The 72089-nt window shown below is 43.0% G+C and overlaps 1 protein-coding gene across 1 annotated transcript; it reads left to right on the forward strand.

The window, feature by feature from the left end:
• The first annotated feature begins 18746 nt into the window (after positions 1–18746).
• On the forward strand, positions 18747–48959 carry LOC147456700 (3-oxo-5-alpha-steroid 4-dehydrogenase (DUF1295)). The gene is made up of 3 exons (XM_086515147.1): positions 18747–19185; positions 19272–19535; positions 48106–48959. The coding sequence occupies exons 1-3, from the start codon at positions 18949–18951 to the stop codon at positions 48574–48576; spliced, it is 972 nt and encodes a 323-aa protein (XP_086371273.1). The 5' UTR covers positions 18747–18948; the 3' UTR covers positions 48577–48959.
• Positions 48960–72089: the final 23130 nt, after the last annotated feature.

Here is a 72089-nt window from a genome sequence, read left to right on the forward strand (position 1 = left end):
TTAAGATTGTGCATAGAGTTTTATTTGTAGCTTCTGCTTGGCCATTAGCCTGTGGGTGGTAGGGAGCTGACTTCTTATGAGCTATCATGAAGTCTTTAAGAAGATTTTCGATTATCTCATTTATGGAATGTGTCTCTCGATCACTGACAATTTCTATAGGTAGACCATATCTAACAAAGACATTTTCGTATAGAAATTGTGTGGTAGTCCTAGCATCAGCCTTTTGTGTAGCTTTAGCTTCTACCCATTTTCGTGAGATAATCTGTGGTTACACTGATGTATTGGGCATGCTTTTTGTAAGGAGGGGGTGATATTGGTCCGACAAAGTCTATTCCCCACTTGGCAAAGACTCTAGCTCCCATCATTGGCCGTAAGGGCATCTCATCCCGTTTTATTGGTATGTTGGTTCATTGAGAAGACTCACATCGTTTTGTACATTTACTTGCAGCCATATGTAATGTTGGCCACCATATTCCCGAATTGAGGACAATTTTTGCTATCTTTTCCCCTGAGAAATGGCCCCCACTAATCCCTCCATGTGCTTGTTCCAAGATTGGAATGTACATATTCTCCATTGCACATAACCTAAGTTGGTTATTCTTTCCCCTTTCATAGAGCTGATTTTCAATAAGAGTGAAATCACGGGCTTCTATTTCTATCGTTCTTTGTCATGCTTTGGTGATATTTTCAATCTTTCCAAGTATTCAACAATGTATTGACTCCATTCTAGCATAAGTGTTATCTGAAACAATGTTACATGTTCAATGGGTGGGCTTGATCTGCATTTGATGCAACTAGTGACATATTCATGAACATCAATCTGCATAGTCGGCCAATACACTCCTAATTGTCACAGTTGTTGGAAAGTTTTTGTGGCTGAACAATGGAAGTTAACGCTTGAATATGTGCTTCCAGAAAATATGTTTCATATTCCTCAGGGTTTATGCATACTCTTAGGATGCCGTCAGAGCCTAAATTATATAAACGTCCTCCAACCAACTGAAAGTTCTTAGCTTAGCGAATCGTTCTTCATTTAAGGTCTAGGTCCGTTTTGTCAAATTCCCCGCCTTGTGATAGTAGCTTGACGATCTCTTGGGACCACTTAGGTACCATTTTTATATTAAAGAGATATGCATCCGGTAGATCATCATTCACACCTTCTGGATCATCTCCATTAGGTAATCAAGAGAGGTGGTCCGCTTGAAGATGTGTCTTCCCCTTTTTAATCACTATGGTAAAGTCAAACTCTAGCAATATGATGAACCATCTTACGATTCATCTGGTGTTGCATGGTTTGTTGACAAGGTATAAAAGGGCTTGATGGTGAAAAACACAAACTTATTTGTGAGGAGATAATGCCAAAATTCTTAACGGCATAAATCATTCCCTCTTGCTCAGTGGTTGTGTAATTCCTTTAGCACTATATTAGTTATTGGCTAGAATAGTTGACTGGGAAATCCATGGTTTCCTCTCTTGGTTGAGCCAGAATACATCCGATAGAAAATGCAGATGCATCTACATGGACATGAAAGATTTTTTCCCAATCAAGTGCTCATAGCACTGGAGCGGATACAAGGGCATCTTTTAATTTCTTAATGGATTCCTTGCACTCATCTGTCCCTTCAAAGATCACTATAATTCTATAAAGTGGTTATGCAATAATTGCATACATGTGTATGAACCTCCTGTCATAACCACAATGTCCCATGAAGCACTGTACTTTCTTTGTGTTGGTCGACTTAGGCATTTTGATAATCACCTTAATCTTAACCAAATCTGTGGAAATGCCATATTTCAAGACGATATGTCCCAAGATTCATCCTTTGTCTTACCATGAACACACATTTTTCTGGATTAAGGCAAATCCTATATGTCCTACATTTCTTAAAGTGTTTTGCATGTTCCTCTCTTTGCAGAGAGTGTACACATAGGTCATCCATATAGATTTCCAAGAAATTCCTCGAGTACTCCTTGAAGGCATGTGCCATCAATCTTTGAAATGTGGTAGGTGCATTTGTTAACCCAAATGGCATGACCCGATATGCAAATATACCCCATTCTGTGGCAAATGTTGTTTTTCATTGGTCCTCGGGTGCAATTGCAAGTTGATTGTAACCAGAGAACCCATCCAAGAAGGAATATGTACGCTTTCCTACCACTCGTTCAAGGACGTTGTTTGTAATTGATAAGGGATAGTTATCCCTTATTGTGGCTGCATTGACTTTTTTGAGGTTGAGACACACTCAGAGTTTGCCATTCTTTTTGGGTACAACAACGATTAGGGATACCCAATCAATGTGTTTTATCTCATAGATAAACTCTGCGTCTTTTAGTTTATCAATCTCTTTCTTGATACACTTAGCAAATTTATCATTGTACGTGTATAGCCTTTGTCTGCTAGGTTTCGCATCAGGTTTTAAATGGATAGTATGCTGACATATTGTCGGATCCACTCCCTTTGAATCCTTGTAAGACCATGCAAACACATCCTTATATTCCTAAAGAAGGCTGAGAAGCTCCTCTTCTTCGTCTCGGCTTAGGTCGGTGGCTATATAGACGGGTTGCGATTTCTCTCCAGGTTGTGTTAGGTTTACTTTCTTTGCATCTTCTGGCCATCATAAGACTCTTTCTCCCGTCGCTCTCTTTTGGGTTGTGTTAGCACTATCTTTCGGTCTTGAAGAGTGAACTTTCTGTAATGGGATGGTATACTCCTATGGTTTTCGCTATTGTTTTTCTCATCCTCTTTGTTGTCAGTTTCGGTTGTCCATACTTCTCTCGGAGTCTTCTTGAACTCTTGATATCTTTTCTTACATTCATCAATTTTGATTCTATTTCCATTCTTTTGGATTCAATTTCTGCCTTCAACCTTTGAGTTCATTTTTTTACATCCCTAGGATTGTTTTTTGTCCTAGGGTCTTGATCTTGAGAGAACTAACCTGATATTTTGTTTTCAATGCAGTCTTTTGCCTTTTACCAGAGATAAAAATTCCATTCTGTTTTTTATGTTTGCGTTGGGTTATCTCTGGAATTTTGAGCTTCCTTCCATTTTCAGTAATGTGCTTGACGTCTCGGTTTTTTATTTGAAAATTTGTGAAACCTTGTATTATTTCCTCTAGATCACTGGGGTTGTCAGAACATTCATTATCTACATCATCATCTCATTCAAGATGATCTATAGAATTGTGGAATAGCTCCCCATCTATTTCTTGCTTATTTTTTATTGTTCTTGATTGACCTGAGATTTGGTAATCATCGTCTTCTATTAACGCAACCATGTAATATGGAACTACATCATACCCATCCTGGTAAAAAAACCTAGTCGTCGGTCCCTGTCCCTCCGCAATAGCACACACATCTAAGGTTGCTAGAATATGTGTCCATTCTAAAGGTTCTAAGGACTCTTCTGGAAAAGGTTCCGGAATATATTATGTATCCTCGATTGCTCTATCTAGAATACATTCTTCTTGTTTTAGGCTTCCATGATTGGATGCCCCACACATCCATAACTCCTTTGGTTTACCTAGCCAGTCTGGGAGTTCTAACCCTACTATCATGGCAGAATCAAACTCTTCTATCGAGATTATGTCGACATCTTTGTAGCTATGGTCTTTAAGGTTTATTCTTGTAGCAGTTTCCATGTATCTGAGGTATATGTGCTTGTAGCCCCAATCTTGGACCATCTTTAACTGTCGCATGAAGGGTCGTCCAAGTATTATGTCCTAGTTATATTTCTTGCCAAAATCCTCGATTGCAAAGGTATGCTCGTACTTGATTCCACAAGACTTAACAACTATTTTCTCCAAAATCCCTATGGTCTCTCCATATAACTGTCACTCAGTTGCAGCTTCATCTTGGTGGTTTTCAAAGCTAGTTTTCCCCGTTTCTTCCATACATCCTTTGTCGCGATGGCTACACCAACTCCACCGTCAAGAATTGCCATGGTGGTAATGCATTCTAATGGTTTCTCTAATTCCTTGATTCCTTCCTACATTCGTGAATTTGGATCTCTTACTCCAAATTTTTTGATACATTTTCCTACCATATTCCACATATTAGGTCTTAATCTGAGAGGCTCTACTAGAGTAATGGTACAAGTTACTGGCGTTGATAAGAGTGTTATCAACCACTGGGAGTCCATACCCTTCCTTGTAGCGAGTTGTTGTGATGGTACAACTTTCACCTTTGACTTTGCTTCATACTCTCCCATATATGAGGGTAACGTTTTCAGAGATACAGGTTGGCTATCCCAAGATTTCACAGATCCCTTGTCTCCCCAATAAGAGTGCATGTCAAGATCTTCTTGAGGTCCTGCCTCAAATTCTTCAATAAGAGGAAGGAAGTCATCTTCTCCCATACTGGTTTTGTTAACCCTTTGGCTTAGTTCATTAGCTTCATTGGCTTCCCTTATCTATCTCCAAAGATCATTTAAGTCCACGTCGCTTTTATACAATTTAGGTGTGATAAGTTAGAAACCTTCTGATGTTAGGTATGTTGTGTTCAACACTATCCCCGGTTTTTCTATTGAATGTTCAGGTTTTAACTCAATTTCTGGACTAACACTTGTCGTTTTGATCCGTGTGTTGGAGGGTTCCTAGATATTGGTACTGGAAGTTCTATCTCCTTCACCTATTTCCTTGAAGTTGGTTCTAGTAAGGTTTGCGCAGTTTGGATAATCTTTTGACACATTTCCAGTCTTTGTTTTTCTAACTCAGCATAGGGATATGTCATCCATTTTTGTTCCTGAGTTTGGTCGATTTTAAGCCTTGAGTTGTATGCTTTCAAGAGTGCATCTAGATGTTCGTTTACTTTCTCTATTAGCACGGATCTGCCTGATCCCGCACTTTTGGATTTCCCCTTCTTCTCAAGCTCTATGTCTCTTGGTGTTTCTGGTTTTTGAAGTGCTCGTCTCTCAAGTTTTTCTAGTCTGTCTTTGGTTCGCTGTAAATCTTCCGTTATGACATTTTGTTCTCTTTCTTGGCTATTTACACAAAACTTTAGACTCTGCAAATCTTTGTCAATGGTGGTTCTCCTTTTAGTAACATTCAGTATTGATTAGGAAGAACATGCAATTATTTCCCATCCAAAGCTTCTTTTGGAAGGGTTGGTTCCCCATATATGTTCTTCTCACGGAATTGACTAGTAAAATGTGTTGTCAGAGTTAAGTGGAATACCAGGCAGGCTCAATTTACTCAATATACTCTAAATCTGGCTCTTAGACTTTATACGCGTATAAAGTCTATTGGCAATATTTCTTCACCAAATGTTCTCTACCATTCATGTAACTCCCATACACTTTCAAAATGACAATTGGACCACTTTAGTGTAAGTTACAATTTGATGCAAATTGATTTGGAATTTTTTTTTTTGGTTCTTTGGCACTTATAGGCTCAGATGCTTTCCAATTTGAATGTTATCTTGGCTATTGGCTTCTAGTGTCCCTTAGAATGCAAGGATATGCCCTAGTTTAGCTTTGGAAGTCAAGAGGGCCAAAAAGACATTATGTGTATAAAGTCTTTTTGACCAGATTGACTAAATTTTCGCAGGTTTGTGCTTATAGTTTTGTGCTCATACTCCCTGTATGGTCTTAAGTTCAAATAATGGTCAATAACATCAAAAACACATTATACGCGTATAATGTCTTTTTGAGCCAATTGACATGAAACTTGCTCCAGAGGTAGCGCAACACTCAGGGGTTTCATAGATATTCTCTGACTTGAGTTTAGAATCAAGTTTGTTCAACTTGTGGCCAAAAAGGGTATGTAGAATGTTTGTATTGTTTCTTGGTCTTTTCAAGCTCAGATTTGGTCCAAATGCATATGGACTTCCCCGAGGCTTTAGGAAACTTTGGGTATATACCTTTGTACCATTTGAGTCTATTCTGGGCAAAAAGACTTTATATGCGTATAAAGTCCTTTTGAAAAAAATGAACTTAAATCTCAACCCAAGTTTTTCTTTTGTGTGTACTCAAAGCATATATGCTCAAAATCAAGTTTTGATGCCAATGATTCAGCAATTCACCACTTTTCTTTGTTTTTGGTTAGAATTTGCAAAATTCTCTCCAGATGTAAAGTTGGCTGACCAAATGGTGTGGAATCTTGTAGTCAAGCTTATAGACACCTCCCAAATGGCTTAGTGATGACAACATGTAGGATATTGCCCAAATCGCAACACTAGAGGGAGAGGAGATGCCTAATTGGATCAATAGTTTTGTAAATTAAAAAATTTCCATTTACCTCTAACAACTGACATGTTGGATAAAATTCACCAAGTGAAGGAGCGAAAGAAAAAAGCTTAAGCCATTCAAGATCATGCAAAGGAGGAAGCAAAGTTTTGGATTTTGAAGCAACAAGAACGACAAAATACATCTCTGATTCGGCTCTGATTCGATAATTAGAAACACCGTCACCTCCTCTTGAAGCAATTCAGATCAAGCCGGATTGGCTTGGAGGGATGGATGTGCTAATCAATGTCCAACTCACTGATGGATCTATAGAACACACACTTGTGGATACTGGTGCATGAGTCAATGCCATAAAGCACTTAACATATCTAAAGTTATTAGATGAGATAGTAACGTCTAACAAAATTGAGCTAAGGGCAACCAACAAAGGGACAATGGTTAGCTTAGGACAAGCCAACGTATCAATCAACATTGATGGCAAGCAATGTCCACATCAATTTCATATCATGACATACACGGATTTTAATGAAGCAAGTCTTGGGAGTTTCATGGATGCGGACGTACAAATCAATTTCAGATTGGCAGGACAACACTTTGCAGTACAACCTTAAGGGCACCGCGTATGTCACTCCCTTGGCACATACATAGCACATTTAGAATGTACAGTCAAACCCACAAGAACCGCAACAACAATTAGCAAAACACCAACAGAAGCACATACGTCAAGTATGGGTGAAGAAATCCATCATGAAAACACAGTTGAAGCAGATTTGGATACCCAAGGCAACCCTCTCCAATCAAACTTCACAACAATGAAGCCAAGCTTACGAAGAGCAAGAAGTGCTCGGAGTCATTATTTCTAGCCAAAAAAATCCATACAACAAGACTAATTCTTCATCAAACCCACCAGGGTATAAATGGATTCCAAAGCTCAAATCGGAGAGGTCAACAACTAACAAAAAATAACATGACACTGGAGACCAAAAAAATTGAATCGACAACAATATTCACAGTCTCCAAAACAAGTCTACAAGTGGGTACCCAAAACAAAGCCAAGCCAAATCAACAACCAACCAATAGTACTCACTAAACCAACAATCAAGGAATGGATGTACCATCTCCAAGAGCTTTTATTTGGCAAACAAAGTTTAGATGGAACCTCGCCAATGGAAACCACTGAACAATTCATTTAGTATCCGCATCTTGCACAACATAGTGTTACCCATTGCATCTCTTCCATAAGCATGATAGGGCCACATTCCACGGCCTTGTATAGACACATTGTTCGTGTCCATGTACGTTGCACAAACCTTCATCCAAGACAACTCACAATGGGAAGGGGGGAGTAACAGTAGTTGGAGCAGCATATTGCAAGATCTAGAGCTGCAAGATGATGAAAGATTATGTATATAGTGGATAAAGTTTGATTTACTGTTTAAATTTTTGTTGTTTTATTGCCTTTTATCAGAATTTGACACATGTCAGGCATAATAATGAGCCATATTGACAAATTTTTACGGACAAAATGCCTAGAGTGAGAGTATGTACATATGGTATGAGGAATACTTTTGGATAATTTTTTTGCTAGGTAATAATAATTTTTGGCATTTTTTTTCTTTTTGTAACCTAATAAGGATAAAAAATTAATAACCGAAGCTTAGAAAGACAAATTTAAGTTCTGAAAGCAAACGCAAAATCTACAAAGCAAGAGCTTCGAGCATGTCAAGTTTGGAAGGATTTGGCACATGCCAAAATTTGGGCCAAGTTGCGATGGACCAGAATTGCGAAATCGAGAACAATTAACGACTGGGTATCCAAATGATGAACCGTCTAAGCCGCATGTGGTATACCATGGAAAATGTGAACAAATAAGGTAAGTATGCACTTAGCATTCAAGGTAAGCTAGGTACATATAGCAAATTAAGCCTCATTTGTAGTCAGACACAGTCACAGAGAGAGAGAGAGAGAGAGAGAGAGAGAGAGAGAGAGAGAGAGAGAGAGAGAGAGAGAGAGAGAGAGACTTCCATCACAATTTTGCTTACTACAAACACACTAGACACCCACCCTTCACCAGATTCCACATGTATGATCATCTTCAGTGCAAGAACAATTGTGAACTACTAAATGAACAGAAAAATAACACAAAAAATTGTATCAATAAAATCAAATCGAGGATTTTCACAATTTGTCAATGGTCATTTGGGGTAGCATTTGAAGTCCAAATCAAACTATTTTTTCACAAGAATACTCCCCTCTGTGAGCAAAAATTGGGCATGTGGTCAAAGTTGCAAGAGGGGGTGGAACATGGATCGTGATCCATGTTCTCCCACCTCAAAAATAAAAAATAAGTAGTGCCAACGGTTGCCCTTAAAAGCGCCTATTCACTGGTGTAATCACAGTCAGCAAAAGTTGTTGGACATGGATCGTCCCCCAACATGTTAGATCAAAGAAAAAAACATGCCTTGAGGAATGTGCCATGCAAGTTTTGGGCAAAATGGACCATGGGTCAACCAAAATTCAAAGGAAATCGGAAAGTCGGTCCCCAAATGGTCATTTTTGACCCATAATGTGGAAAATTAATCAAAACTCAGAAAAAAGCGCACAACTAGCTTAGAGAACATGTCCCAAGACTTCCCACAAAGTTTTATCAAAAATAGCTAGAAAACATGGATCGCGATCCATGTACCCTTGGGAAAAATTAAAGGAGTACGAGCGGAAGTGCGACGTGAGAGAGAGTGCGAGAAGAAGAGCACGACGATATGGTGAACTCGCTCTGTTGTAATGTGTAGAGCATAGTGAGTTCTTATTAGGTTTTTACAAAAGAATATGTGTACATACCTAGCGGCCCGCCCACTTACCTGGGTGACCACATTGGGCTTTATACCCCAACAACCTCCCACTTAAAGTCCAATGTGGTACTTTAAGTGTGAGAGAAGCTACTATACAAGCTAATATACAAGAGATGTAGAGAAGTGATGTACTACCCTACACCTAACTGCTTGCGAAAATGCGCAAAGCTCTCTGAGGGAAGTTCTTTTGTAAGTAGATTAGCAGGATTTTCTGTGGTGTGAACTTTGACAAGCTGAATTTGCTTATCCTCGAGCATTTCCCGGATGAAATGATACTTCATATCCACATGCTTTGTCTTTGAGTGATAAACTGGATTGCGAGCCAATTGTATAGCACTCTGAGTATCACAATATAACACAGGCATCTCTTCTTTGATTCCCAAATCTGTTACTAGTTGATTAAGCCAAATTGATTCTTTGCATGCCTCTGATGCTACAACATATTCAGCCTCTGTAGTAGACTGAGTAACACAATCTTGTAATCTAGAACGCCATGATACAACTCCACCAGCCAATGTAAAGGCATACCCTGACGTAGACCTTCGGTTGTCTAAGTCACCTGCATAATCTGAGTCTGTAAAACCCTTTACACTTAGCTCCTGACTCCCATAGCATATACGCATACTCTTTGTAGCTTTCAGGTATCTCAATATTCCTTTCACTGCCTCCCTATGTTTCTTGCCTGGGTTTGACATGTATCGACTTACTACTCCCACTGCAAATGCAATGTCTGGGCGAGTAGCAATCATTGCATACATCAAACTACCCATTGCAGACGCATATGGAATCTTATCCATTTCATCCTGTTCTTCCTCAGACACAGGACAATCTTGTTTGCTAAGTTTCACATATGGTGGCAATGGAACACTCAATGCCTTTCCCTTCTCCATATTGAAACGTTGCAAAACCTTGTCAATATACTCTGTTTGAGATAACCAAATCAACTTCTTTGATATGTCTCTCTCCATGCGCATACCAAGTATATGACTTGCCTCACCCATGTCTTTCATGTCAAACGATTTTGTCATCTTTGACTTCAAAGCTGAAATTTCTTTCAAGTGCTTGCCAACAATCAACATGTCATCCACATACAAAATAAGGATCAGCCAACTGCCATCCTTAGCCTTCTTTGTATATAGACAGTGATCGAACTCAATACGTGTGTAGCCTTGAGAAAGCATAAACTTGTGGAACTTATGGTACCATGCCCTCGGTGATTGTTTTAAGCCATAAAGACTCTTTAACAATTGGCATACCAAATCTTCCTTGCCTTTCTCAACAAACCCTTCTAGCTGCTGCATGTAAATTTCCACATCTAAATCACCATGCAAGAACGCTGTCTTGACATCCATTTGGTGCAACACCAAATCTAATATGGCAACCAATGCAAGAAAGCATCTCAATGTAGTCATCTTAACCACCGGAGAGAAGACTTCATCAAAGTCAATGCCTTGTTCTTGCTTAAAGCCCTTGGCAACAAGCCTTGCTTTGTACTTTGGCTTACTATCATGAGCGGTGATCTTATACCTGTAAACCCATTTACAAGGTAGAGCCTTTTTGCCCTGTGGTAATTTAGCTAGCTTCCATGTCTGGTTTTTATGCAGAGCTGTCATCTCTGACTGCATGGCCAATTGCCAATTCCCGGAGTCCTTCATTTGCACTGCTTCCTTGTAACATGAAGGCTCATTGCAATCATTCAACATGACATAGTTCATGGATGGAACAAACCAATCAGGAGGTCGCGTGATACGTCCAGATTTACGCAAAATAGGTGGCTCAGGCTCAGCCACAACCTGTGGTTCCACTCTATCCTGTCCTTGCTCTTGTTGAGCCCTGACATTTTGTCTTGCACGTGCAGGTCCATCTTCTTGGAAGACAACTCTTCTAATCTCCTCAACCCTCTCTGGTTTAGAATGATATTTGGCTTCATTAAAGTGAACATCATTGCTGCGGACAACCTTTCTGGATTCGGGATCCCAAAGTCTGTACCCCATCTCACCAGAATTACGATAGCCTAGAAAGATGCACTTTCTACTCTTTGGCTCAAGTTTGTTCCTAAATTCCTTTGGAATGTGAGTATATACCTCACAGCCAAAGACTCTGAGATGCTTGTATGAGGGCACCTTGCCTGAACATACCATCTCTACCACTGAATCCTTCTACAAAACCTTTCTAGGAGATCTATTTATAAGATGAACAGCTGTTGATACAACTTCAGCCCAAAACCCATTTGGCAGCTGTGCATTAGACAACATACTTCTGACCTTCTCTTGTATGGTCCTATTCATCCTCTCAGCAACACCATTTTGAGGAGGATTGTAAGGAGCAGTAAGTTCACATTTTATACCTTTTGACTCACAAAAGTCCTGAAAGGCCTTTGAAACATACTCTCCACCATTGTCAGTGCGTAAGCATTTAAGCTTCTTGCCACTTTGATTATCCACAAGTGTCACAAACGTTTTGAAAACACTAAACCCTTCATCCTTGTGCTTGAGAAAGTAAACCCATACTTTCCTCGAGTAATCATCTATAAATGTCATAAAGTAAGAAGCTCCCCCTAGAGATACGTTAGGCATAGGTCCACACAAATCACTATGAACAAGTGTCAACTATGTATCTCTTCTACTGCTTCTATGCTTATGTGGCTGCTGTGTTTGCTTACCATACAGACAATGTTCACAAAACTCAAAATCATTAAATGAAAAGCCAGGCAAATAACCAGAACGAGACAAGATTTCCATTCCCTTCTTGGACATATGTCCTAACCGGCTATGCCACAAAGAAACATTCGGCTGCTCGTTTACAGTGATTACATTTTTAGAGACATTTGATACATAAATCATGTAAAGTCCTCCAGACTTTACTCCATGTGCTACTGTCATAGAACCCTTGGATATCTTCCACATGTTCTGTCCAAAAGTGGTGACGTAGCCAGCATCATCAAGTAAACCTGTGCTGATCAAGCTCTTTGTAATTGCGGGAACATGTCTCACATTCTTCAGCGTGAAAGAAGAGCCATTCTGAAACTTCAATTGAACATCTCCAACACCTAAGATCTCACATGTCTGCCCATTGCCTAGCCGAACATGATCTTTAGTGGTCACATAAGAGGTAAACCACTCCTTGTTTGGAGACACATGAAGTGATGCCCCTGAGTCTATAATCCAGTCACTCAGTGCATTTCCATCAGATGATGTAAGAAGAGCTGAGTCCATTGTATTCTTCAAGAAGTAGATGTCTCCTTACATTAGACTGTCATCCTCTGCAACAGTGTTTGTCACATTTATTTCTTGAATCTTCACTGAGGACTTGTTCTTCTCACCATGGTCTTCAGTTTTCTCTTTGCCTTTTTCTGCTTTCCATTCTCTGCAGTCTCTTTTCATGTGACCCTTCTTGCCACAATGGTAGCATTCTATGTCACTCTTGCCTTTAGCACTGCGGGGCTTGCTACGAGACTGATTCCTCTTTCCACCTTTGTACTTTTCTTTGGTCCTTCCCCTGACAACTAAGGCTGTTCCTTCGCCTTTGTCCATTGTCTTTCTGTTGGTTTCTTCAGTAAGCAGACTGCCTTCTACACCTGCTATGGTCAAACCATCTGGAGGTGCAGAATTACTCAAAGCTGTGAGAAAAGTGTCCCAACTTTCCGGCAATGTGATTAATAGGAACATAGCTCTAACAGGTTCATCAAACTTGACACCTTGAGCTGACAACTGACTGTAGATGGTGTTGAATTCATTCAGATGATTGGACATAGGTGTCCCTTCTTTCATCTTTAGGTCAACAAGCTTCTTAAGCCAATATACCTGTGAAGCTGCATTCTGCTTCTCATAAAGATCACTCAGCTTTAACCATGCTTCATAAGACGACATCTCGTCTGCTACATTGAAGTAAACGCTTTCTACCAAAGTCAACATAATGGTAGAAAGTGCCAATTCATCCATTTCACTCCATTCATCTTCGTCCATATCTTCTGGTTTTATCCCCTTGAGCTTTATATGTTTTATCTGCTTCTTTTGTACCAACACATGCCAAATCTGCTTCTTCCACAATGGGAAATTGGTTCCATCCAGCTTCTTGATATTGTAAAGAGCAGTGTCTTGTGATCCAGGCATAGCTACGCTTCACAATAGTTTACTTTCCTGGGAAAAATTTGGCAGAGTTTCCCCTGTAAACTGACCTCTGAACCAATATCAACCTGATGAACTTGTGGATGTCGCCTACAGTCTATGTGTAGATGCGCCCGTGTCGTATGTGACACGCCTCCAAGAACTGTGAGCCATCCTTCGATGTGTAGACATCCACAAATCAGCACTCTGGGAGTGCCGATATCCTCAACATCTACAGTCGTAGGCCGAAACCCCAAATTTGTTGAGTCAGATCTGCACTTGCAGAGTCGGATCTGCACCCGCCAAGACCATGTAGTCGAAAATGGCCTGCACAGAACTTTGTCGAAGCCGACGGTGGCCGAGATGACCTCGGAATGAAATTCTGAGAACACCGAGCCCTTTGCCTGTCGAATCTCACTCCAATATAAGCAGGTGACTCTAGCTTCCTGCAATGCTGCCTCGAGCCTCAATCTGAGCTCTGATACCAGTTGAAGGAGTACGAGCGGAAGTGCGACGCGAGAGAGAGTGCGAGAAGAAGAGCACGATGATATGGTGAACTCGCTCTGTTGTAATGTGTAGAGCATAGTGAGTTCTTATTAGGTTTTTACAAAAGAATATGTGTACATACCTGGCGGCCCACCCACTTACCTGGGTGACCACATTGGGCTTTATACCCCAACAAAAAATCAGCCAGAATCTAAGTGCAGGTTGATGATACAGGTCAAATAAGGTGATATGTGTCAAAATTTCAATGTTTTGTTGCATAAAGTGAACCACATGTCAAAGTTCAACAATTGCAGAATGCAAGTGACAAAACTTGTGGTTTTTGCAAAGTCTTGGTGTTGAAAAAGATAGTGAACTTAACATATCTCATTGAATTCGAAAATGTGCTTGGAAAGTGGGTCAAACTTGCAAGAAGGCCTGGGAGGTCCAAACAAACTCCAAAAGTGTTGAAAATCAACAGACAATTAGGATTGGGGCTATATTTCAGCTCTCAATCATCACATGGGAAAATTCTCAGCCAAAACAGTCGCCAAGAGAGATCAAAGATGTTACCAAAAACCAAAGATGCAAAGTCAAACCAAATTGAACCTGAAAAATTGGGTAAACTTGGGAAAAACTTGCTCAAATCTGAAAAAATTTCACCAGTGTATGTAGATAGGCTATAGGAACATGTGCACCAAGTTTCACCTCAAAAGGCTGCCAAACATGGATCACGATCCATGTACCTTTTTCAGCTTTCCAAGCCAGAACCATACCAACAGGTCCTGCTTGTCAAGAAAAGACTAACCCTAAAGTTTCAAGCCAATTGGATCTCAAAACCCTAGCCAAAGTGCCAAATTTCTCTAAGTCTACGAAAAATTTCCAAGGTGGCATAAATCTCTAACTAGTGATCCAAATTCAAAAAGTTTTGAACCATAGCATCCCCATGACATGCTTGATCAGATGCTATCATCAGAAGTCCAAAATCTGTTCCAACATGGAACGCGATCCATGTACCTTGAGACCCAAATCTAACTTGTGACCCCATGACGTAGTGCTTGTAGTTATCCTAGATGCACTGGTGAAAATTGGTCAAGTTTGGACTTGTTTTGATCAAGTTATGCTCATTTTTCATTTAATGGTCAAGTTTGCTTTTTAAAAAAAACTTTTTCGACGACCTTTCAATAAATTTCAAGAGCTAATCAGTTGATTTTCTGATGCCAGAAAGCCTCACACAAGGGCCCAGAAGGAGTGCGAGATTGCACTATATGAAGTCATTGACATCTCGTCCCTTGAGAAAGCCCACATCGCTGAAGAAGAGTTGGCAAAAATACCCGCTAATATGTTCATTGGCAAGTTCCAAGCGGCCGATGGAACCAAAGTGAAGACAACAATATTTCCCAAAGAACTATGGACACTGCACCATCAGAGGGAGGTAATTTAAGGGTCAAGATGTTTGCATCTAGACACCTTTTTTCAATTTCCACCGTGGGGGATAAACTTCCAAAGAGCACATGAGTTGATGAGCTCAATCCATTAAAATGGAGAAGCAACCTTAACCGACAAGGATGGAGCTACAATTAAAGTGCGGATAACAAATGAGTTAATCAACCAAGCCCTACACATACCAACGGGCAATCACAATCTTCTTTACAAGATCAAAGCAATTGATAACGGCGAGGCTTTCATATAACAATAAGGACACAAGTTTACTTATAAGGATCTGATCTACATCGAGATGGAGCTACCTTTGCGTCTCATCTCTCAACATTTGAAGGTTCAAAAGCCATCATGATATATAGAGCCCAACCTACACATTGTAGAGATAATGGCTATGGGCCTAGCTAATCAAAGAGTGATCACATGTGACCTTTTGGTAGAAGCTAATCTGAAGGGCAACGAATGCAACAAAGCTTACATGAACGTGGGCCCACTTTTGACATGGATTGCCTATCAAGCATTGGGAATGATATATCAACTACCACCTGCGGAGTCCCAACTTGATTTATTACACAAAGCAAATCATTCCATCAAAGCGGTAGGAGGTTGTTCCTCTACTCCAACCAACATAACAACAAGGGGAAAAATATCTAAAGCCAAAGTCACGGATAGCAAAGCAATAGAGTTAGATATTGAGCTCATCGATGAAATAAAGCCAAAAAACAGAGACATGCCGTCTAAATTCTAGTCAATTGCTGAGGTAAAGGAGAAAGATGATATCACCGTTCCCTTGGTGAGAAATAGAATCAAGCCAGCGAAGCAAATACCAAAGACACAGACGCAGAGATCCATGGAAGATGCTCAGAGGTTATGAGAGGAGTGGCTTAAAAAACTTGCCGAGGAGAAAAAGAAAGTGGATGAAATAGGATCTGTGTTGATGACGAAGATGAGGTGGAGCTCAACAAGAACTTAGAACAAAGGAAAGTTGAAAAAGTAGAGAAGATCAAACAATATAGAAGGACAACACATCCATAAAGTGCTCAAGAGAAAGGTCGAACAACGAGCCACTGAAGATTTTAAAAAACAAAAAGTAAATGATTTAGAGTCTCCAAAGGATTCTCCCAAGGGTCAAGATACAACACATGAACAATCGCCAAGCAAGGAGACAACGAATGAAACACAAGACGCTCACATTGAGATCAAGCAATAGTTTTCACCAAACCGACAACACAACCGCCCATTGATGAAGACAAAGAAGAATCTGGAAAGAAAGATGCAAATCAAAAGCAAGCCTCACGTGAGCCAAAAGACTTTGACAAAGGTAAGGATGGCCAAGAGGAGACGGCGACAGCTCATCAGGGCCAAGAGAAGAAGGAAGGTGGAAAGACTGATCAAGATCAACCCAAAGAAAGAGACCAAGCAAAAGAAATGGATCAACAAGAAAGAAAAGAGTCGGTGCCCGGTACCTCTCAACAACATATAAATCAAGAAAAAGGCTTAGTATCATTGCCATCATTGAAGATGATGGCTGGCTAATACAAGATTTTGACCTAGAAGATCATTTAGAAGCGATAAAGCTTCAATTCAAATGCCAGCGAGCAATATCCCAACTCAGGGACCTAGATGCTCAAGACGCTAAAAAGGAGGCAAATGTGGCAAAGGCAAAGAATGCAAGGCTACAACTGCAAATACAAGGCCTCCAAGAAGACACAAAGAACTTGCAAGAAGGATTTGAATGAGCGACAAGGGAAACAGAAGGATACTTCAGTGACCTACAAGCTCACATTGCAGTTAACAATGAAATGCAAGTGGAGCAGCAACGACTAGAAGAACAATTGGAAAAGAAGTAGCATCGGAATGCAAAGATAAACAACTCATATGACGTCATAAAGCACTCTCTCTATAAGCTCCTCCTAGCAATGCAAGACGCAACTGCTCCATCATCTACTTCACAATAACCATCTGCAATTCTTGAGGATCTCAACACCATCAGACCAGAGCTGGCTCAAGCAAAGTATGACTGACATATAATGACAGCAATCCATATGGCCATGCAAGCTCAAAAAGACCAAGAGATCTAGACACTGAAGGAACATCTAGCCAAGTCACAAGCTGACTTAAATGCCCAAGCTGAACAACACACGAAGGAGCTTCAAGGAAAAGATATGGCAATCAGTGCCCTGCAAGTAAAGGCATTGATACCAGCTCCACCAACACCAACAATAGAAGTAAAGATCTTAAGGGTAGACCTACCCCTAGTAGATCTACCAAGTACATATACTGAGGGTGGGCTCCATGATTTTGAGGACACATAAGAGTTCACAGATGCCGAGAAAATGCCAAGGAAGAGATGAAAAGGTGGACAAACTAAAATTCAAGACCCGTCGCACAAGGAGTACATGCAGTATGAGCTCAAGGTCTTGGACTTTGCAGCTCTATTAATGATCAAGCTTGACGAAGTGGTCCTAAATTTCGTCCACTAAATGATACCCCTGCCCACTGATGAAGCAGTAAGCTCTCTTATGGAAAAGAAGACTCCTTTCAGCACTTGAACCAAACTAGAAGGGAGACTACAAGGATGTGCCAGTGTCGGCGGATCAAGTGCTCGCAATCCTAAAGATCAACCTCTATGGCGCAAGAAGTGGTTCTAGAAGCGGCCACAAGAAGAATCAACCTATTGCAGTGCACCCCAACATCTCAAGATCGACCCAACTATCAATCAACGACAATCTTGGGAGAATTTATGAAGTATGGTAGAGCAGGCAACCTTCTGAACTATCCAGTACTGTCAAAAACCCATCAACGACTACAAGCCAACTGCGTCATATATGCTACACACTCCAAAGGCGGTTGTCACACAAGTACGGGATATTCCCGACCTCACCTGCCAAATGCTGGTCAAAATAGCAAAGATGATCATAACCTTCATCGCAACATTTGAAGACGGAACACCCTTGGCAAGTGTTTCTCGAAGGTGCACATGGCATAGCTTAGAACTTGGAGACATAAGTCCCTAACATGAATATCATCATAGGAATGTATGTGCGGGTCATGTTTTTGCCCTTGCATTATATGCAAAGCTTCGAAGAGGCATTCATGACCGGGTTCTTTGAGATGGACTCCACCATCTTTAACCCCATGACGAAGGATCTGCAGGCTCGATACATTGCCTATCAGAGCGCAATCCTCAATAATCCCTTCAAAGATCTAGCAATCCAAGCTGACATGGTGGCCAGGGAGAAAAAGTTCAAAAGGATCACCAATACCCTAGAAAAGCGTTGTTATTGATAGGATGCACCCATGAAAGGATGCACACATGAAAGCTCCCTTCAACAAAGGATTCACATTCGCAAACACAACATGGTGCTGTTGAACCCTCTTTGCGCACACGATGTAACTCTCTCCTCAAAAATCGCTCTCTCTCTCTCTCTCTCTCTCTCTCTCTCTCTCTCTCTGACACCAGCCGCTACGTCTAACTACGTTGTGAATCCTACTTTCAAGGATTAAACACTGTAGTAGAAAAATTATTGCTAGATGAGCTATTTCGCCGGTTGATTTCACTCTCCATGTGCGCAGCCTTTAAACTTTCAAAGAGGAGCCAACTTTTCACCATCCTACTATTAAATTGTGCACAACCACTCAATATATATACACGTGAAAGGTGCAAAACAAGTGGGCCTGCGATTGGAAGTTGAAGCTGATCTAGCTCTATGACCAACTTCAGCAATTGTCCAACGAAGCACTTGAGTTGCTACAGCATTTGATGCCAAGAGCCACTGGAACTAGTGCTACGACTAAAGAGCTGTAGCTTCTCGAGAAATCTGAACGATCTCCCGCAGGCGCGGAACTTGGAAGCTCCTGCCAAATATCCACAGGAACTGCTGCAGCAATGCATTTGAACCGCAACCAGCGCAACTTTTTTCTCGCAGTTTGCGCAGCACTTCCCTCGCTGGCTTTCTATGGGGCTTTTCTCACCTTCCACAGCAAAGGCTCAGCGGAGAATGTGTGGTGGGCGCACATCTGCACCTGGTCGTCTGCGCATCCCCTGGCCCTGCTGAATTTACTCTTTTTCTTCAACGTCTCTGTCCTTTTTTGGGTGGTCAGCCTCGTGCAGCGTAGCACCTGGGTACGTGCTAGTCTCATACTCTCAATCAGGGGCTGTTGTTCTGGGTCCTCGTAACTTTGATGATGCTCGCAGTACCTGTTTTGCAGCTTATTGACCTTTACTGGACCGTCTTGCCAGTTTTGATGGCACACTTCTTTTCATGGCATCCCAAGTCCACAAGTGATCCCTTTCGTTCACGGGTGGTCATCACACTGACATGGATATGGAGTATCCGCCTCACTCACTCGTATTTCCGTAGAGAAAATTGGCAATGGGGAGAGAGGGAAGATTGGCGGTTTGCCAACATGCGGAAGGAGGATTCCAAGCATTGGTGGTGGGTTTCCTTCTTTGTGGCGTATCTCTCACAACAGGTATTAGCCAGTGAAGTCCTGGTGTCATATCTTTTTGAGTGATTAGTAATTATTTTTAATCAATAAGCCTCCAGTCAAATTGGTAGTGTTTTCTTGTTTTCTTTTCCCCATCAATCTGATATCGGACATTTATTCTGAGGCCCATATATGTTTTGCTAAGTGGAAATTTTTTATTCATTCCTATCAGTCAGATCATCAGCGAAGAATCACACACCTACAAGAGGCTTAAGAGAGAGATTACCAAAATGAATTGAATGTGAGTTTATTGGAAACAAATTTAATGCCATGCACAAAGCACTGGTGTTAGCGGCCTTTTGTGCTATGGCATTGTGGATCATAACACAAGCCATACAAACACATAGAACAAATACAACCAATGGACAACAAGATCAATGTTCCGAGCCAATATCAGGTCACCAGATTAAGTATCACATGGGACAAGCTTCTATACGAGAGATTGCATCCCAAACCAATTATGCTCACTAGATGTGCCTTACAAGTGGACACAAAAATTCATGGAATGGACATAAGCTCAATATACGCCGAAGAGCCAATATTGGCACAACCATTTGCATGGCAGCTAGCATCACATGGGACAAGGTTCTATACAAAAGACTGCATCTCAAACCACTTATCCTCACTAGATGCGCATGAAGGGCTAGAGTTCAAGTTTTGTGACATTGAAATAAATGAGTGCATGCTTCTCATTTTTTGTCATGCGCAATGGATGTTAACTCTGACAAAACAGTTAGATTGACACAGATATTGGCTTGTGAAGTCCCATATTATGGGCATCATGTGTTTTGAGTGATTAACATTTTGTTTTTGTCAATGAGCATCCAATAAAGTTGGTAGTGCTTGCTTGTTTTCTTTTGCCATTCAATTCAATTATGGACAAGACATTTAGAGGCCTTTACATAATTTTAGAAATGGGCACAAAAAATTAGTTAAAAGTCTGATTCATTCTTGTCAGTCAGATGGTCAATGAAATCTGAACTTTGTGAATGTTGATCCAGAATCCAGTGTGGGATAGGATTTGTGCGGATGCATGCTTTCTCAATGTATTGTCTTGTGGGAACATTTTTGCATGGAACCAATGAGGTGATGTGGAGCTGGAGTGACAAGATTTAGTGCATCAAGACACCCATAAAAGGTCTGTGTGGTGTGAATGTGATGGCTAGATGAATCATAATGATCACGTTTCACGGCTTAAGGTCTCGACGGCTATGGTGATGTGAATGTGATTGTGATTGGTTGGTGATTGGTGTCCTTGTGCGAGGGCATGGTTTGAGTAGCATGGAGGCATAGAGTTAGTGTAGTGTATGGTTAGAGTAGTCAAAGAAATGTGGGCATAGAGTCCGTGTCTATTGAGCTATTTTATTGTTCACAGTCTGTTCTGCAGGTGTAATTGAGGGCGATTACTTTTCTTTAAAGGGGGGTATGTCATAAAATGACGTTGTGCTACAGTTCCCGAACAAAAGAACTTTCCATAAGTGAATTTTAATGAATGTCCGCAAATCGTGCCGCATTTCCAACGGGGAAAACGGGCTACTGCCGTACAAGTCACATGCCATGTCGTGAGCTTTTGGGTGCCCAGGTTTTGCACCACTTACTTTGGGCGTTGAGCTTTCTATTAGTTGTGTTTATGTTGCAGTGTCTTTAAATAGGAACCTCGGGGGTTCGTTCTAGCAGATCAGTGCACGGTTGCATATCTGCGGAGTGACTCCCCGACAATTGTACTTTGTGGATTATTTAATATAAAAAGAACTACCAAAAGGGGTGCAAGATCTAGGGGTCAATTCTTCTGAGAGTGGAACTCTGCTACTCCTTGTCTCTTGCCTACCCTAAACCCTAAAGATAGGGTGCCCCTATAAACCGGGTCTTTGGACCAGATGAGGTCCGTGACCGACCACAACTAACCCGGCCTGGATCACTAGAAGCCTACAATGTAAATGCACAGGTGGCCAATGTGGGTGCATACTACCGATACAAGCATGTCCTTACCTTAGATGAAGGAGTAGTGGTGTAACTCTAACATCTCCCCTCAGCACCTTATGCTAACAAGCTGCAAAGGGCAAAGATGTGAGGCCTCGAATGAGTTTACCTTGACAATCTTTGGTACTTCGTTTGTCCCCAGATTTAAATCCAACTGATCACCCTCTTGAACTCGGGTGATCTGCTCCGTAGTGTGCTCATACACTACTTCTGCCTTCTTAACGACCCCTTCTGGATCTGCCTTTGATTCCTGCAATTTCAACTCTTGACCCATCAATTCCTCCTTTGCAACCTGTTGAACTTCCTTCATAATATTCTCCCCATCCAATTCCTTCACCTGTTCACTCTGGTAACAATCTACATCCATTTTTCCCGTCATCCAATATCTGTCCATAATCTGTGCAACATCGATTTCAAATACAAGAATCACCGCCGGGTTAGATTGAAGAAAAAGATCCTCCTAATCATCTGTAGCATCCGCTGCCCAACTGGATGGACTGCGCATATAGTGGTTTCACCTTCTTATCGACTTGAATTTCATTTATTTCATTCTTCATGCTACACTTGATTGATTTCTTCCCCATTTTGAAGGTCACCTCATTAGTCTCCCAATCTTGCTTCAACTTTGCAACTTGGAATAGAGGTTTCCCCAGTAACATGGAATAAGCATCTCCCATATCCACCATTCTTAAAACAACAAAATTAACCTTAAAAATCAGTCTTGCAATCATAATTTCTTGACCTCTAAGCAGCCCAATGGGTTGAATCCTTCGCTGGTTCACCATTTTCACTTGAAACAGGGCAGGATCCAGCGGAACACCCTTCATCCTTTTGTATTCCGACTCAGGGAGGATATTTACCCTCGAACCGCCATTTAAAAGCACATTCTCAAACCTTTTATTTTGATATTCGACTTGAACTGTAGGCACTCGAAACTCCACATCCTCAGCTTCCATTCCATACGACTGAATTTCCACGTGTTCTTTTCGAAATAACCCCATCTTTCTCATCATCTTTTCTTTAAACATTGGAGCTATATCCAATAATTGCCCAATTGTAATATTCAACGGAGCATTCATCGACTCTTGAAAAAACTCATCCATGTCCTGCTTATCTTCTTCATCGTCGTGCTTTCTGCAGCTTTTCCATGACCTCTTGCCGAACCTCTTTATGATCTTTCCAATTCAATGGTGGCTTGAGCTTAGCCTTGGATCTTGTTACTGCCATAACCTGTCCTTCCACATTTTTGTTACACAGCCTGAACAGTCATAGGATACCTGGAATTTGTCAGTGCCATTTTTCTCTTCCGAAATTATCTCGGTAACCACCAAATTGGCTTGTGGTGCCGGCGGATCTTCCTGCCTCATTGCAGGATTAAAATTGAGAGGTTCCCTCGGTGGTGGAACTTGATTCCCATAGTTCCTCATCCATGGTGGTAGACCCCCTCTTCCTCTTCCCTGGTGATACTGTGGCAGCATATTTTTCCATCTTGGCGGATATCCTTGGAAATTTCCCCGGCCACTTGGAGGTCTCCAATTCCTCCTTTGATCTTGTGAATACCAATTCTGGTCCATCCTCTCTTGTACCTCAGTATCTGCCCGATTGCTGAAGGTCCTCTTGATTGGGAATTCTGTGCCACATTCCCTCTAAATTTTGGATTATACCAACAGATTGTTGTCGCATGCCTTGGTATCACAAATTTCACAAAATGGCTTAGTATCCTTATTATCCCGAGTGCCCAAAGTCTTCAATTGCTGAACCAAGGAACTAAGCTCCCCCACTTCGTCTTTCTTCTTCTTTAACTTCTTACGGTCTTTTACAGATTTCTTATCCTGCTTCCTCTGCTTCGCCTTCTTTTTTCTCTTCTTTAATCTTTTGGAACCCTCATCCTCAGAATTTTCCTTTGAATCTGTTTTGAAATCCAAATCATCTTCCTCATCTTCTGACTCCGAATCCGACTCCGTATCCGACCCTCCTTGTCCTCTCAACCTCAACCTTTTTTCAACTTTGACTGCCAAATCGACTAACCCATCAAAACCTCCTGCCACATCGTAACTTGCCATTGCATTCTTTAATTCCTTCCTTAATAATACATAAAATATTCTGCCACCATCTCATTGGTTGGTCTTTCAGCTGCCCCCAACCTATTCAAAACTGCTTTAAATTTCTGTGCATAATCCTCCACTTTCAGCTTCTTATGCTTTATTGTTCTGATCTTCCTCAACAATTCATTGGGTGTCTTCTCTTTACGGAGTCTTCCCAAAATGCTTTCTTTAATGCATCAAAATTTGCAAAGGCATTTGTTGGAAACCCACTGAGCCAGTGCATCGCCTTCCCTTCCAAGGTTGCTTGCAACTGTTGCAACTTCTTTGGATCCCCATAAAGGTCATATCTACTGGCCGCCCATTTTGTTTGGAATTGACCAATGTGACAATCAGGGTCTTCATTCTTTTTCCCCTCGAATGTCCCAAACCTGACCTTCAAATTCGAAATTTGTTGGCGCAACAGCCATCCTTCTTGGTATGGGTCCGTCTCCCAATGTTGTGGAATTGAACTCCCAACCGCCTTCTTGCTACCCCCGCTGCTTCTTCAGCAATCGTGGCAAACAGAACACGATGCCTTGCTCTTTGTTCCCTAAAAAATCTCTCTTCCTCCGTTACCAAAGGTAAATTATCTTCAACTTCTTGGTCTATGGGTATTCGCTCTCCATCATCCCTATCATATTCAAATGGATCTGGTTGGTTAAATGGGCGGCTATACTACTCCCATCCATGATCATCCTCACCCCCTTCTGCTAGCTTGCGAGCTACAGAGCGAGTGAAATACACATCCCCAAGACTTCTTGGTTCCTTATCGGACATGCATTCTTCTCATTCGGTTCCTGTCCATGGCCTGTTCTTAATCTGCTCTTAACTAAACAGAAATCCGGAGGATCACCAGTGTTCACTGTGGTAAACATAAGCAGAAAAAAACAGACAGACTGCGGAATGTCTGCGTACACTGAAACAAGACATGAAATTGCTTCTCCTTCATTGCTTGCGCGGAACAAGATTACCTAGGAAGGCTAAACGATATAACTTCCACGATCCCATGAAACTCCCAAGACAGCTCTTCGGATAATAAGAGCAAAATAGACCAAATTAGACTTTAATCTTACAAACGGGAAATAAGTAGGGAATGGCTAAGTATGCCTTTTACAAAAATAAAGCAAGGCCCTTGCAAAAATAACCAGCGCTAGCTATTAGGCTGAAATAAACATTGCAATCTCTTTCTCTCTCCTCACACCAAAACTGCCACCAGCCTCTCTCCTTCTCTAGCGCTACCTTCTGCATCTATCTTTGCCGGCATTGCACCGGCTATTCCTACAGGGTATGGGTGCCTATAAATTCAGCCCTCTCTCTCTCTCTCTCTCTCTCTCTCTCTCTCTCTCGCCAGCGCTAGCTTTTGCAGACTTGGCCGGCGGGAATCTGCAAGCGAACGTGCGAAGCTAGTGTGCGAAGGTCGCTTTTCCGCACTCGGAGCGACAGGTACCGATTGTGAATACGCTATACTAGTTGTTGTTTCATGTTTGTGTTTTTGCAGGTACTCCGTCATGGGGAGGGAGCGAGGAGGCCTTCCCCTAAGCTCAGGGATTCTAGAAACAAAATTAAGAATGGTCTGTGGAGTTCCATACTTAGTGTGCAGACGGAATTGAGAGCTCGTCTTTCGGAATTTCTTGCATGGGAAGGAAACGACCATCGAGTCTGAGATTTAGAACGAAGGAGTTGCTCTGGTTCTTGTGCTTGTAAAAGATTCTCCCTATCAAAGATTCTCTTTAAGGGGGGGGGGGGGGACCAGCCCATCTTTTGCTCCCCAATATTGTGTCGATCTTCTTCCTCATCTCTTTTGGTTGAAAGTTTATTTATTTTCAGCTTGTTGAATATTTGTGTGCGCTTCCGTTTGTGACCCTTACTATGCACAATTTCTTGCAAAGTCTTGTCAAGTGGACTAATTTTAAAGCCGCCAACTTATGGGACCCTGACCGATGGGGCCCAAGTGACCTAAAGGGATTAAATACAGCAGTGACCACACACACACTCACACTCTATTTGCATAGCGGTCACAAACTACTGATGTGTCAAGTCACTGAAGAACGGAACCAACCTTCAGATCTTGGCCGAGGGGCCTAAACCCTAAGTGAAGAAGCAGAAGCAGCATAAGAAGTTTTACCAACTTGCAAAGTCTTGCCGAGAGGCCTATTTTTAAAGAGAAGATCCCGTCAACTTATGGGACCCTGTCCGATGGGGCCCAAGTGACCCAAAGACATTAAAAGCAAGCCCACACACACACACTCAATTGCGTGGCAAGTTGACGACGTGGCAGCAATACGGAGTCCTAGATTTTGCGATGACAGAGCTGTTCGAATTTTTGGATTTTACGTTGACATGTTGACGTGGCAGACCTGTACGGATTTTCGTGTTTTACGCTAATTGCTGATGTGGCAAAGCTGTACGGATTTCTGTATTTGCGTTGGCAGCTTTTGGGCATCTGCTTTTGGACAAGATGCTTTTGAGTTAATAGCTTTTCATGTAAACTGCTTTTCATAGGCCAAGGGCCTTTAAATATGAGCCAAGGGCTCATTCTCTGGCATGCTCCGCGTGAGGTGCAGAGGATGGGGTACCGACGATGTACTGAGTTCAAGCAATATAAAGAAATAGCGAAAGGGGCGCCAAGGTTTGGGGCCAGTGCTCTCTGGGGTGGAATTGCGCCACACTGTCTCGTGTGTCGTGCATCTCTTTCAGTTCAGTTGTTATTGAAGTGCTAAAAGTCTGTTCAGTCTGTTCTTTTCTGTTAGCATGTGGTGCCCGTCTCGTGATAGTGGTATCAGAGCTTCAGGCGTGTGCTTTTCTGAAAGCATTCCGGTCCAACCAAAGAGCAGACAGAGAAAACCGACGCTTCCAAAGTCTACTGGAATTTTATTTGAAGTATCTTCGGTTCCTGACCCCGGACTTATTAGCCACTCCCACCCTTCATCGTGCATTGGGCGTGCTCCCGTCTTCAATGCTCCGTCTTACAAGGCATAAACCATAAAGATCACTTACAAAGAAGGATCAAGGTTTTGAAGCCGTTGTTTTTCTCAGAGGCAGTGCCATGCATGGTGGATGCTTATAGCTACCAAGCCGTACACTCCAAGGACTTGGCAAGCTTTCAAGAAAACTTTTTTTGCCCGAAGTTACATACCTTCAGACATCTTCCTTCGGATTGCAACTTTTGGTAGAGTGGGATACCGTGAAATGCTTGTCACAGAAACCCTAGTAGATTAAAGCTTGAAATTTCTCGACGTCTCTCAACAGGTGTCTCTTCTCGAGCTGATATCCTTGGAGGTCCAGTGTGATTGTAACAAACTTGGACACTCCAAGTCAAGATTCTACCGCGACACAATAGAGATTCACTCTTCAAAACAATTCACTGTTCACAATTGATTCGACACGGCCCGACGGAGTTCCGTGCCTAGAGATATTGGCCCCAAAGACTGGCGTCCCGTTCGATATTTCTTTTTGTATTAATCTGTGTTCACAATACAAGAGAGTGGGAGGGTTCTCACCTAAGACTCTGCGTCCAAATGCTCTGAGTTGTTAGACCCTGCCCACCAATTTAAAGGTTACAAGGGATGCCCCAAAGCAGAGCCCCAAAAGCTGTTCTTTTACAAGCTCTTTGAAAATAAAGCAACTGTAACAAAAGGCTGCCAATTCAGCCAGCCAGCGCTAAAGCAGTTTCCGTACAGCCTTGCCACGTCATCCAGTTTCTGCTTTTTGTGTCGTAAATCACGGAAGTCCGTATGGCAGTGCCACGTCAGCAGATTTTCCATGTTTTACGGGGTTGTCCTGTTGCACCAGTTCTGCTGTCCCATTCTAGGAGTGTGTCGGGTCATGCCACGTCACCAGGTTGTGACATAACCCCCCTCTTGAAAGCATTGTAATCGCCCTCGATTATGCCTGCAAAACAGACAGAGGCTATAAACTGTCTTAGCAGACACTGACTGTTAGTACCGACGCACTAGGAACAACACATCTAGCACATGTACCAATCGACATTCACATCAAAGGACATCACAGGACATCACTTGACATCACAGGACATCACATGACAAATCACATTCACAATCATTCCAATCTCAGACCATGATTAATTGGCAACGTATTTAGCAATCGCATCTAGATCAAGTTGGGACCTCTCAGATGCCCGATTAACTAATCCTTATTGCAATCATGTCTATAGAGATTTATCAGACCGAAATGCTGCAGTCATTTCGTCTATCAGTTCGTGCACTCAAACAAGTCAAGTACAAATCAATCAGTATCATTTTCATTATCGGGAATTCTAGTTCATAAAGTCATACAGCAGAATACTATCAACTCAGCAGTATCCCTGAAACCCAAAGGGACATCAGTGACTCTATATCAAATCAAGGTATCGGGGCAATCTGTCGACAAAGGAGTGGAGTAACTCCACTCTTGTGCATGCCCACTGCACTAGATTTGCCCATGCTGAAGTCGGGGTTCTATCGGAGTAGACTATGCTAAACTGAATGCTTCAAGGTAAAGGTTCACAATCTAAGGAGTATCTGCAATGTCCTCCTCCTCCATCCACTTCGCATCCAATGCGGGATAGTTCTAGAATTTAACCAAGAACCGCTTTATCACTTTACCTTTTATCTTTCTATCTTTATGTGCCAGTATCTGTTCTAGAACGAGTATCTCCTCGTCTTCCTCCACTTTGGGTTGCTCATCTGGCTCCCCATCATCGGGCACATCACCTTTAAAAGGCTTCAGGAGACTCACATGAAAAGCATTGTGAATCCTCCAAGTATCGGGCAGCTTCAGTCTAAAGGAGACATCATTTATCTTTTCTTTTATCTGGAAAGGTCCATAGTATCTCATGCTAAGCTTTGGAAAAAGCCGCTCCTTTCCCTTTTTCTTTCTCAGGCGTGCCTTCTCAAAATGTAAGAGCACCTAATCGTTCTCCTTTAATTTCAAATCGCTAACGATGTCGATCTGCTGCCTTTTTGTGTCTTTCTTGAGATTTCTGCAAAGCTTCCCGGACCTTGGCAAAAACTGTGTCCAAGTCCCTCGTGTATTGGTCGCCTTCAAAAATCTTATCTTCCGTGCTTAAGAAGGGTGGAACCTTCGGAGCACCTTCAATAATCTCAAATGGCGCCTTCCCCGTCGAAGAGTGAATCATGTTATTGTAGGCAAATTCCACCAAGAGCAAATACTTTTCCAATTGAGTCTTCTGATCCAAAATGTAAGATTTCAATAAATCCAGTACGATTGAATTTGCATCTCAGATTGCCCATCTGTCTGCGGGTGGAAAGATGACGAGAACTGCAATCGTGTGCCAATGTTCTCCTAAATTGCCTTCCAAAACAAACTCGTGAATCGGAGATCTCTGTCAGAGACAATTGTCTCAGGCATGCCATGTAATCTAAATATCTGGGCAATGAACAGTCTGGCTAAATGATCCGGCTTGACTGTCTTCTTCACTGGAATGAAACGAGTTTGCTTGCTAAATCTGTCAATAATAGTCCAGATCCCATCGTGCCCACTCTGTGTTTTCGGGAGATAAAAAATGAAATCCATTGCAATACTTTCCCATGGGTGGTTGGGTATGGGTAAATGCTGTAACAATCCCTGTGCTTTATGCTTGTCAAACTTGACCTTCTGGCATACCAAGCAACTGCGTACAAAATCGTCCACATCCTTCTTGAGTCTCGGTCAAAAGAAATATTTTTCCACACCTTTCAAGGTGGTATCAATGCCGCGGTGACCCGTAAATGGCGGACAGTGGCATTCGGTTAAAACCTTTTCCCTCAATGGCTGTGTAATGCACAACATCGTTTTCTTCATCAAGTAGCCATCCCGAATGGAATATCCCGCTCTACCTTCCCATTCTGTATTCGACTGAATATATCTGCAAAATCTGTATCTGTGGCATACGGATCGACCATATCCTCGAAGCTTCTATGGTGTAGCGCGGAAATAGCTAGAACCAATGGCTTTCGGGACAAAGCATCTGCCACCAAATTCTTTTGTCCCTGTACATAGACAATCTGTAAGTGAAACTGTGACAAGATGTTGGCCCATCGCATCTGCTTTTTCGATAGCTCCTTCTGTGACAAGAAGTAGCGTAAACTTTGGTGCTGTAAAGACAAAATCGGCTCCGAGTAGGTAATGTCGCCACTGAGTAAGAGCACGGATAACCGCCAAAAGCTCTTTCTCATATATGCTGCTAATTGGACTATTTTCTTATTTTTAATGATTAATCTTTTTGGATATTTTATTGTGTGCACTAAGAACTGTTAAAAGATTGTAGCTACAGGAACTGCCATCAAGAACGGACAACTCTGATGTGTCATTTGATGGGTGACGGTAAACATCGCGAAGGAGTTTCCGTAAGTTCGGTGGAAAGGGCCGGGTTACGAGTGCCCCTGATGTGTCACATGATGGGCGATGGGTGCATCAGTAAGGGGGCATCCCGTAGGCTAAGGAGGAAATCCGAACTGAGTAAGAAAATACGCGTAAGAACGCAAGCACAAGAATAAAGATGGGTTGAATGAAGCTTTTTACGAAAAGCAGGAACAGTCGCGGGAGGACAGATGTTTTCCCGCGAGGAGTCTGTGTCTGCATTGCATCTGTGTCGTGTCCTGCACTCGGGGACGCCTGGAATGTGTCTGTGTAGCATTGTTTTCACTAACTGAGTGAGTTTTTAAAGTTTGAACAAGTTCACACTTTATTTTATAAAGTGACCGGTCACTTAAAAGCGACCGCCCCCTTTATTAATAAAATAAAGCAAGTAAGGCTCTTATAAAAAAAGCCAGCGCTAAAACCAACGCAGGGGGGGTTGAATTGTGATCTCTCTCTCTCTCTCTCTCTCTCTCTCTCTCTAGAAAACGCGATTTTCTCTCCTCTCTCTAGGAGCGCCAAGCTCCGCTTTTGGACCCCTATTCCTCTCAGGTGTCAGACCCTATAAAAGGGTAGCTAGCGTTTCAGTTTGGAGGAGGCGGAAGCAGTAGAAAGTGCAAGCGCTGGGATTCTGGAGCAAAGACTGGCGACGGAAACTGCAAGTGTTCGCGTGACGACTGAGTACGGAGGTCGATTCTCCGAGCAAGGAGCGACAGGTATAAGGTGTTGATACGCATTGAGAATTGTTACTCTGTGTGATTTGTTTTGCAGGAATCTCCCGTCTTACGGGAAGGCCCTTTACGGGAAAGTACGGCTTCACGCCTAAGTCCTTCACGGGAAAGTACGGCTTCGCGCCTAAGTCCCTCACGGGAAGGAATGGCCTTGTGCCCAAGCCCTTTACGGGAAAGCACGACCTACGGGTCTAAGATTACCGAACGGAGGGGTTTCCTCGGGTTCTCGTGCTTGTATAAGAATTCTCCCTGAATAAAAGAATACTCTTAACGGGGGGGGACCAGCCCATCTTCTGGTCCCCAATACTGTGTCGATCTTCTCCCTTCTCTCCCTTTTGCAAAGTATTATAATTTTCAGATTTCTAAGTGCTCGTGTACGCTCTCGTTTTGTGTCAGTGGTATCAGAGCTCGGACTCCTCTCTTTCTCTGCAAAGAAGGACAATTCCGTGAAGAACGGGAAGAACCATGTCGAGCCAAGGAAGAAGCGTTGAAGAGGAACTTCAACAAGTGCAAGCTCAACTTGCGGAGTTGCAACAAATTTTACTGTTGTCGGACGTCCAAAAGCTTTTGGGCGGAATGAAGAAAACGAATGGAACTGATACAGCCAAGCATCCAGACAACACTGTTGGCGTGAGACCATAGGAGGCAAGAGAAGAAGAACGTGCCGAGGTGCACAAAGGATCTTCGGATCGGAATGAACGGCCTACTTCAAGGAAAGGCCAAGAAAAAGCGCTCTCTTTGCTAGACGAGAGCAAGGACATCTCTATCTCATCTCCATCTTACTCTCCTGATTATACTTCTATTTCTCGATCATCTCGTCAGAAGAAGGAAGCCGCTACTACTACTACTACCCTACATCAACCTAAAGATAAACCTCGATTCAAGAAGCATGGTCGCAAGTCTCAACATCGCATGAGAGTCTTCAAAATGGGCGACAAGGACATCAAGTTCGAAACCCTCCTTTCAGATGGGGATCGAGACAACAAGGAGCTTTTGATCGGCTCAAGTACTTGCTAAGCCATGGACCTATTTTGATAGTGCCTGACTTGAGGAAACCATTTGAGGTTCACTGCGATGCTTCAGGTGATTGCATCGGAGCAGTGTTAAACCAAGAAGGCCATGCAGTGGCTTACGAAAGCAGACGGCTTAAGGATGTAGAGTTGCATGCATCAATCTATGAAAAGGAACTCACGGCTGTGATTCACGCCTTATCCAACTGGAAGCACTATCTTCTAGGAGCGGATTTTGTGATCAAGACTGATCACCAGAGTTTGCGGTATTTTCTTACGCAAAGGAAACTATCTGAGAAACAGATGAGATGGGCAAACTTTTTGTCTATGTTTCACTTCCAGATCCTTCACACGGCTGGGAGTAAGAATGTAGTCGCAGACGTATTGTCTAGGCGGCCAAGGGTGAACGCTATCACTTCGGTGTATCACCAAGAATTAGAAGCACTACCGGATTTGTATCCGAATGATCCAGACTTCTCCACCATCTGGGGAAAGCTACATCGTGGAGAGAATGAGTTTTCCTATTCCATCCGGGACGGTTATCTCTACCACCATTAGGCCATATGTGTGGCGGAACCATTAAGAAAGAAGATTATGAATGAAGCACACGCTTCGCCTTATGCGGGTCATCGGGGTATTCTCCCTAGGACCTTAGCAATGGAAAGATATTTCTTTTGGCCTAGCCTTAAAGCAGACATTGATAAGTATGTCAGGGAATGCTTGGTTTGCCAAAAAGTGAAGTATGATCGGCATAAGACGCCTGGGTTGCTACAACCTTTGCCTGTGCCTAACGAACCTTGGGAAAGTATTGCCATGGACTTCATCATGGACCTCCCTAGAACTCAGACTGAAAATGACGCGATCTGGACCATTGTGGACAGGTTTAGCAAGCAAGCACACTTCATACCAGTCAAGAAAACGATCAAAGCAGATCATATGGCTAGGGTCTTTCTAGCACAGATCTTTAAGCATCATGGAATGCCTAAGTCTATTGTGAGTGATCGAGATCCTCGCATGACAGGAAATTTTTGGCGTGCCTTGATGGATAATCTTGGTATGAAGCTGAATTTTTCATTTGCCTCCCATCCTCAAACGGAGGGGCAAAATGAGATAGCCAATTCCACAGTATTGGATATGTTAAAAGCTTATGTGTCAGATCGGCAATCTGACTGGGAGAAATATTTGCCTCTTGTCGAGTATGCGTATAACAATACCATACATTCATCGACGGGGAAAGCACCTTTTGAGATTCTCTATGGTAAGCCTTTGCTTCCACCCATCCTTTTAACTAAGGATAAGATCTTTGCAGCGGATGAATTTGTCCGGGACTTGGACACAGCCTACGGGCAAGTTAGGAGAGCTATTCTACGCTCTCAGGAAAAGCATAAGAAAGCTGCAGACAAGCACAGAAGGAATCTAGACTTAACAGTCGGACAGTTAGTCTTACTCAAGTTTGAGAAGGCAAGACTTAAGAAACAAGCGTCTCATACGGGGAAAGTGGTAAAACTTTCTACCCGTTATTATGGGCCGTTTAAGATCACTGAGTGAGTGAATGATGTCACTTTCCGATTAGAGCTACTGCCTAATTGGAAGATCCATAATGCTTTCCATGTCAGTTTACTCCGGCCGTATGTGGGACCGCCTCCGAGCCAGCCTAGTGCTGAGGAACCTCCTGAGGTTGAGGAAACAGAAGAAATACTCCAACCGGAGCAGATAGTAAATCATCAGGAGCGGTCTCTCAAATCCGGAAAGATAACACGGAAGTATTTGGTTAAGTTTAAGAACTATTCGAATCTAGATGCTCAGTGGATGACGCAGGAGGAATTAGCAGCTTATCCCGAGATACTGGAGGTGTATGTCCAAGCACTACAGTTGAGGTCAACTGTTTAGAAGCCAGAGGGATGTTGCTAATTGGACTATTTTCTTATTTTTAATGATTAATCTTTTTGGATATTTTATTGTGTGCACTAAGAACTGTTAAAAGATTGTAGCTACAGGAACTGCCATCAAGAACGGACAACTCTGATGTGTCATTTGATGGGTGACGGTAAACATCGCGAAGGAGTTTTCGTAAGTTCGGTGGAAAGGGCCGGGTTACGAGTGCCCCTGATGCGTCACATGATGGGTGACGGGTGCTTCAGTAAAGAGGCATCCCGTAGGCTAAGGAGGAAATCCGAACTGAGTAAGAAAATACGCGTAAGAACGCAAGCACAAGAATAAAGATGGGTTCAATGAAGCTTTTTACGAAAAGCAGGAACAGTCGCGGGAGGACAAATGTTTTCCCGCGAGGAGTCTGTGTCTGCATTGCATCTGTGTCGTGTCCTGCACCCGGGGACGCCTGGAATGTGTCCGTGTAGCATTGTTTTCACTAACTGAGTGAGTTTTTAAAGTTTGAACAGGTTCACACTTTATTTTATAAAGTGACCGGTCACTTTTAAGTGACCGGCCCCTTTATTAATAAAATAAAGCAAGTAAGGCTCTTATAAAAAAAGCCAGCGCTAAAACCAACGCAGGGGGGGCTGAATTGCGATCTCTCTCTCTCTCTATCTCTCTCTGTCTCTCTAGAAAACGCGATTTTCTCTCTCCTCTCTCTAGGAGCGCCAAGCTCTGCTTTTGGACCCCTATTCCTCCCGGGTGTCAGACCCTATAAAAGGGTAGCCAGTGTTTCAGTTTGGAGGAGGCGGAAGCAGCAAAAAGTGCAAGCGCTGGGATTTTGGAGCAAAGACCGGCGACGGAAACTGCAAGTGTTCGCGTGACGACTGAGTACGGAGGTCGATTCTCCGAGCAAGGAGCGACAGGTATAAGGTGTTGATATGCATTGAGAATTGTTACTCTGTGTGATTTGTTTTGCAAGAATCTCCCGTCTTACAGGAAGGCCCTTTACGGGAAAGTACGGCTTCACGCCTAAGTCCTTCACGGGAAAGTACGGCTTCGCACCTAAGTCCCTCACGGGAAGGAACGGCCTTGTGCCCAAGCCCTTTACGGGAAAGCATGACCTACGGGTCTAAGATTACAGAACGGAGGGGTTTCCTCGGGTTCTCGTGCTTGTATAAGAATTCTCCCTGAAAAAAAGAATACTCTTAACGGGGGGGGGGGACCAGCCTATCTTCTGGTCCCCAATACCGTGTCGATCTTCTCCCTTCTCTCCCTTTTGCAAAGTATTATAATTTTCAGATTTCTAAGTGCTCATGTATGCTCCCGTTTTGTGTCATATATTTGTGCTGTCAATTCCGGCCTTGTAAACAATTGGCTTTCGTAGGCAATGACATGGCCTTCTTGCATTAAGACCGCACCCAGACTACGACCACAAGCATCACAATATACTTCAAATGACTTCTGCAAATCCGGCAAAGTCAAAACTGGTCTTGTAGTCAATTTCTCTTTCAATGTCTGAAAGGCAGTCACCTTTGTGGGTCCCCACAAGAAAGGGACTCCTTTCTGTGTCAAAATATGCAAAGGGGAAGTAACCTCTACAAACTTTCTAATGAACCGCCGGTAGTAAGAACATAAGCCCAAGAAGCTTCTAACTTCATGGACATTCTTCAAATCGGGCCAATCACGAATAGTCCCAATCTTGGCTGGGTCCATCTGCACTCCTGCTACTGAGACGATGTGTCCCAAAAAGTGAATCTCTGGTAGGAAAAATTCACTCTTCTTTGCATTGATCACCAACTTGTGATCCCGCAATGCCTGAAAGCCGTGTAGGAGATGTTCTCTATGTTCTGCCTCATCCTTGGAGAAGACAATAATGTCATCAAAGAAAGTGCCAACAAAAGATATGTATTCTTTGAAAATCTTGTCTATCATTCGGTTAAGGTCGCTGGAGCATTGTTGAGGCCAAAAGGCATCACCAAAAATTCAAATAAGCCAAAGGTCGTCCGAAAAGCTGTCTTGTAGACATCTCCCGGCGCGATTTGGATCTGATGATATCCGCTCTTCAAAGTGATCCTACTGAAACAAGAGGATCCCTGTAGTCGGTGAAGAATATCATCGTTTCTAAGAATCGGAAATCTGTTCTTGATGGTGATTTTGTGGAGAGCTCTATAGTCAATGCACATTAATATCGTCTTTCTTCAAAACCAACAACATCGGAGAGCAGTAAGGTGAAGTACTCGGCTGGATAAGACCCTTTTTCAAGAGGTCTTTCACTTGGTTCATAATCTCTTCATTCTGGGCTTGGCTTACACGGTAAGGTGGCTGGTTCGGTGGTGTGCTTCCAGGTATCAGATCAATGGTATGATCCGTAGGACGAGCTGGTGGCAACTCGCCTGGCAGGCCCTCAGAAAAGCAATCGGCATGAGTGTGGAGAAAATCTTGGGGTTCTTTATCGAGGTCAGACATATTTGTCCTATGTTCATCATTCAACTCTTTCAAAAAGATCGAGTGAACAAACACACTGGATTTCATTAATTTCGAAACCGCCGAAGCCGATACAATAGGGACAGACTTGCCCTTAAGTTTCACATCAAGGACAATGGTTCAGCCCTTTTCAGTAGTCTGTGTCGCTTTCTTCGCCCGATAATCGACCACGACGTTGTTCTTATGGTACCAAGGGACTCCCAGGAGAACACCACAACCTTCCAAGGGCATTATGTAGAAGTCCTCGTGCCCCAAATACCCCTGACAATGCAACCGAAGTTTGCCAATGACAGGTGTAATGGCCACGTCCCTGCCGGGTGCCGCTAGAAGTACCTCTGCTTGTGTTCCGAGGTCCCATCTGATCGGGTGTAATCTCAAGCCGCGCCGCCAATTCAGGTGAAATGAAGTTGGCCTTGGCTCCTCCATCAAAGAAAATCAGGGCTTCTTGGTCTTTCACTTCGCCCCAAGCTCGGCAAAGTTCTGTACTCTCATCAATTGTGCTTGGGTCTGTACCCATGCAATCTGGAACCAGTCCTGCTTTCATCTAGCCTTTCCGTCCACGTTCCTCGGCTGCTTTCGAACCCTCTGGCCTTTCTTCATCATTTTCTTTCTGTGCCTTTTTAGGGCACTTTGCGGAGATGTGTCCAATTCCCCGCATCCAAAACACTTCCCCTCTTTGATGTAGTTGGCTCTCTCTCGAAGAGTGAGCCGGGGTCGTGCATCCTTATCTTTGTGTTCTTGGGGGCTCTTCTTCTTTCTACTTTCATTTTTAGATGTCTGTTCGGTTCTTTGCGTCATGATCTCATCTATGGGGTAAGTCAGACTGCCTAAATGTATGGCAAAACCCCGTTTCGCATGACTCATCAGTTCTTGAATAGAATCTGACTTTTGTTCTAAGCAGTGATCTCGGATCTCTGTAGGAAGTCCGCAGCTAAACCGCTCAATTTGTTCTTTAAACGAGATCTTCTTAAATGAAGAAGCGGGTAGAAAAGAGCTCCAAAATCTCTCGCAATATGCTTCCAAAGTATCTTTCTTGGTCATCCGGAGACGATTCCAAGCAGGTTGTATGTCTCGTTTGTACTTCCGAGTCAACCAAGAAGAAATAAAAAGCCTTTTAAATTTCAGCCATTTAACTGGCGCTTTCTTGTTCAATAGAAGGGTGGCCCACTATGTTTGAGCATTTCCCTTGAAGTAAGAGGTAGCCCTTCGAATCTTGGAGTGCTCTGAGTAATGCCCTCCAAAGAAAGCTATATCAAATTGCTGTATGAAGGCCAAAGCCCTCGAAGCATCTCGAAATCCAGAAAAAGTGTCAAATTGAATTGACTGTCCACCTTCTTTAAATTCTCAAACTTTCTTGCTTTTATCCTCAAGAAAATCATATTGGTTGGCTTTTTAAATGCTTCTTCTTTGCATAAAATCTGTGATCGTCGGAGTTCGAACTATCTGAAGACGAGTCCTGTGTAGAACTGTCAAAAATTGGGCGAAACTTAGGCTTCTTTGCCTTTTTCTTGCCCTTTTCAAAGCTTTGCTTTTTGCTTCGCTTTTTCCCTTTCCTGTCTTCTTCGCTCGAGTCAGAAGAGCTAGAAGAAGAAGAAGAAGAAGAAGAAGAAGAAGAAGAAGAACTGGATACTCCTTCAAATCGTACACGCTTCTTCTGCTTTCTTGCCGAGGGAAAAAGTAGATTGACGACCCAAATAACCTGGGAAGTTAGTTCCTTTCTTCTGCTTTTTGTCGTGCTTTTTGGCTTTGTTGTTTGCGTCAAAAAGCTGAGTAATCCGTGTATCAACCACCTCTTCCAATTCTTGCTCTATAAATATTTTGGAAGTAGGGAGGTTTCTTAAGTGCCGGTTTGAGGGGTGGCTCTGTGGCTTTCTGCCACTGGGAGTGCACTTCGTCGAAGGATGTCTGAGTTAAAAAATTAGCAAATTTTGGATCCTTCGCAAGGTTGATCATCATCTTTGTCGCATCGTCAACCAATTGTCGATGTTCCATCTCTTCAATGTCCGCCTGAGTAGGCCGAGGCGGGCCGTACTCTTTGTGAGAATCTTCTTCGTGATCTCTTCCCACATCCCAGATGCAGAGGGAGTCGACTGTTCGTTGTTGGAATCCATAAGTGCCGCGAGAAAAGGATCGGATTTTCCGATAGAAGAGAAATTGGCCGCGCTCTGATACCACTGTAACAAACTTGGACACTCTAAGTCAAGATTCTACCGCGACACAGCAAAGATTCACTCTTCAAAACAGGTCACAGTTCACAATTGATCCGACACGGCCCAGTGGAGTTCCGTGCCTAGAGATATTGGCCACAAAGACTGGCGTCCCTTTCGGTATTTCTTTTTGTAGTAATCTGTGTCCAAAGTACAAGAGAGTGGGAGGATTCTCACTCTCAGACTCTGCGTCCAGATGCTCTGAGTTGTGAGACCTTGCCCACCAATATAAAGGTTACAAGGGATGCCCAAAAGCAGAGCCCCAAATGGTGTTCTTTTAAAAGCTCTTTGAAAATAAAGCAACTGTAACAAAAAGCTGCCAATTCAGCCAGCCAGCACTAAAGCAGTTTCCATACAACCTTGCTACGTCAGCCAGTCTCCGCTTTTTGCGTCGTAAATCACGGAGGTCCGTACGACAATGCTACAATCTGATGAAAAGGAACTAACCCTAATTTCGGTGCAGGTTTCAGGATGGAAAGCCAGTCGTCTTTTTGAGTTTGACTGATGTCGAGATTGCTTTTTAAGTTTGAATTTTGTCTGAGAATCTGTTTGAAAACTTGTTTTGAATTCGTTTGAAATAGATGGTATCTGTTTTGAACTTGTCTTGGTGCCGATTTGAATTGTTTGACTCTCGTTTTAATAGTGCTTTCAATGATTGGTGATTTTACTCCCGGGTGGAGTAGTGAGAAATGATGTTTGAGAATGCTTGTTCATACTCATGGCCCGGACCCTTGTGGTTTTTTGTGGGGGAGTATTGAAATGTTTGAAAAATGTTGTTTTTTAGACTCTGACACGGACCTGGATGATTATTTACGGGGGGAGTATTTAGAAGTCTGAGCAGTGGTTACTCGCAGCACCTCCAAACGACGCAAGCTGCGGTTTGGGGGGCATTTGGTTGTAAAAAGAGCCTCTATATCTTCCGGCCTGGACCTTGCTAGGTTATGCGAGAGGAGTGATTAGGGAGTCGTTGACTTGGACCTTGTTAGGTTATGCAGGAGGAGTGTTCATCGGCGGCTTTATGTTTCTATGTCTTGTAACATGCATATGTGAGCATTTGTGCTGCATTGTGATGTGCCCACCACTGAATATTCCTTATTGGATGAGATACTTCTGGGAAGCCAACGACCCAGGATATCAAGAGTTCCGATCTAGAATGTGTCACAAACTGTTGACGTGTCAAGCCCTGAAGAACAGAGCCGATCTGTAGACCTTGGCCAAGGGGCCTCAACCCTAGAAGAAGCAACATAAGAAGCAGAAGCAACTGATGACGTGGCAAATCTGTACGAATAGCCCGGATTTCGCATTGACTGTTGACGTGGAAGACTGTATGGATTTTCGGAAATTGTGTTGATATGCTGACGTGGCAGACTGTACGGATTTCCGTGATTTGTGCTGGCAGCTTTTTGGCATTGCTTTTGGACGAGAAGCTTTTGAGTTTGAAGTTTTCATAGGCCATGGGCCTTTAAATATGTGCTAAGGGCTCATTCTTTGGCATGCTTCCTGGAGAAGGTGCAGAGTCTGGAGTACCGGCTTGTACTGTGTTGATGCAATATAAAGAAATACCGAAAGGGGCGCCAAGGTTTGGGGCCAATACTCTTTGGGTGGAATTTCGCCACTCCGTGTCGCGTGTTCTCTCTCTCTCTCTCTCTCTCTCTCTCTCTCTCTCTCTCAGTTCAGTTGTTATTGAAGTGCTAAAAGTCTGTTCAGTCTTTTCTTTTCTACTGGCACGTGGTGCTCGTCTTGTGACAGTGATATCAGGGCATCAGTCGTGTGCTTTTCTTGAAAGCATACCGGTCCTACCAAAAGCAGACAAAGCAAACCAGAGACTAATGGATTTTTATTTGAAGTATCCTCGGGCCCCGACCCCGGACTTATTAGCCACTCCCACCCTTCATACATCGCACATCGGGCGTGCTCCCGTCTTCACTGCTCATGTCTAATAAGGCATAAGCCAAAAAGATCACTTGCAAGAGAAGGATCCAAGATTTGTTTCGAGTCATTGTTTTTCTCAAAAGCAGTGCCATGCAGATGTTGATGTCTATAGCTACCAAGCCGCACACTTCCAAGGACTTGGCAAGCTTTCAAGAAAATTTTTGCTCGAAGTTGTATGGATTCTGATATCTTCCTTTGTAATGTAACTTCTGGTAGAGTGGGGTATCTTGAAATGCTTGCCATGGAAACCCTTGTAGATTATAACTTGAAATTTCTAGACATCTCTCGGCAGGTGTCTCTTGTTGATAACCTCGGAGGTCCAGTGTGATTGCTATGTCTTCGGACTACCATCACCGCCAGAGGAACATTGTTTGTCCAAGAGTTGATGGACCATGCTCTGGTCGGCTACGACCTTATGGCAGGAACCTAACCCTCGGCGAAGAGTCCTTTCAAGGATTCCGGATGCTATTGGCCATCTCCCTCGACGCCATACAGTTCGGTACCAGTAGCTCACTTTGAAAAGGAGGGGATGTCACGTGACACATCTAATCCTATGTGTCCGTGGACAAGCTACAACATGACTAGGGTTCAGTCCAGTCAAGTCAGTCTAGAATAGGAAGTGATTTGGCACTTTTGTGAGTGTGATTGCTATGTCTTCGGACTACCATCATTGCCAGAGGAACATTGTTTGTCCAAGAGTTGATAGACCATGCTTTGGTCGGCTACGACCTTATGGCAGGAACCTAACCCTTGGCGAAGAGTCCTTTCAAGGATTCCGGATGCTATTGGCCATCTCCCTCGACGCCATACAATTCGGTAAGAGTACCTCACTTTGAAAAGGGGGGGATGTCACGTGACACATCCAATCCTATGTGTCCGTGGACAAGCTACAACATGACTAGGGTTCAGTCCAGTCAAGTCAATCTAGAATAGGAAGTGATCTGGCACTTTTGTGAGTCTGTTCGCAGACGGTGCATGTCCAGACACTTAAATTAGATGCATATCCTCCGGTTGCACACAACATGATCATCAACATTCCCATCAGAATCCATCAGGGGAATTTTCCAGTGTATCAAACCTATTTTCCCTATTTTTGACATATTTCACTTATTTATTAAGTGACTTTTGTTGGGAACTAGGTAGGGCAATTTTGCTAAGATAATATATAAGCAAACCAGAGTTAACACTTTCGGGTAGAAGAGGCAGCAGGAGCACTGCTCAACAGACAACTTCTCAGCAAGACCCCCTCCCTCATCAGCAAGGCTAGCGTTTTTGCATCTGCAAGGACCTAGCGTTTCTTCTACAGGCAGCCTGGCGATTGTTGCACAACAGATCAGCCCCGGCAACAACAAGACCCATCAAGAAGCCTAGCGTTTTGCATTTGCAAGACAATCGGCAGCAACATGACCAATTTCAGCCCTAGCGTTTTGGGGACAGCAGAGCACCTAGCGTCTTGCAATTCCTCTGCGGGTGACGGAATCAGCAAAGGCATCAGCGTTTTCAGTTTTCAGCCCTTGGACACCGTAGATCAAGTCTCGAACCTCGCAGATCTCACCTTCCCGTAGCAGTTCCTCGCAGCACGGTGGGATCCATCGAAGTTTTCAGTTTTAGCCTAGAAAACGTAAATTTCAGCATCTGCGTTTTCAGCGCGTCGTCGTTGCATCGTCACCATTGACATCGTCACCGACATAGAGTCAGAATTCAGCAGATACAGATTTGCAGATTTCAGCCCTTAGAGTTTTCCAATTTCAGCCCATCTCATCGTCGGCAAGTCCAAGCATTGTAGAGATTTGTGCAATCAATAGTAGACCACTCTCGCCATCGAGAGTGGGGCCTTCGGAGGAGGGTTTTACAACGTCTTTGGTGTTGTATTCTCTTCTCTATCTCTCAGTCTCATGCACTTCCATTCACAGTGTCCATTCACTTTGTTTGTCCATTGCACTCTCTCACTAAAGGAACGAAAGGCTCTCCCTTCCGTAAGTAAAAGGAACCTTGAGCACAGTTCGGAGCACTCATCTTGAGCAAAGTTCAACATCCATTCCGCTGCACCTTACAGCCCAACTGGAAGAGAAATGGCCGAGTGGAGAAGGGAAGCTGAACCCCTAAGGAAGAGATAAAGATTGACCGAGTGGCCTAAAAAGATTAAGGAACTTTTGAGGGATTGTTAAAATCCTAGTTCCCTGCAACTTGAAGAACTTACGGAGCACCGACGGAGGGGCCTAAAACCTAAAACACAAAAGCTTGAATCTGGGGCCAATTTTCGTAAATCGTGCTGGCCATGGTGACGTGGCAATTGTACGAAATTGCATGATTTGCATTGTTGTGATGATGTGGCAGGCTGTATGGATTTCCACGATTCACGCTGCTCATCTGGAGTACCTTATTTGTCGATATTGGCTTCAACATGCCATAGCCATTAGGATCCTCTTCTTGGGAGTGAGATCGCTGTGTCCTTGAAGTCCTTTTACGTCTTTGATGCTCACCTAGTCCCATGATGTCCAAAATTTGTTGCATTTGCTTTTCCAAAATCACCACCTTTTGATCTCCTCAAGATGCCTCCACCTTCCTCCTTGAAGACTCTTTATCTCAACCGTTTCTGTCCTACAAAAGCTCTTGCTTCCTCTTTCGCTGCTACTTTTTATTGCCTATATGGTTGTGGTCTCCTTGGTCGCCCCAAGCGAATTATGTATTGGAAAATAGGAGTCCTTGGGTGATCGATTGAAGAGAAAGGATCCCGCCAGATCCGGATCAGCCACAGGATATGTTTTTTTCATGTGGATGATAGCACATCTTGGATTGCCTGTAGGCACTTGGTCAGTAGTCATGGGTCATGATCCGACTTGTCAGAGATGTACTTTGGGGCTTGAGTTGGGATTCTTCAGCTGGCTCCTCTAGGGCAGTGGAGCAGGTCGATGGGTCTTTCTTCATAGATGGGCGAGATTGTTAGTCCTTTTGTGTTGAGATAATGGCCACATCACATGGCATTATGCACCCCCACAGTGGTTCCTTTTATATTCGTCATATAGGCCACCTTGATGCATATATAGTTCACTGTCACGTGACACATTCAACCCTATGTGTCCGTGGACAAGTTACAGCATGACCAGGGTTCATTCAGTTCAGTCAAGCCAGTCCAGAATAGGAAGTGATCTAGCACTTTTGTAAGTCTCTTCGCAAACCGTGCATGACCAGTCACTTAGAGTAGATGCATATCCTCCGGTTGCACACAGCATGATCATAAGCATTCCCATCAGAATCCATCAAGGGAATTTTCCAGTGCATTAAACCTATTTTCCCTATTTTTGTCATTTTTCACTTATTTATTAAGTGACTTTTGTTGGAAACTAGGTAGGGCAATTTTGCTAAGATAACATATAAGCAAACCAGAGTTAGCACTTTCTGGCAGAAGAGGTAGCAAGAGCACACGCTCAACAGGCAACTTCTCAGCAGAACCCCCAACAGGCCTAGCGATTTTGCTCCACAGTATAAACCTAGCGTTTTTGGACCAGATCAGCCAGCGTTTTTGGATCTTGCAGATTCCTGGCGATAGCAAGAAGCAGAAGCCCCAGCGTTAGCAGATTCACCGCAGCAGGATCATTTTCAGCCTAGCGTTTTTGCCTCAACCTGAAGCCATCAACGTTTTTGCAAATCTTCGCGAGAGAACCTCCATTAGACTCATCGTTTTCAGTTTTCAGCAATCAGTACCCACAGAAGCACCCCCAAACCTCGCTGATCTCACTTTCCCGCAACAGATCCTCGCTGCACGGTCAGATCCCACGAAGTTTGCAGATTCAGCCCGGAAAACGCAGATTTCAGCATCTGCGTTTTCAGTGCATCGTCGTCGTACCGTCGTCACCGACATAGAGTCAGAATTCAACAGATAAAGATTTGCAGATTTCAGCCCTTAGCATTTTCAGATTTCAGCCCGTCTCGTCGTCGTCCTCATCGTCGTCGACATTGTCGGCAAGTCCAAGCATTGTAGAGATTTGTGCAATCATAAGTAGACCGCTCTCGCCATAGAGAGTGGGGCGTTTGGCGGAGGGTTTGGCAACTTCCCGGTGTCGTATTCTCTTCTCTATCTCTCAGTCTCATGCACTTCCATTCAGAGTGTCCATTCACTTTGTTTGTGTCCATTGCACTCTCTCACTAAGGGAACGGAAGGCTCTCCCTTCCATAAGTACCATAAGTAAAAGGAACCTTGAGCACAGTTCGGAGCACTCATCTTGAGCAAAGTTCAACATTCATTTCACTGCACCTTACATTGGTATCAGAGCTTTGGCAGTGTTGTGTATCACTCATGGAAAGAACCACAAGAACCATAATTTTTTTTTTTGCTTGTTGAGGTTGCACGTAACCCAAGTCCTCTTGGGCGTGTCGATTCCTAATCGTGTTTTTGAAGAGTGACAGGAAACTTAAGAAAGAAGGGCTTGTCCAGCCTCCCCTTGTGCCTCTTTTCACTCATTGAGAGCGGACCGTGCACTTAGTGGTCGGCCAATCGACGTGAGGTGGGAAAAAGCAACCTTGGTGTGAGCGCAAGGCCGCCAAGGGGTGCGCCCGTGGAAAAGAGCAGAACTCGGGTGAAGAGAAGATCCTTCTCTAACACAAATTGCAAGCGAAAGAAGAAGCTCAAAAACCCAAGAACTTCAAGACCCTCAAGAACCCAAGAACCCAAGACCCACAAGAATCCAAGACTTCAGTGGCTGGTCATCACTCGAAGCGGAATGGATACTTCGCTTGGAGGTGATGAGCATGAAAGAGACGGAGAAGAATTTTCCCCACCAAGAGGTTTTTCCGACCCTCTCCCTTCCCCATCCACAGGAAGATTCGATCAAACACGAAGAACCGATCTTGGCTCTCGAGCCTAGGTCCAAAGAACCCTCACAGGAAGTACTATGTGTTCGAATGATTCGTCAGCACGCATTGTTCGAGTGTTTCATTCGTGATCGTTTCTAGTATTTTAGTCAGCTTCTTTATGTGATCCTTTTTCCTAGGTATGACATATTGTACGTTGAGCATTTTTGACTCATGAATGAGTACGGATGTATGCAGATTCTTCATGAAAAGCTGAAAAGTATGCATTCAAGGAAGTCAAATTCCATGTCTCATCCTTGGCACGACACAATCGTAGAAAGAGCACAAGAAAGTATGAGCACCAAGCATCGGCATTTCCATTGTGTTTTGCCACAATTGGTTGATTTAGATCAAGAAGACAAGATTCGATCTCATTGATTGCGTGTGTGGTGAACGATTTGGCATTCCGTCTATTTGTTCATCGTCATTGCATGCACAGTCTTTTAGGAAGACAAGAATTTTTTCACTCACTTTACATGGAATAGGTATGTTCATGTTTTTGTTTTGGAAGTGGTTTCAGGAATTTTCAGCCATGGAGATTCTTGAAGAAGGAAGAAGCATGACTCTAGACGAAGTTGAAGCATTGAAGGAGCTACAGAAGACTTTGTGTCGCTTTCGGCGTGGCCCAAAGAAGCAAGCGTTGCAGACCTTTATGAAGTTCAAGTATCGCATGACCCACGCATCAGAGTGGGCCGGCGAAGAGTCCTTTCGAGGATTCTGGATGTTGTTGGCGATCTCCCTCGACGCCATACAGTTCGGTACCAGTACCTCACTTTGAAAAGGAGGGGATGTCACGTGACACATCCAACCCTATGTGTCCGTGGACAAGTTACAGCATGGCCAGGGTTCAGTTCAGTCAAGTCAGTCTAGAATAGGAAGTGATTTGGCACTTTTGTGAGTCTGTTCGCAGACCGTGCATGACCAGTCACTTAGAGTAGATGCATATCCTCTGGTTGCACACAGCATGATCATAAGCATTCCCATCAGAATCCATCAGGGGAATTTCCCAGTGCATTAAACCTATTTTTCCTATTTTGACATTTTTCACTTATTTATTAAGTGACTTTTATTGGAAACTAGGTAGGGCAATTTTGCTAAGATAATATATGAGCAAACCAGAGTTAGCACTTTTTGGCAGAAGAGGTAGCAGGAGCACATGCTCAACAGGCAACTTCTCAGCAGAACCCCCAAGAGGCCTAGCGTTTTTGCTCCACAGCATAAACCTAGCGTTTTTGGACCATATCAGCCAGCGTTTTTGGATCTTGCAGATTCCTGGTGATAGCAAGAAACAGAAGCCCTAGCGTTAGCAATTCACCGCAGCAGGACCATTTTCAGCCTAGTGTTTTTGCCTCAACCTGAAGCTATCAGCGTTTTTGCCTCAATCTGAAGCTATCAGCGTTTTTGCAAACCTTCGCGATAGAACCTCCATTAGACTCGGCGTTTCCAGTTTTTAGCAATCAGTACCCGCAGAAGCACCCCTGAACTTCGCAGATCTCACTTTCCCCAAGCAGATCCTCGCCGCACGGTCAGATCCCACGAAGTTTGCAAATTCAGCCCGGAAAACGCAGATTTCAGCATCTGCGTTTTCAGCGCGTCGTCGTCGTACCATCGTCATTGACATAGAGTCAGAATTCAGCAGATAAAGATTTACAGATTTCAGCCCTTAGCATTTTCAGATTTCAGCCCGTCTCGTCGTCGTCATCGTCGTCGACATCGTCCGCAAGTCCAAGCATTGTAGAGATTTGTGCAATCATAAGTAGACCGCTCTCGCCATAGAGAGTGGGGCGTTCGGAGGAGGGTTTGGCAACTTCCCGGTGTCGTATTCTCTTCTCTATCTCTCAGTCTCGTGCACTTCCATTCAGAGTGTCCATTCACTTTGTTTGTGTCCATTGCACTCTCTCACTAAGGGAACGGAAGGCTCTCCCTTCCATAAGTACCATAAGTAAAAGGAACCTTGAGCACAGTTCGGAGCACTCATCTTGAGCAAAGTTCAACATTCACTTCCGCTACACCTTACATTCACACCTTGTTAGCCCACTTTTGTACTTCCTTTGGGTCATAGGCCATTGTGCATCTCCAGAGGTCTCTTATGTACACAGAAGACAATCCCTTTTCTTGCAAAAAGAAAAAAACCGAGAGAGAGAGAGAGAGAGAGAGAGAGAGAGAGAGAGAGAGAGAGAGAGAGAGAGAGAGAGAGTCTTCTTGTGGCGGTGATGTCTCTTCTGTTGGGATGCGCCAGTGGAGTTGGCTATCAGAGATTCTTTGGTGGAGTTTTCGGCCTCTTGACTCAGGGTGGCGTGTTTCTTCTTCAGCTCTCTGCTACTTTCTTCCCTCACTTCCCTACTCCTAGCTTTTGTTGTATTACCCATCTTTCGTAACTTTGCATTATTGGTAGTTTTTCCCCTATGGTTTTTAATCATTGAATATCTTAGGGGTTTTTTCACTATCAGACCCGTTATGTGTGTTGCCTATGGGCTGATGCAATGCCTTCGGGCTTATGATTTTGATTGCGTAATACAAAAGGGTACCAAGCCCCACTTTTTTGCCACACACAGAGAGAGAGAGAGAGAGAGAGAGAGAGAGAGAGAGAGAGAGAGAGAGAGAGAGAGAGAGAGAGAGAGTCTATTAACGTCCTGTTGAGGCCAAAACTGACCTATAGGACAAAACCGATAAATCTTTGGTTACATTCCACTTCGGGTATCATAAAAGGAAAATAAGTGCATGTGCAAGACATAACCTCATTGCTCTCATGACTCATGAGAGCTAGGTTTACAATGGTAAGAGATCACCGTGTGCATAATGTGTCTACATCTATAGAAGACCTAAGTCCATGTCTTTGTGGGAATGGATGGATTCTTGAAGTCTCGGATAATAGATTTTCCTCCTCTATACACTGCCCATTTTCCTTGCTTCCTTGCTTCTCTGACTTTAGCCAACTCTTTGGCTCTATTTTTGAATTGATAGAGAGAGAGAGAGAGAGAGAGAGAGAGAGAGAGAGAGAGAGAGAGAGAGAGAGAGAGAGAGAGAGATTGTGTTTTTTGCAGTGCTTTTTAGTAGGCATCTGCCTTCCGCTTTATACCGTCCACAACAGTACCATTCCTTGGGGTAATATGGATGTTGTGTTGTCCCTCATATGTGCCTCAGGTATTGCCATTGGTTACATAGCAGATACACAGCTTCATTCCTTTGTATCCAGCAATGCACATTTGAAGCAGCAAGGAGCCTCGCCTGTACCTGTTCTTGATGAAGGTCTCTGGCATTATTCAAGGCATCCAAATTACTTTGGAGAGCAATTATGGTGGTGGGGTCTTGCTGGCTTTTCCTTGATTGTAGGGCAGAGTTGGGCAATGATTGGAACTGTGATAAACTCTTTGGTCTTAGCTCATGTTACAGTGCTCGTAGAGGATAGAATGATTGCAGATGATAGGAGACGCGATGCTTACAGGAGATACCAGCAAGCAACTTCTGTGTGGATTCCATGGTGCAAAAATAGCTGCACGATGAAACTCGAGTAGTTGCTGAGTGCTGAGATTGTATGAAGCTGATTGGCTGTCTGCATGATGCTACAAATTCGCAGTATCCTACTTTGGAGGCTCTAGGAGGTTGATCCCTGTGTTGGTGTAGCATTTATTTCATAAATGTGCAGCACTGTAAACTATTAATTTCGGAGGCTCAAAAGTATTCCCTACGCATCATGCCATGCAATTTGAGCCCCTTCAAAACAGCAGAAGTAGGAGTGTATGACACATATAATCAGAAGATGCATCGTGCAGCTACCAGCTATAGTCTTGGGAATTTTGATGGCAGAAAGGGTATATACTCCATTTTAAGGTATTTTCTCCGCTTGCTATATGATTTGTTTCTACTGGGAAGCTAAGGATGGTGCAACTCTTGTTTTTTTCTCGACCAAGTGTGGATGGCATATGATCTGCACTTTTACAGGTTTCGACTAGCATTTGTTATCAATCAGCTTTCTTAGAATATAAGTCAAGTGCTTCGAAGGATCGAGAAGTCTGTCATTCAGGCGAGTGCCATTGTCGCAGTTCTATGATGATCTGGTGAAATACACATGCATTCTAGTGTGGCCTGGTACTGATGTAGTGGGACATGTGACCCATTCAGCTGCCATATTTGTGCCCGTGGTTAAGGTTTGCAAGAAATACAGAACTAATATTCTGTTAAGAATTGAAAAGAGATTCTTATCAAAGGAAGAAAAGCTCTATGTGTGAAGAAGTCCCCCTCCCCCCTCCAACATTCCCAATCTTTAGGTCCTTACAAGATGCAATTGACCTCATTTTGTTGTGTCTTTCTTACCCAAGTTGACGAGTTTACACTACTTGTTTCAAGTCAGAAAATGGCCAGGATACACTAGTTAACAGGATATGAGGTGGTATTCAGATGAAACTCTAGTGTTGGTGGATGTAAATCAAATTCTATGCTATCAAGTTTTACCTCAGCAGCAGCCACACATATGTGAAGATGCACATCTTAGCTGGCCCTACTTTATTTGGATGGGATTTCGAGATAACATGGGGGCTACAATTAGCACTTGGATGCCCGAAATGATCTTGTGCCCCGATCAGAGAGAGAGAGATCCCATCGAATGAGGCTAGCAAATTGAAACAGTACACAGATTACTCTTTGGAAGAGCTTGAAGCCAAAACATAGATGTTTAGAACTAGAAGAGAGAAGAAAGCAAGTGAATATCACTTGGTCTATGCAAGAAAGAGAGAGAACTTTGAGACATAAACCAGCTGAAGACCGAATTCAGAAGTGAGACCTTACTAGAAAGTAGGTTGGATTTTCTAAATGGATTTTCCTGGTTCATTGTCTGCCGTTTTCCCCCCCCCTATTTGTTTCTCGTCTGTTCTTTTACTTCGTTATAAGCAAGAAGTGGCACCCATGGCACCTCAATTGTCTATACGATACAATCTTGTTTTGAATAGCAATGTGTTCGGACTCGAGACCAAGTACCTGTGTGTGGCTGGCTATCCAGCTACTAAGTTTACCATTCTAATTTCTATTCTTATTCTTTTATCAGTAGAGAATAAAGGAGCTATCCCTACAGCTACTGTGATAGCAGAGTTGCTCTGTGCTAGGATTGGGAACACGAAGATTGGTGCTTCACAAGTTTGGAGCTTGAAAGCTCTTCAAAAGGCTGAGTGAGGTTGCCTGAGCATTGGCATGCATGTGACAACTTGTTCGCCTTTGGATACATTGGTTGCTGAGAACTCTACCCTTGCGTATACGAATGTGATTTATAAAAATGTAGAAATTCTTATGGAGCTTCTTATTAGAGATCATCTCTCATAATCTCATTGTAGATTGATTGCATGCTACTCTCTGATTGTGGCAGGGTTTTACAAGGGTGAAAACCTGTTGTCGTGTTAAGCAAATTTGAGGGGTTGGGTCAATTTATGCGTGGGGAAAAACGAGTAGACCTATTTCCAGTTTTACGCGTGTATATTGTCAGTCTCTATGCTTGAACATCATGTTAGATGCTGTATGGTCTAGTCGAGCCAATTTATGCACTAGTAGGTGATTAGCAGTTTATGCATAGATGACTGTTTGTGTTCTCTCGTCTCCTGTAATTATGAGACAGATGTTGTACTCTTCATGCTTCATGCTTGAGTGATGCCAGACTATAACAAATGATTCCCGTTACGCGCATGCTCTATTTAATGCCTATGCATATAGTCTGAGCATAGCTAGGAGAGCGTTATGCATAATGTTGCCGAGTCATGTAACTTGAGCACCATATTTGACGCAGCTACTGCATCATTGTTTCATGCTCTCTTGAGCCATGTATACCGATTGTGGGCAGTTTGTGGCATTTGTTGCGCTGTTTGATGATTTTGTGCTCTCTGACACCTCCCATGTATGATTGAGACCGTCCAGTTTCAGTGGAAGCTTTGACCCTTGCTGGCATTGTTTGGCAACACTTGTTTGTGTGCAGCATCTAATATTTTAGTGGGTTTTGGGTCTCTTTTTATGCCCTGTATGACTTTTTTCAATAATGGCTATATAGGCTCATGTGGTTACCATATTGGTTATTCCACACTTACAGAACATGAATTTGATGGTAATACTGATGCTACAAAGCTAGACTCGTGGCAAAAAGTTATACCGAAGAAAAGGCCATTGCCCACTTGCCATATGACTTTCATTCATAGCATTCGTGCATTCGGCAGCCCATAATGGTTTGAATGTATGGATTTTTGTATGGTGATTGCATGAGGAAGTGCATGCAGCTAGACTTGTACGTAGAGAAAATGGCATTGCCCACTTGTCATATGATTATCATTCATAGCATTCATGGATTGGTAGCTCATACGGGTCAGAACGAAAGGATTTTTGGATTGTGACTTGCATGAGGAAGTATATGTAGGGTAACCTCATGGTTTTGTTCAAAAAGAGTAGGAAAACAAGGTGTGCAAGTTTAAAAAGGATTCGTATGGTGTGAAGCAGGCTCCACGTGCTTGCCAAAGAAAAGATACATATTTGGTTGCACATGGTTTTCAAAGTAGTCCAATGAGGTAACTTCATTTTTTAAATGTACTTATAATGTATTTTTGTTCATTGTTCCAATTGAGGGACTTATCACCGATTTGAAGGCTTATTTGAATGCCTTGATTGAAATGTCAGATTTTTGGGCTATTGCATCATTATTTAGGCATACGATTAATGTAGGTTGATGGAGATATTGTTTTGTGCTTGTCATAATGATTGAGCCATTTGGCTGTGTACTGAACCTTGAAGATTGTAAACCTATTGCTACTCTGTGGAAATAGATTTGAAGCATAGTCATCATGGTTATGAAGATTCTTTTGATGGCACTCTGTTCTTTTGATATCACTCTCTATTATCAAGCTAGTGGTTGCCTCATTTATGTATGGATTACGAGGCCATGTATTCATTATGGAATCTCATAGGTGAGATTTTTGAATAGCCCAAAGTCTACCCATTGGTAAATAGGTCTTTTGCTATTTGAGTGGCACTATATATCTTGGGTAGTTTTCTCTGGAGGAGAGATTGTTGCTGTCAGATTTACATGCTTTTTTAGTTTTGGATGTTGCTATGAGGCACGAGTGTCCACCTCATGCATATCTTCGTTGAGAAGCAAGCAACTATATTGGCCACTTCCAATTGTGGGGCTAAGTATAGACTGTTGACCACCATACTTGCTCGCGCATGCAACACTTTGCTTTGATTTGAGAGCTTGTCGATGTTATAACTCTATTTATAAGAAGGCTTCCACTAATCCCATGAGAGAGAGAGAGAGAGAGAGAGAGAGAAACTTTTAACGTCGTAGGATCAATCCCAAGAGACCTCAAAGATCTATCCTACTACCTAAACCCTTTCAACTTCTACCATATTGTTCAACCATCCAAACTATCCAATTTGTCCATACAATCTATTTGAACGAATTTTTGTTTTTTTTGAGATTGGGGAAACCTACCAATGGCTCTCCTAATGGCTTCAAAAAATATATATATTCACTACCTTTATAGTGCAGGGATACTCTAAAGAGAAGAAACCGTTAAAGGGAAAATAAGAAAAAGTAAAACACACATTATGTATCAATGTTCATTCAACCATTTCTTTGCATGGATACAAAAAGTCTTTTGACTTTCTATTTTCTTGGGTCTTTTCATTTCTTTGAACTCACCCTACTTAAGATGTTTTCAGAGGCTTTTTATTTTTCTGAGATTGGGGAGACCTAATCAATATGTGTTTGAAACCATATAGTTCTCAAAAAGTCAAAATTTATGTGAGGTGCCTTTGCTCATGTTTTATGGTGGACATTCAAAATTTAAAGACTAAGGAGCTTCTAGTCTCTCTATATATTAGATGGCGATGAGCTGCCAAAAAACAGCTGGGAGCTCATTGTCTGCCAGAGGTCCCTCTCTCTTCCTATTTTTCTCCCTCGTCCTCTCAATGGGTCATGCATTCATACTTACAATTATCAAAGTGCTCTTGGATAACATACAATAATTTGAAGGGTTCATGCATTTTTAAGCTTTGGCATCGTCTTTGTGATGACATAAAAGAGCAATATAAAGAAACTAGTCCACTTTTCTAGTAGTCCACTGTGAAGCTCTTTGCAATTGTAATCATACCATCTATGCGAGGATGGTCCTAGATTGTGTAGTGTTGCTTGTGTGAGTGTGTTGTGGGAAAATGTTGACGCTGATGTATGCAAAATAGAAGAGAGTTTTTGTATAGAGGAGAGTTGTGTGGATGAGTTGAGGGGTATAGCTAATAGATGCCTTCATAAATGTGTGTGGAGAGTAGATATTAGACATATTGTGTGAGAAGTATATTGTAATGCAGGGGGTGCATGTGGGTGGCGTGTTGTTACATGAAAGCGAGATAAGTTGGCTCAACACTCATATGTAGGAGCAATAGTGAATAATGTGAGCAAATGTGCTACCTCCCTAGGTCCAAGAATGCACTCCAATATGTTGCCTTGTGTTGAGCCTGACGGAAAGATACATGTGAAACCTATCAAATCTCTCCATCCAGCCATTAATGAATAACAAGACGGTGTTGTGATTACAATCTAAATAGGTGTCCATCAATTTAAATCCAAGTGGTTGCAATGCAAAACTATATGTTATGACCACCACAGCCTAGCAATGTGCAACACAATGAGCACCCATAACACAACGCATCAATCCTTGAAAATGTGCAACTATTGTCCAACTATAACTAAAGCACCATTCATTGGAATAAAATCAGGAGTTCTTACATTGAGTTCACTTTATAAGAAAAGTGCATTTGTGGCATCGCAAACAGCCCCTACACCTCCATTGCCCATAGGTTACAAACTTTATAAAGCTACATTTTGCCAGTCCCTTTTCTCCATTAGCTATCAACACTATTCAATTATAGCATTCCACACCCCCAATGCCACATGGACGTGGTTACAACCATTTTAGGGTACCCATGATATTCTGAGTCCTGATTTTGATGTAAAATGGTTTGCAACCTGGTTATTTTGAATTTTTATTATCATTATTTTTTACTTTATAACCATGGTTCAGACTTACTATCCTTACCCTTAATCTAAACATAGTTTTTAGAAAGTTTATTTCTCGCTCTTGGGTGAACCTCATCGTCCAAAAAATTATCCACTGTATGGACTATATCTTTTTTTTTGCCAATAGTGAGTGTATGTATTAGATATTCCAAAAAAATGTACAAAAAAGCCTCAAGCTCGAGACGAGCCTTGAGACACCAAAGGTTACATCAAGAAGTTACACAACCTCAAAGTAAGGCGAAACATAATCTAATGGCCCTTACTCACTGCAATTGGACCTGATGGCTAGAGCTACCATATTCCACTCGTCCGAATTCTTGTTTTTTTCAATCACAACAATCGTTTCCCTACGCCTTGGATAATCACTAAGGGGCAGCCAATTGCCGATAGTGTTGACTGTGCTACTTTGTGTGCCATACATAGTGAGTGACTTCTGCCCTCTCTGCTGAAGTCGGGGAGCCGTTGGCTCAACCTTCACCCGAGCTGGGGGCTGCTCTCACCTTTGTGTTCTCAAGCTCCTTCGAGAAGAACCCCTTTGCTAGCTGCTCCATTTCTTCATAGCGATTATTATCATAGTCTCCTCACTACAATAATAATTGCTCTTTTTTGTGTGTTGCTCAGTGCGCTTTAGTCTACTACCCCGAATTAATGATTACTAGTACGATCGGTCACCTTCGGTGGCCTCTCTCTCTTTTTCTCTCTCCCTTTTTATCGCATGCACAGGGGCTGCGTTCATGTCGCAGATTTTGACATGTGTGAAGGGTTCCTCCTTTCGCCATATTATGTTAGTTTAAATTATCATTGTGATTGACAACGATAATAATCTTTTTTAAAAACCCCACAACCCCCCCCCCCCCCCCCCCCCCCCCCCCCCAAAAAAAAAAAAACCCAAAACCCACACACCCCTTTCTGCAAGCGTTTTTGAGTTGGCGTTAGCATTTTGCTACTAACTTTTGCTTGCCTCAAGCTTGGGCCGGGTCTCCCATCGAGTTTTGAAATCATGGGAAGCCTCTACCTACACCGAGGCGGTCTTGAGGGCTCAAGGGCTGGCTAAGGTACAACAATTTGATCACGTAGAAAACAACTTGAAAGTAGCAATGCGGGGCTTTCGACAACTGTTATGGCCGGAACAAGGATTGCATGGATGAACAAGGAAAAGGCGCAGAGGTAGAGAAAGAGCTCGAGTCTCTGATCAAGAGGCTGCTAGAGGATTCGGCGTCAAGGGCTACCATGGGGCCTACCGGACCCCGCTAAGAGTGGAAGTTGAAGATGCTATTATCGTGGCTGTAGAAACTCCTGCCATAATCTCCCACAGTTCCACATTGGTGTTCGGTTGTATGGGGAGGGTGCCTCTAGCGCTCACTTTGCAAGGTCCCGCGGAGCTTATTAATTCTCTCTAGGTAGAGCTCTAATGTCTTGAATCAAAGTGGATCAATGGTGTTCGCCCAGTTTCTTGCAAATGGCTTCTTTTCAGTCCAATTCAACGACGTGACAGTGATGGAAAAAAACTTAGCCAAAAGCCCATCGTCTTTCAATCATGCACCAGTATGAGTGTTTCCCTTTGAATCCAGTGACGCATTTAAGGATATATGTCCGGTCTGGGTGGAGTTCGTAAACCTCCCCGGGGCCTGTGTGGTTGAGGAAGAATTGACAACCTCCCCGTGTGGTAACCCGCTGTTTGTTCCAACTAGCAGATCATTAGGTATCACGTATGTACATGGTGGGATATTAGATAGGCCCAGCCCAAGAATTTGGTAGTAAATGTGGGAGCAAGACTGAAGGCTATCCCTCTTAACTTTGGCACTTTTTTTGGTGCATGCTAGTAAATGTGGGAGCAGGACTGAAGGCTATCCCTCTTAACTTTGGCACTTTTTTTGGTGCATGCTAGTAGTGTAACAAACTCGGCACTTTGCAAGGTCCTGCCGTGCCGCCTTGGTCAAAACAATGGGCCATGTGGACGGGGAAAGGGAAGTACAGGTTGCACTGAAAGCAGATGTAGAGGATGGTATCCCTTCACAGAAGAACACCGAACATATAGGTAAAGACGGGGAGCTCAATGATAACAAGAAATCCCCTAAATTTAGAGAAGTCCTCACAAGCCGGACATAGTAGTGGAAAGGCCACCATAGGTTATCTCTTTTCGTCCGCTCCCAACAAAAAATGCCAACTCTTGTGGTTCAGAATATTGTGCTTTCACCCACCTTTAGAAATAAGGATGCAGGATCGCAGTAGATTGCAAACATATCATGCAAGCACTTCAAATGCTACGCTAGGATGATTGGGCAACAAAAAAAACTCCCGTCAAATAATCCCAGACACCCTTTGCTATACGACAACCTCTTCGATGTCCTGCGGGATATGGACCAAGAGACTTTATGAGAACTAGGTTGGAAAACTTCTAGGCTGAAGCTAGGAAGGCGGCAATGGAGGAGGATAGTAGGAAAGAGCACTAAGGAAGAGTTCCTAGAGGTGGAGGAATATGTACCCCTCTTATGGGAGGAAGTTAGAAGGGTTAAGAAAGTTAATTGCGAGGCCAATCTAGGAGCATCACCAGGATGTTCGTAGCAAAAGAAAGCAAACTCTAGGGAAGCAGCTGGTGTTTTACAGAGAGGAAGTGGACAGGTACAATGGCGTCCTCTCTGTTGTGGACAGAGACCTTGAACCAAAACTGGTCATGAATCATCCCTCTAGGAGAGTTGTAGGAGTGAGAGTCAACTGGGCGGATTAGCCAATCACCATAATAAACTTTAATAGTCCCTGCAATGCTAAGGATAGGGACAAACGGTGGATGCGCCTCAAAGATACCTAGATTTAAGGGGAGTGGCTCCTACTTGGAGACTTCAAGATGGTGGAGAAGATGAAGGACATAACAAACTCCTCAAGCCTGCTTATTGGATTAGAAAAAACTAAATGACTGAGCCTTTGTGAGAAATGGGTTGTGATGGACTTGTGGGAGATCGGATCATGGAATAGCATGCCCGGCTTCACATACACCAACCTGCAATATGTCGGGATGGCCTCCTAGCTTGACAATTGCTAATGTTCTCACAATGCCGATTAAATTCCATCACTCCGTAAAATGAAGGTGGTGACAACACAAATCTTGTCAGATCACTTGCATTTTCTCATTAAATTTAGCAGTCAAATGGGAGGAACACTCTCCCAAAGGAGCTAAGAAGCTTCCTATCACAAGGGAACACCTGTTCAAAGACCCATTGTACCAAAGCCTGACCTAAAAAGCTTTATGTAAGCTAAATAAAGATGTTGGTCCTTCAAACCCTAAAGCTTGGAATATCTTTGCCAAGAGTATTCAAAAAGTGATCAAAAGCGCTGGCCCTAGAATGAAAAAGACCCAGGAGGAGCGTATGAAGCAACTTGAAGATGAAGTAGCTCTACTGACAAAAGAAAAATGGTAGGGTCGGCTTTCAAAGAAGAGCACAAGAGGTGGCTGGAAACAAAAGTAACCTGCTCGAGGAGGTTAGAAGGGCAGGAGTATTAGCTAGAGATATCTTCTTTCAGTCAAAGGCCTCCAATCAAGCACAGCTTTTTAGAGCCATGAAAATCAAGAGGAGTTGGGGCTGTTTCCCACTAGCCAAGCCCTACTCAAAGGGACCACGGAATCTAGCATAAAGAGAGGGCTCATAAAACCTATCTCAAAGCAAGTCTGCTGCTCTCAATAGAAGAATTGGTGTTCCATCTCTATGATGTCTGTGGCATGTAAAATTATTTCCAAAGTTGTCGCCTTAGGATCTCCCCCCTCCTGGACAAAGCCATCTCCCCACATCAACACGGATTTATCAAAGGAAGGTCAATTTATGACAATATATTGGCAACAATGGTTGGCATCAAGTATGCAATCCTCACCAAGCAAGAGTGCATTCTACTGTAGCTTGACTTGGACAAGGCTTATGATAGAATTATGTTGTCCTTCATAGAAGATGTCATGAAATCCCTCGGCTTTAAGTATCAGCTCTGTTGGTTGGTTCGCACTCTGGGCGCTGGTAGCCATCCTGAGCTCCTTTTCAAATAGTAGAATTGTGGGCTTCTTCAAAGTCAAAAGATCAATCAAACAGGGATGCCCTCTAGCCCCCTTGCTATTCGCCATCAACTCGCATCCTCTAATTACTATGCTCAAAGCTAGTGCTGCGCGACAGGGGAGATCCAAGTGTTGGCCTTGCCTGGCAACAACCAGCTCTTGGCAAATCTATTCGTCGATGACTCCCTCCTCTTCTTGAAAGCTTTCCTTCATGTATTCAGGACGGCTTTGGAGATTGTGCAAACATTTTCCATTGCCTCGGGGTTGAAATGAAAACGGTTGAGAAGTCAAGGCTAATCTCTCTGTCTGAGAGCGACTCTTTTAACCCATTTTTTTGGACAGGAGAGATTCTCTCAAAAGGAAAGACCTTTCGCCATGTGGGAGCCCCCATGGGGATTTGTCATAATGCACAAGAAAAGACTCGAGTGGGTCTTGGAAAAGGTCAGGTGTAAAATGAGAAGGTGGGAGCATGTGCTGCTTCCCTTCCCGAGCCGGCTTAAAGTGATCGATTCCTACATGCTCCCTTCCATTCTCTTCACTAACCCTCTTGGGTGAATCTCATCGTCCAAAAAATTATTCACTGGATGGACTATATCTTATCTTTCACATAACTCTCCAGAGGTTAAAACAAAGTAAAAAAACCCATGTGAGCACTCAAAATATCCCTTTAAAGTAGACTTAATTTAAGTCCCAAATGTAGAGTTTAAAGCCCACATGGTTGTCTTCCTAATGTAGAGATTTGGATACACTTGAGTCTTTGTGTGTCTATGACACTAGGGAAGACTGTAGTGTCTATGACACTAGGGAAGTCTTCCCTAGTGTCATAGACACTAGGGAAGACTGTAGTACTTTTATGAAGGGATTTTATAGGAGCTCCTAGAGAGTAGCTAGAACAAATCTTATTATTCTTATCGAAAACTTTTAACATGTTATTGTAGGGTTCCTCATGGACCAAGAATAGGGTGTTTTCCATCTATGCACATGGTTGCTTGCTCACGTCCCCTAAAAAAAAATTGAGTTTGTAACTAGAAACCAAATTTTGTGAGCACAAAGGGATAAGTAAAAAATGATATCATTCTAATAATCTAGTGACAACTATACAAAGAAGAAATTAGAAGGATAATCTTTACCAACTCTCCATAGATAATGTAACTTACTTGCATTGTGAGACTCAATCACATGCTGTGCAACACTAGATGGTGCACCAAAAGCACCAACAAAATATCACACCCCAATGGTGTGAGAAGCTTTTCTAACTTTTGATGATAGAGGTGTGAAGCCCTAGGCATTGTCTACAGCATGATAAACTTAGAGATGAAGATGATTTCAAGCTCTAAATGTATCTACAAGGATAGTTTCCTTACCATTCTAAATTTATGTTGGAGGTGAATTCTTGCAACACCCACTCACCATTTACACCTCCTCTTGCTATAGTGTACAAGTCCTTTGAGCTCATCCTTCTACCACCTTTGGGAGTAGAGTTTTGCATGTTGTGTGAGTGAATGAAAGTAGGAGGAGGAGGAGCTTATTTCATGCTACAATTGAGGTGAGAGAAGAGGGAGGAGCTAGCTTGGTGTGAGGACATGGGGAAGAGAAGGGGAGGATCTTGCTTGGTGATACAATGGAGGTGGGAGAGAGCTAGCAGAGAGAGAATATGTGACTTTAAGGTGCATGTGGCTATTGCAACAATGGAGAGCTTGGGAAAAAAATTGTTGTAGCAATGTAGATCTTGTGAAAGGGTTTGCATAGAGAGAAAATCCCACACCTCTTCCTATTGATTGGCCTCTGATTAATTTTAATCCCAAAGGGCCCCTAGAGGGTTCATATTTTTTCTAATGTTTGGAGAGAGTGCTGCCTCCATAGGGTCATCACTGAGGCACTACAGGTGGCCAAGTGCTACTTTCAACGGATCCAAGTTCTAGGAATCAATGTGGGGGGTGGGGGACTTGTGTACTAGATCGAGACCCATCAGTTCTTGAGTTAGGATACTAGAGATTATGGGTGTGGAGGGCCGCCCCGTGGTGCAAGTGAAGTGGAATTCGAGGGAGTGATTTTGATGGGATCCTTTTACTCCAACATATCACCGGAGGACTCCTTATTCCTAGTGATTCATTATGTTCCATTGGATAGTTGATCAATTGCAATTAGGAGTTGGTTGGTGCACAATGGTCACTCTATTGCATGTACTGCTTTTGTGACCATACACTTGAGACACAACACTACTTTTGGGACTACCCCATGGGACAACAGGTTTGTCTTTGAATCCTTTGGTTGATGCTTGCACTTTTGAGGACGGGTAGTAGCAGGTACACTTGGGGTGATGCAGATTGGTCCACCTTTACGAGTCCAACACTTCGCTTTGAGATGGTTCCAATCAGCATGATGACTTTGATTTAGGAGAACTAGCTTAGAATCTAGCCCACCACAAAGCCTATACCTCAAGAGTGGAACATAGATGGATAGAGTTGTTGGGAGCTTATCTAAGCAACCTAATACTTGGGTTGATTGGGAGAGCATGATGTTTCCGCATCTTAGAGGCTTGATCCATCCCATCCATGGAGACTGTACGTGACATCTGGCTATAGTTTGTTCATACAATCTTGGGATAGTTTGAGAGGCTTCATGGTAGATTTGACCACATGTGGAGTGCCTCAAGGCATTCCTACGACTTTGGCAACCAGGGCCTTTCTTCACCATAGTTCATGGGGCACCTAGATGTCACTACTTCCCACTAGTGTGGATGTTTCCTCCTCCCATATCTTGATTTAGCCATCATTGTTAATATCTTTTCTTTCATTGGGAGAGTCTTACCACCTTTTAATGTAGCCCTCTCTAGAAGGGGAGGTTTTCCAAATGCTTTCAGCAAGATTTGATTTCATTAATCATAGTAAATCAACAAATTAATCATTTGACACTAAGAGTAAGTGCCAAACATCAAAGAAACGATTGATATAACACGAAACAAAGATTGCAATCCAACAAAAGATTGGTTACCAACCATCCCCTTCAATCAAATCAATTGATTATTTGTCTTCCACCTTTTATTATGATGGATTGATTGAGTTGAGAAGAAGAATTAAGATTATGTGTAGGTAAACAAGCAATATAGAGAAGATGAAAGAGTACGGATGAAGCTTGATAGAAGTGAAGAGCAATCAAAGGACGAAAAGTGTAACTTTTGAATCGATGCTCTGATGGAGGCTTTGAGGACTTTGTTGGCTTTGAAAAAGGGGTAAGCCTCTAGGTTGCATTCTCTATGAACTTGATAGTGCAAAAGTACATTGCCTAGCAAAATTTTCCCCAAGGGGTTAGCTTGTTTCAACCAATTTGAAGGGAAGTAAAGGTGACTCACTACCCATGCGGTTGATTGAACGTAGTGACAATAGCAAAGAGACTCTTTGGATCATGTAGCATGCACTCTATATCTTAGTAATGCTTACAAAAACTAATTTTAAAGTATATTTTGTACTCCCAAAATTACCAACTCAAGTAGAACCCTCCCCTTATACAATAGGGGCCAAAAATAGAGAAAAGTACCTTAGAAAATCAATTTGATCAAATTATGCAAAAGTGACCAATATTACTCTTACGTTATAACTATGCACTTTAATGTTTTTTTGAAGCACATCACACATGTTATTTATCCAAATGTATGCCTCTTAGAGTTCAATGTGGGTCTAGATATACTAACCTAAACATGCACAACACAAGTCAGACACCATATTAGTGAATTTGGGAATTTTTCAATTCCCACTTTCAAAACAATCTTAAGATTTAACCACATGACTAGATCTTATCCAAAGTTTTGAGAGCATGGCTTGGAACAGCTTTTCAAGTACTACCTTGTGGAAGGCCTTGGCCTTTAGTTTTTTTTTGAAATTTGTCTATATGGCCAAATCTTCAAGACATTGGTGATTCCCAAATTGGCTTTAAATTCTCAAATCTCTAATATGGTGCTAGTTACTGTGTGCATCATAATGAAGCTGAGCTTTCTCTTTATGCTAAGAGCTTTGCTACTAGTAGGATGTATATTTCCCTTCTTTGGAAGTAAGAAAACTTGGAACTTTGGTTGGGACTCAAATTGAAGCTCATGTAACCGAGACACCAATTTTTTTTTTGGCAAAAGTTAAGTCCCTTTTTGGCACCAGAAACTTTGATTTGTTGGCACTGGTCTGAAAAGGAAGTGCATTGCTTTATTGCACATTTTTGAAATAGTCGGACATAACGTAGACTTGAGTTGGGTATTCTTGTAGATTATTCTTTCTTGAGGGGAGATGCCTATGCGCATGCGTGCTACTTCATGCTCGATGTTAAAAATTCATTTCTATTGGAGATTCCCCTTCCCCTTACCCCACATACCGCCGCCTCTGTCGGCCTCCATCTCCCCCTCTTTCTCCTTCCCCTACCAGCCTCCCACAGTCTGCTAAGATAGAAAGAGACAACCAAGCACGCTTTCCCCTATTGCTACCCCTCCTACATGTCATCACAATCCCACATCAAGCTGTCAAGACACAAAGAGACAGACGAGCACAATGGGGGAGAGAGAGAGAGAGAGAGAGAGAGAGAGAGAGAGAGAGAGAGAGAGAGAGAGAGGTGTCACACTCGACTTGCCAGATGCAGAAGATAGAGAGAGGTCTCAAACTTGACATGCAAGATATATATATATATATATATATATATATATGTGAGAGAGAGAGAGAGAGAGAGAGAGAGAGAGAGAGAGAGAGAGAGAGAGAGAGAGAGAGAGAGAGAGCACTTAAAATGGAAACAAGGGCATTGCCTCCACTTGGCCTCTCCCTTCTTCGTCTCTCGCATCTCAAATTCACGTGAGAGCATCATATTTATTATTTTACTTTTTCCATCAAAACGTTGGGAAATTAATTAGAGTGAAACCATGTACATCAGATGCCTCAGATGCAACCGAGGCTAAGTGAGAGATTACAAAGGCTATTAGCTCTAGGAGGCAGGGAGGGTGCTAAGGTGCAAGGTCCAGAGTAACATGAATACAAGAGGGCATGCCCATAAGTTTAGCTAGAGGAGGGGACGTATGGGCAGAAAGTTAGGGAAGACTATGAATGTCATCCTAAATCTCTTCCACGAGGCTGATAGATATGATGAACAATTGTGTAGCTGATCCTAGCCAGGTTTTCAACTACCATGTCAATTAGAGTGGATTGCTTATGTTCTCCAAATATTGCTTGCTTCTAGACTTCCTCCAAGGAGTCGTACATGGCATGAATTTCCCTGATGATGAGGTTCCTTATGTTATAGGTAGAAACTTTAAAATGCTTGGTGTGAACCTCCTTCAAGCTAAAATCAACAAACAAGCATCTCACTCTTTGGGTCTGGTAAGCTATGCCAAAAAAAAATATTCCTCTTCTTCCAGATAATCCATAAGAACTCAGGCCTAATTCTATTCCAGCAGGAGGACAAAATTGTTGGGTTCAAGCCCTTTTGTTGATGGTTGTCTAAACCCATGGAAACTACTCTTGTAACATGTAGCTATACACCACCAGTCTTGTGAAGTTTTGATGGTAAAATGCATAGTCTATTTTTGCCTATAAACGTAGAAGCTTCAAATCTAAAAAAATAGCGTGTTCTACTTTAGTCAATTTTTGCTCTCTTGTCGGTTTTCCCTTCTTCCCTTGCGCTGCACACTCCTCCACTCCATGGCTTTGGTGTATGATGCATCATCCTCCATAGGCATTCAAGCCTAACGGTGGTACTAGAATGAGGAGGTTTTCTAGGGTGTTGGTTTGCTAGGTGTGTATCTCGAAACGCAGTCCTCCAGTGGCCTATCAAAACGCCATGTAGTGGCCTAAAATGCTGCTCAAGGCGATGGCGCTCAATGTTGAGATGTCGAGCTCTACATCTTGAGCAGGCATCCACTACGGGTCTTGGCCGCTTACGACATTTACTCACTAGCGCGTTAGGTGACCAACACGGAGGATCTCTGCCAGTGATTCTACAGCTGGACTACACTTATAGTGCCAGCCTAGTATGCTTCTAGCGAGTTCACACTTAGTGACCGCATGTACATATGTGCTACTTTTCAGCTTTAGCACTTAGTCATTTTTTTGTACTCTCTTTTCTGTGAAGAAGAAGAAGAAGCTTTCCATCTTTGTGTGCTTTGTGCTTGTCTTGTGTAGCTCTCTTGCATCCTCATTCTTTACATGGTATCAGAGCCTGGTGCAGGCAAGAGAGGCTAAGAGAGCAAGAGCATCACAATCCCTTCGTTCACAAGTTTCTGAAGAGGTCTCCAAAGTGCAGTACACAGAGATTTACTTTACAAGTACAGTGGTTGTATGTACGCTTGATTGTGGACACTTGTTGAGTGTAGAAAGCGTTACAGGTACCACGATAGCAGGTTCAGCAGATTTGCAGGTTTTTGCAGATTGCAGCTATTTTGTCTTAGTGCTTCAAGATGTCTGACGGTTTCAGTCAGATTGTTACTGAGAAGCTTGAGAAAAATAACTACCCTGCATGGAAGTTCAGAATAACTAATTTCCTAAAAGGAAAAGGTTATTGGGACTATGTAGAAGGAGACAATGAAAAGGAACCATAGATTCCCGAGGCAAATGCTACAGCAGAACAAAGGAAAGCTTTGAGGGACTGGCAACAAGGCCAGAGCAAAGTGATGTATTGGCTTTCTATGAGCATCACAGATGGCATGATGGGCTATCTATAGGATGCTGAAACCCCCGCCATTGCATGGAGAAACTTAGGCAGAGTGTTCGAGGTGAACACCAAGGCCAGGAAGCTTCAACTAAAGTCGGAGCTAAATCAGGTTAAGAGGAACAACCTCTCAATCAATGATTATGCCTTGAAGATCAAGAGTATCATTGAGGCTCTTAGATCTATTAAAGTCTCAGTGGAAGACGATGACATTGTCCGTGCATGCTTGGATGGTCTAGGAGATGAGTATGTACATTTTAGGTCTTCCATGAATACAAGAGACGACATACCCGTGTTCCAAGATTTGATTTCTATGCTTATTCTTGAGGAGAAGAACCTTGACACATCTTCATCTCATGGCAGAAATAATTCTGAACAGGCCTTCTATTCTAACTCCAACAGAGGTAGAGGTAGAGGTCATGGTCGAGGCCCAAGGGGTTGCAGGGGCCAATTTCTGGAAGGTCAATCAAATCAAAACAATACAGGTGGCAGGGGAAACCAGTCTCAAGGCAGGGGGAGTCAAAGAGGTTGTGGTGCAGGATCAAGCAGGCAGCAACATACTCCAGATAGCAGAGAATGTTGGACTTGTGGTGAAAGAGGTCACATGTCACGTGACTGTCCAAAGGGAAAAGCAAGTGGAAAGAGAGAACAGGGCAACTATGCATCTGCTACTAGAGATGCAGATGACAGCAAAAACGAGCGCATGTTTGTTATGCAGCATGTAATGAATACAATGACTGCAGAGAATTCCACCCAAGATGATGTTTGGTATGTGGATTCAGGTGCCTCTAATCACATGACGTCTCGTGGAGAGTGGTTTAGACATATGCACAAACCAGATGTGTCAGGCTATGTGCAGACAGGAGATGACACAGCTCACCGCATTGCTCATGTAGGGGACATACCCCTAAATACAAAGAGTGGGAAATCAAAGTACTTAGCAGATGTACTTCATGTCCCAAACATTACAAAGAATCTTGTTTATGTTGGACAAATGGTTGAGCAGGGTTTGCAGGTTCGCTTCAATCCAAATGGCTGTTATGTAGAAGATTTCCAGAATGGCTGTAAGCTCATCACAGAGGGCACGTGTGTGGGCAAAATGTTTACGCTGAATGTAGACATGCCTGAGGTAAAAGATGCATTATTTGCACAGGGCACATGTGTTGTGGCTGATGTTGACATTTGGCACAAACGCATTGGCCATGTCAATGAGCAGAGATTGAGCAGCATGCAATCAAAACAGATTGTAAAAGGTTTGCCCAAATTCAAGGTGGATGGAATGCATAAAGTGTGTGCAGCATGCCAGTTTGGAAAATAGTCAAAGGGCTCATTTCCACATGAGCGCAATGTATGTAAAAAGCCACTTGAGGTGGTGCACACAGATGTTTGGGGTCCAACTGATACTGCAAGTATACATGGTTGCAGGTATTATGTCTCTTTTATTGATGCCCATACAAGGAAAGTATGGGTCTACTTCATGCGTAACAAAAGTGAAGTGTTTGGTCACTTTCAGGACTTCAAAGTCATGATTGAGAAGGAGACAGATATGCAAATCAAGACATTGAGGTCAAATGGCGGGGGAGAGTACTTCTCCAATGATTTTTCAGATTTTCTGCGAATGCATGGTATACGCAGACAGTTTACATGCAGATATACTCCACAACAGAATGGTGTCGCAGAAAGGAAAAACAGGCACATTGCAGAGGTTGCACGTGCATTGATGAATGAGAAGCACATGCCTCATCATTTGTGGGCTGAAGCTGTAAATACAGCTGTGTACATTATGAACAGGACACCTACAGCTGCGGTGCATGATGTAACGCCTGAGGAAAAGTTTACAGGTACAAAGCCTAATTTGGCACACTTGAAAGTGTTTGGATGCATAGCTTACGTGCATGTACCAGATGAGTTGCGTAGGAAAGTGGATCCTAAAGCAGAGAAATGTATTCTTGTGGGATATTCCCTTGAACAAAAGGGGTACAGGTGCTACAATCCTACTACACGAGAATTATGAGTGAGCAGAGATGTAGTCTTTGATGAGATGAGCAGCTGGTACAGTAATGCACATGGCACTATTGGGGCTGATGTAAAAGATGATGTGGTTGTATAAAATGTGAGGCCACAGTCACAAGTTTTGAGTGGACCACAAGAGTGCTCTTCTCGTGGATCTGTTGAGAAGCCATAGAATGGTAGACTACGTACGCAGGTTACTCCACCAGCAAGTACAGGGAATGTATCACGAAAAGGAAAGGAAAAGGTTGATGAACCTCCCTTTATGGCTGATGCATCATCAGGTTTTTCACATGTAGACATGGATTCAGATGGTTCTGAACAAATTCTTGATGAGGAATTTGGAATTCCGGTTGTCAAGACACCTGGTGTAAGGAAAGTACAAGAAGATGCTAGAGGGCAAAGGAGTGACCGAGGACCGCGCAGATCTAACAGAGTCAGAAATCCAGTTCAAAAATTGACTTATGATGGGTATCTAGCGCATCACCAAGCCTACATGGCTAAGGTGATACAAGATGTGGAGCCCACATGTTTTGAGGATGCAGTTGGAAATGTGCATTGGGATGATGCAATGAATGAAGAGATGGCTGCATTGGAAGCAAATGACACATGGGAGTTGGTGCCATTGCCAAGTGGCAAGAAAGCTATTGGCTGTAAATGGGTGTATAAAACCAAGCATAAGGCTGATGGTAACATTGAGCGTCACAAGGCAAGGCTGGTCGCAAAGGGTTATGCACAGACATATGGCATAGACTATGAGGAGACTTTTGTTCCAGTGGCAAAGATGACAACTGTGAGAGCTGTCATAGCAGTGGCTGCATCTAGAGGATGGATTATGCATCAAATGGATGTAAAGAATGCCTTCTTGAATGGTGAGTTGCAAGAGGAAGTGTATATGGATCAGCCACATGGTTATGTCGATCCAGGTTACCCAGATTATGTATGCAGCCCAGCTTTGTATGGTTTGAAGCAGGGCTCTAGAGCATGGTATGACAGGATTGCCAAGTATCTTGTAAGTATTGGGTTTAGAAGAGCTCATGCTGATCATTCACTTTATGTACGTGAGAGTGATGTGGGGATTGTGGTCATTACCATATATGTAGATGACCTTATTATTGTGGGTGACAATGCTATGGAGATTGACCATGTGAAGGGTCTTCTCAAACAGGAGTTTGAAATGAAAGATTTGGGCGAGTTGCGCTACTTTCTTGGCATTGAGGTGATCAGGACTCCAGAGGGTGTATGGCTGTCACAGAGTTAGTATGCTTTGGACATGTTGTCAAAGTATGGTATGGTTGATTGTAAGCCAATTTCTATTCCCTTGGATGTGAATGCAAAGATGAGTGCAGAGAAGGGTGATGTTGTTGAGGATGTCAAGATGTACAGGAAGATTGTGGGTAGTCTAATCTACTTGACTATCACGAGTCCAGACTTGAGCTACACAGTAGGCTTGGAGAGTCAGTTCATGCAGCTTCCGAGGAAGCCACATTTGGATGGAGTACGACGCACACTTAGGTATGTGCAAGGGACTCTTGACTACGCATTGTTCTATGCAGCAGATGTGCCATTAGCATTGTATGGGTATACAGATGCAGATTGGGCAGGTAGCATTGTTGATAGGAGATCTACGAGTGGCTTCATGTTCTCTTTTGGGAGTGCTGCTGTTACTTGGAGCAGCAAAAAGCAGCCTACGGTTGCTTTATCGAGCATAGAGGCCGAGTACAGAGGTGCAGCAGTTGCGGCGTGCGAGGTAGCTTGGCTACGTACATTACTTGAGGACATGGGAGTGCAGGTGGACCAGCAGATTTTCATCCATTGTGACAACCTCAGCAGCATGCAGTTGGCTAGGAACCCAGTGTTCCATGCCAGGACCAAACACATAGAGGTCCATTACCACTACGTTCGAGAGCGAGTGTTGGCGGGCGACATCGACTTGGTCTACGTCAGCACAGAGGAGCAGATAGCGGATATCTTTACCAAGGCCCTCGGAGCTGAGAAGCTTCGACGTTTTCGGACTATGCTTGGACTCTGCGACATGCAGAGCTTGAGGGGGAGTGTTGAGATGTCGAGCTCTACATCTTGAGCTGGCATCCACTACGGGTCTTGGCCGCTTACGGCATTTACTCACTGGCGCGTTAGGTGACCGACACGGAGGATTTCTGTCAGTGATTCTACAGCTGGACTACACTTATAGTGCTAGCCTAGTATGCTTCTAGCGAGTTCACACTTAGTGACCGCATGTACATATGTGCTACTTTTCAGCTTTAGCACTTAGTCATTTTTTGTACTCTCTTTTCTGTGAAGAAGAAGAAGAAGCTTTCCATCTTTGTGTGCTTTTTGCTTGTCTTGTGTAGCTCTCTTGCATCCTCATTCTTTACACTCAAGAAGGGCGATGAAGCTCTCTGCATAGTGGTAAGGATAGCCTTTTAAAATGTAGGCAGCTTTGGTGACTATTGAGGTGTATGTTTAAACACATTGTGCAGAGTTGGCAGTTGTTGGTTAAGCTTGTTATAAGAGCTACATTTTCAAAATGCTGTTGATAGTTAATTGGCCATCACGGGTACATATTGAAACGCTATCCCTCAGCTTCTAGGCAATAGTCTTGGTGACCTTAACAATGGTGCAACATAGCAAGGTTTTTGCTAGCATATCAAAAAGCTACTACAAGATTTTGTCAGTGGTTAAAGCACCCCTCTTCACTTGAAAAAGATCTCTCCGAGCTATTTCAATTCGTAGTGTGGAGATTGTGGCTACATCTTTAGAGACATATTGAAACACTGTGAGATTGTCAAGAGTAAAGCCCCCCCCCCCCCCCCCCCCCCAATTCAACAACACAGGGTGTGTGTTTCTTACCACTTTTTATGCGACAATGTCTATATAGCCCGTACAATTTTCTTTGGACAATAAAATGACGATTGACAATTGACAAAAAACATAACAAATCTAGGACACTGAACAAAAAAGTAATGTTTTGAAATCTGAAGAAGATTTGTGGTTGCACTTGAGAAGATCCATGCCAGAAATCCTTTGGAATGTCAAAAGCTTTCGGAAGCTTGGTGGCTAGAAACACTCCAACTTATGATGTAAATTGGCCACCTTTGTCAAACTTGTTGATCTTTGATGCCATGCTTGATACCAAGCTTGGTTCTCAATATGCTACTCGAAAAACAGATACTTTGTGGAATTACGAAAACGGGGGGGGGGGGGGGGGGGGGGGGGGGCTTCTACTCATTGTTTGAGGTGGTTGAGCTCTGTCATGGTCTGTTCTCAACCCATTGTCTGTGGTTTGGTCTTGAGGGGGATTGTTGGGTTCAAGCCCTTTTGTCGATGGTTGTCTAAATCCATGGGAACTACTCTTGTAGCATGCAGTTACACACCTCAAGTCTTGTGGAGTTTGCATGGTAAAGTGCATGGTCAATTTTTTCCTATATACGTAGAAACTTCAAATCTAATAAAATAGCGTGTTCTATTTTAGTCAATTTTTTCTCCCTCTCATTGATTTTCCCTTCTTCCTTTGCTCTGCACACTCCTCCATGCCATGAATTTTTTTGCGTCGTCATCCTCCATAGGCGTGGAATCCTAACACTTAATAACTTTGATGGAATATCCTCAAATGATTTGTTTTCAAGAAGGGAAAAAAGACCAAAAATTATAGTTAGAGGCCCTTAGATGGCTCTAGACCTGGGGGAGTTCATTAATAGGTGGGGGATATTCTCCACCTCATGGCCACATCTAGGGCACAACCCATTTGAGAGGGATGATGAGAGGCTTCTCTCTCTTGTCCATATGGGTCTGTGGAGGATCAACCATAGCAGGATGGATTTCATCGTGGATTGGAGAGTCCTAGATTTTGGAGATCTTGAAGTACAATTGCCTACAATCTAGAGAGACGTTACACCTTCTATTGAGGATGGTGTGGAGTGAGGGGAGGGTGGTGGTGATGGGGGGGGGGGGGGGGGGGGGGGGTATGAGAGTGGGTAAGGAGGAAGATGCTTACCCATCCAAAATCTTTGATGGAAATGTGATCGTGCTAAGCCTTGTCAGGGGGAAGGCCACATCTTGTCTGAATGAGTGACATTTTCCAAGGGTGGAGGTGATGGGTGATGAAAAGTTCGTCAGAATGCTTTCATCTTCCTTCTTGGATACTCCACAGGTCCCTCCAACATCTGATTCCTTCATTATGAATTTGAAGTGCAATTCTTTCTTGTGTGGAGGTGATGGATGGGATTGGGTCCAAAGGCCACCAAATGGAGTCACGCTGTTTGTTAGCTAAAGAATGGTGGGAGTCCCCATTTGACTATGAGTTTGATTTGGAACTTGTTCCTAGCTACCCATAGAGATTTTATGAGATGTCAACCCTTGACTTTAAAAGAATAGTGGATAAACAGGATGGAGATTCGAGTGAACCTTTTCCATCCTTTGTGTTTCTCCAAGAAGAATTCTTCCAAGTGTCTGAATAGGAGGGTGGCCCACTCCTAGGTACCCCCTTTTTCTTTAGGAAGATAGCAAGTGTCCCAGCTGACCTTGGACACTGGCTTTTTGAAAGGGTCTCGTGAACAAAGGAGGATTTTGCAGTATTTGTTGATTTGTTGTAGGTGGGAGTTGGGTGGTCTCTAGCACGAGAGGAAGAAAAGGATATAGGACATGATGAAATGGTTGATCACCATGACTTTGCCTGCTAGTGAGAGTTGGAGCCCTTTCCATCATCTGTGCATCTTTTCTATTAAGAAACCAAGGACCCGCTCCCACCTCTGTTTCAAGAAGAGGCCTAAGGGAATCCCCAACACCTTGGAAATTTTGTCTTCTTTAATAACTTTACAACCGTGTTGGGAAATCCCTTCAAGGAGAGGGATCCGGACTTGATCCCAATTTTTTTGTGGTTCACCCTCAAATTCAATCCCAGATCTCTAAGACCAAGAGGAAAATAAAAAACAAGGAGAACTTTGTTACCAAACAAGCCTCGATGTTATTCAAGGACTGGTGGGGTGGAAAAACAGACAGGCCGTTCAAGCATATGTTCATAATTTTGAGGAAAGAACAAAGTAAGGAATCCATCCCTCTCCTCCTCACCCCTTAGGGGAGAGGCTCCTCTAGATAGGAGAACTTGGAATAAGTCAAAGATCATTTCCAGAACCTATTCAGGCCCCTAGAAAGAATTACTCAGGAAGTTCATGCCGCAAGAGATGCTATCTGGGCCCTCAAGAAACTAGTCGTGCCTCTAGAACTCAAACATCTCTCGGACTCTCCATTGTCCCACATGATAT

This window comes from Adiantum capillus-veneris, chromosome 6 (genome assembly GCF_014529385.1).
Source record: "Adiantum capillus-veneris isolate H3 chromosome 6, ASM1452938v2, whole genome shotgun sequence".
Lineage (NCBI taxonomy): Eukaryota > Viridiplantae > Streptophyta > Polypodiopsida > Polypodiales > Pteridaceae > Adiantum > Adiantum capillus-veneris.

Bases quoted from the DNA above. Each gene is read 5' to 3' on its own strand.
- LOC147456700 (XM_086515147.1), top strand. From the start codon at position 18,949: ATGCATTTGAACCGCAACCAGCGCAACTTTTTTCTCGCAGTTTGCGCA. The intron at 19,186-19,271 runs GTACGTGCTAGT...CCTGTTTTGCAG, and splicing joins TCGTGCAGCGTAGCACCTGG to CTTATTGACCTTTACTGGAC. The intron at 19,536-48,105 runs GTATTAGCCAGT...TGTTTTTTGCAG, and splicing joins TGGCGTATCTCTCACAACAG to TGCTTTTTAGTAGGCATCTG.